At 40.5% G+C, this 71,036-nt stretch overlaps 10 protein-coding genes across 10 annotated transcripts; all 10 read left to right on the plus strand.

Moving 5' to 3' along the window:
* The first annotated feature begins 15,007 nt into the window (after positions 1-15,007).
* Positions 15,008-15,812, plus strand: LOC117554562 (histone H1-like). The gene has a single exon (XM_034228990.1). The coding sequence runs from the start codon at positions 15,036-15,038 to the stop codon at positions 15,696-15,698; it is 663 nt and encodes a 220-aa protein (XP_034084881.1). The 5' UTR covers positions 15,008-15,035; the 3' UTR covers positions 15,699-15,812.
* Positions 15,813-16,666: 854 nt separating this feature from the next.
* On the plus strand, positions 16,667-17,446 carry LOC117554569 (histone H2A-like). The gene has a single exon (XM_034228997.1). The coding sequence runs from the start codon at positions 16,667-16,669 to the stop codon at positions 17,048-17,050; it is 384 nt and encodes a 127-aa protein (XP_034084888.1). The 3' UTR covers positions 17,051-17,446.
* A 9,230-nt stretch (positions 17,447-26,676) lies between these two features.
* Positions 26,677-27,570, plus strand: LOC117554575 (histone H4). Its single transcript, XM_034229004.1, has one exon. It carries the CDS (start codon positions 26,697-26,699, stop codon positions 27,006-27,008), a length of 312 nt encoding a protein of 103 aa, XP_034084895.1. The 5' UTR covers positions 26,677-26,696; the 3' UTR covers positions 27,009-27,570.
* A 179-nt stretch (positions 27,571-27,749) lies between these two features.
* On the plus strand, positions 27,750-40,548 carry LOC117554570 (histone H2B 1.2-like). Its single transcript, XM_034228998.1, has 2 exons — positions 27,750-28,193; positions 40,330-40,548. The coding sequence occupies exon 1, from the start codon at positions 27,782-27,784 to the stop codon at positions 28,160-28,162; it is 381 nt and encodes a 126-aa protein (XP_034084889.1). The 5' UTR covers positions 27,750-27,781; the 3' UTR covers positions 28,163-28,193; positions 40,330-40,548.
* On the plus strand, positions 31,713-45,667 carry LOC117554590 (histone H2A, sperm-like). Its single transcript, XM_034229040.1, has 3 exons — positions 31,713-31,804; positions 32,179-32,589; positions 45,422-45,667. Exons 1-2 carry the CDS (start codon positions 31,713-31,715, stop codon positions 32,555-32,557), a joined length of 471 nt encoding a protein of 156 aa, XP_034084931.1. The 3' UTR covers positions 32,558-32,589; positions 45,422-45,667.
* On the plus strand, positions 35,296-38,220 carry LOC117554560 (piggyBac transposable element-derived protein 4-like). The gene is made up of 2 exons (XM_034228988.1): positions 35,296-36,561; positions 37,026-38,220. Exons 1-2 carry the CDS (start codon positions 36,404-36,406, stop codon positions 38,191-38,193), a joined length of 1,326 nt encoding a protein of 441 aa, XP_034084879.1. The 5' UTR covers positions 35,296-36,403; the 3' UTR covers positions 38,194-38,220.
* On the plus strand, positions 35,335-35,799 carry LOC117554591 (histone H1-like). The gene is made up of 2 exons (XM_034229041.1): positions 35,335-35,442; positions 35,491-35,799. The coding sequence occupies exons 1-2, from the start codon at positions 35,335-35,337 to the stop codon at positions 35,797-35,799; spliced, it is 417 nt and encodes a 138-aa protein (XP_034084932.1).
* Positions 38,745-52,438, plus strand: LOC117554592. Its single transcript, XM_034229042.1, has 6 exons — positions 38,745-39,120; positions 39,865-40,294; positions 41,160-41,164; positions 41,455-41,870; positions 44,997-45,385; positions 51,903-52,438. Exons 1-6 carry the CDS (start codon positions 38,814-38,816, stop codon positions 52,249-52,251), a joined length of 1,896 nt encoding a protein of 631 aa, XP_034084933.1. The 5' UTR covers positions 38,745-38,813; the 3' UTR covers positions 52,252-52,438.
* Positions 39,173-40,350, plus strand: LOC117554571 (histone H2B 1.2-like). Its single transcript, XM_034228999.1, has one exon. The coding sequence runs from the start codon at positions 39,918-39,920 to the stop codon at positions 40,296-40,298; it is 381 nt and encodes a 126-aa protein (XP_034084890.1). The 5' UTR covers positions 39,173-39,917; the 3' UTR covers positions 40,299-40,350.
* LOC117554566 (histone H2A) lies at positions 44,975-45,441 on the plus strand. The gene has a single exon (XM_034228993.1). The coding sequence runs from the start codon at positions 45,006-45,008 to the stop codon at positions 45,387-45,389; it is 384 nt and encodes a 127-aa protein (XP_034084884.1). The 5' UTR covers positions 44,975-45,005; the 3' UTR covers positions 45,390-45,441.
* Positions 52,439-71,036: the final 18,598 nt, after the last annotated feature.

Genomic DNA, 71,036 nt, shown 5'->3' on the forward strand with positions numbered 1-71,036 from the left:
GCTAGCAACGAAATAAACTAGCAACGAAGTAAACTGGATATACAATCCCCAAACAAGCGAAAACCTACCAGTTTCACCCACTGTCTCTGCCACCCTGGTTCCTCCGGTTTGTATCCCGGTAAGTAAATAGGGACTGGTCATAAAGAACCGGGTGATTTGCTACCGCAATAAGTAGGCTTGTTTGAGACACATTGCGGCTCGCCTCGAAAGTAGACGAGAGTAGCCGATCGCAGCCGGGGGAGGTGTCAAAAAGCTCGTCTTAAGTCGGACAGCTCGGAGTCGGAGTCGGCTTGACTGGCTGGGTTTGCAATGGCGGAAATTGCGTTGGCGTTTTTCGTTGCAGATGAAGTGGATGCAATAGAAATCCCACAACTATTATATCACTACAAATGAATGACTCAAGTGTCAGTTCATTTTGAAACAAATCAGTACAAGGGGGGTTGAATACATGTAAAAGACAGAACCACTTATTACTTTTCAAAACTACTTCCGTCAGTGGTCTTGACAAGTTTGCATTTATAAAGAATGCACAAATGTGTATATTAGTTAATGTCAGATATGTACTAAGTAAATGCATTTGTTCCTGCTCAAGATTAGATTCAACTTTATTGTTATTGCACATATTACAGGTACTGAGACAACGAAATGCAGTTTAGCTTCTAACCAGGTGCAACAAGCAGTAAAGTGAAAAGTAATGTACACAACCTACAGAATAAAAATGAATTGAATGATGAATAAACAGTGAGGGGTATGAATACACTAGATATCAGACTGTGAGCAGCATGAACAGTGTGTATGAATATGCTAAGATATATAAAGTATGAAAACGGTAAGCAGTATAGTATAAAATATATAGATATTAATTTCATGATGATAAACATTGTGGAACAATGATGAAAAATGGGAATGGATGTGGCGACGTAAAACTGACACAAAACAACAACAAACTTTTGCCAGCCAATTGGAGAGTTTCATCAGCAGCACGTGGTAAAAACCACCAATGAGCGCTCAGCTCGAGATACCAGCGAGACGTTTCCCATCAAGCATTTCGCTTCCGCAGCCCGTGGAGAGCAACTGCGCCAACTCACCTCGCCTCGCTCTCAAGGCTGCGGGCGTCTTTGTCCCGCAAAATTTCAAAGTCTCATGTGGGCGGGCCTCCAGAGCAAGTCGGACAAAATGACTAACCATCATGCAACGCACTAGCAAGACGTTGATCGCAACTGCGCAGGTTTGCGCAGGTCTTGCTTGTCTCAAACAAGCCTACTAAGTTCTCCTCCATTTTTGTGGAATATAGAAATGGACTGCGGGTTTGGTTCTCCCAGCTTGCACGCGGTTTGATTGGCTAGCGCTTGAACTGTCAGATTTGCATAAACGGATCTGATTGGCTGTCGCTTCCAGCTCAGCCTCAAAAGTTGAACATTGTTCAACTTTGGAATCCTGAACATCCTGGAAATCCTGGAAATCTTCGCCTCGCCCCCCCCACAATGCAGTTCGGCGACAAGCGAGGGAAAGTGACGTCATCCCCATTCAAAGTCAATGGGCGGAGACGCGGTGGACAAATCGCCAAAAGCTGCTGTGTGTACGGGCCGTAAAGATGAACAAAACGGCAGGTAAAAATACCTGCCGAATAATCGATTTTGATCATGGTCAGTTTCTGGCAACCCTAGTGCACACGGAGACCGACTCTGTCGTCCGGTGATCTAACCGCCTTCTGGAAAAGCTTCACAAGTACGTCGGTACGCAAATGCGCTTTGTGACACAAGTGACGGTACGCATTTCAGATTACGCACATAACCTGCGTACCAGTTATGTGCACCCCTGTACTACAGCAAAAGTATTCTCCGTCGGGACTTCCAGAAACAACACCACGCAGTTATCTTGATTCTGATTGGCCAGAAGACATTATCAAAGATGTTTTATTGAGAAGACGATCACTACGTAACAAAAGTTTTCAAAACCGTGGCTACTGAAATCAATCTTACTAACTGCTGTCTGTGCAGTTTACTCTGCGCGAGTTGGCAGACTTTATTTTGCTTACTTTAACATCATTTTTCATGGTGGGGCTAAGCCATTTCTTGGTATGGGTGTAGCCTACCCCAGCCATACCCTGGCGCTGTCACTGGTGGCACGTATGGGGCGGGCCATTCTGCACATGCGTTAAATGCGTTAAATATTTTAACGCAATTAATTAAAAAAATGTATTACCGCCGTTAACGCGATAATTTTGACAGCACTAAAAAATACATATATAAATATTTAATATATATAAAATAATGTATTACACATTACATTATTGCCTCTGTATTAGATTATCGGATAGGGTAATAACTTTATAATTAACTACATCTGAAAGCAGAAGTCTAGGGCCAATAATTGCAAGTCTCTTCAGGGAGAATGTCACAAAATGAAATGCATTGTGGGACATGTAGTTTATGGGCAACGTGCTTCTGTAAATCGGCATGTAACCGTATAATAAACCTATTATATTCTTTCAGAGCTCTTGCGGGGCCACATGAAATGAAGTCACAGGCCGGATTTGGCCCCCGGCCGGGCCTTGAGTTGGACACCCGTGGTCTAAAGTAAACTAGTAACTAGAATTATGAATTAAATGTTCGGTCTAAAGTAAACTAGAATTATGAATTAAAGGTTCGGTCTAAAGTAAACTAGAATTATGAATTAAAGGTTCGGTCTAAAGTAAACTAGAATTATGAATTAAATGTTCGGTCTAAAGTAAACTAGAATTATGAATTAAATGTTCGGTCTAAAGTAAACTAGTAACAAGAGTTGTCAAATTGATGTAAAACTCCGGAAGTAATTCATACTTTTTGACAGTTTTCCATACATTTTTAGATGAAAGGTCTGTGAACGGCTAAAGGAAATATATAAGACCTAACCACATTAAAGACATTTCAATACATTCTTTTTGAGGTAACTGAATAATACACTTGAATACGACTCTGTAAACTGATCTGACGCTGCCAGGTGATAATAATAATCATCATTACTGCTTATTTCTTCAGTTTATAAAAGCGTTTTAACAAATAATTGCATCTTTTGAATGGCTTTTATGGGACTATATGTTTTTATAACAATTGATATAAAACCTTCATAATGTGTCATGACATCCTCTCCTATGATGTGATTGGCTCACCTTGTCGTGGAAGCTGTGTCGGCACTCCAGCACACAGATGTCGTCCGGACTCATGTCCTCGTGACAGATGATCCACGGGTCCTCCACGTTCAGCTGCAAAACAAAAACAGAATGGAGTCAAGATGAGAAAGCTGAATTAATCCCATAGTAACTTGCAGGGATACCTTAAGAACTTTCAGTTTAGTTTTCATACCAACTATGTACAATATATACCTGTCCGCTAAATCCTCAGAACTGTTACAGGATGTGTATTTAGTAAATTGTGTAATTTCTATTATAATTTTCTAAAAGGGGAACTATCATGCAAAATGCACTTTTTGATGTCTTTTATACATCAACATGTGTCCCTGGTGTGTCAGGGAACTCACGCAGCGTCAGAAAATAAAACCCTCTCTTTTCCTCCGTACCCAAATCTCTAAAAATGGGGCTACAACGGAGCTGATCCAGATTTGCGTCCGATATGACGTAATATCTGAAATGTGGACCCATGGCCCTATCAGAAACGTTGCTATCAGAAACAATGCCCGACTGTTTTGGACGTAATATGGTCGGTGTTTACATTAGCATCGCTAACACTCAGAGCTAACCTGTACTGGAGAGAGCATGTGTGTGAAGAAGCAGGAAATAAAAAAGGAACTCACCTTGTGGTATAACCGGCAAGAGAGAAAGCCTTTGAGCCATCCATACTGTTTCAGAAACAATCCTTGATAATCCATGATATGACGTTTCATTACAGCAGTATTTAGTTTAGACAGTAGCTGCCGGGTCCCGCATGAGCTCAGACCCCTCCTTTTTATTTTTTAAAGCTTTATACCCAAAATCAGAAAACTTTTGAAACAGGAAGTGAAATAGAGGGATATGAGGCATGGCTAGAATGGGTGATCTGTTTGGTATTTTGAGCAAAATACTTCATAGATATATTTTTTTATATATCTGAGACCTATGATATTGCCTAAAAATAGCATGATAGGTGACCTTTAACTTTAGTATTTTTATATATATATAGAAATGTATTTATTAGGATAAACCCCTTGAAATGCACCATGTTGTTTTCAAGGGGGTCCCGACAAAAGCAACGTCTTATACATGAACAAAATAACAGAAAGCAAAGCATGACAAACCACGTACAGTCTGTTAAGTCAAATTCATGAAGTCATACAATCATTACAATTTGATAGACAGTAAAACTAATAAGACTCATAGATCAGTTTCATCAATAACAAGAACAGACTAAATTATGCTTCTTAGGTAACATTAAGCTGTCTTTGGCTCTTCTCTGCTGTAACAATGTAAATGTCCCCTCTGTGGGACTAATAAAGTTATTCTGATGTTCTAGTATTATCCTGCAGGTCTTACTAAGGACTGATTTCAGGACTTACTGCGTCAGAGTGTTTGACTCTCGGGTGTCCCATCGGTTACCAGACCGGCGCGGCACACTGAGCCGGACTGTCACGTCCTTTGGCGTTCAATTTGGCTGCATTTAGTTTCTCCTGAAAGAATGAAAAAATATTTGATTTATACAAAATAAAAGAAATTCAGATTTTCACTTTTTATGACATTTTTACAACAAACCATAGCATGACGTTTTATTTTTTATACATTTCTTTAACATTCAGAGCATGACAGGTTTACTACATTCTATGCTATGGCTTTCTTTCAATGCAATTTTTCACAACATACTTAAAGCATGAGATTTTTTCCGACATACTATATTGAATAAGAATCAATTGAAGTTTGACTACTCTGAGAGTATGATGAAACATAAAATGGGATTTATTAATCAACCAGTGGCGAGCCGTCTGGGCCCTCTAGGCCCTCTGTGAGGACCTAAGGTGTTCTAAAAAATAATATTTGAAAACATTAAAAAAAAATGTTTTTTTTTAAATATTATTTTTTATATTTTTTTGTTGTTACATTTTTCATTAGTTTTACCAAAATAACTTGATTGAATTGTATTTAAAATAATATTTCCAAAGAAATAAATCCTTCGAATCTGCCTGTTCAGTTTCTGTTGGAATGTGAAGGGTTAAATGCCGTCTCTGCGAGTTATGTGAAGACGGGAGGGCTTGTTGGTCCCTCTCTACATTCACAGAGGGCCAGCTATAGTAACTCAACGAGAGAGTAATGTCAAATGACAGTACAATTGACCAATCATATCTTCCCTCTAAATGGGCGGGCTTTATTTTCGCGGACTTTATGATAAGTTCCGCCCGCTGTGAGGTCTATGCAAGTGGTGCAGTGACGCATCCTAAAACCCGGAAGTAAGCTTCGCTCGGATTCCCTCGACAGAAAGCAATGGGATTTCTCCAGAGGATTTTGGAAAATAGCTCGAAATAAGGTCTGTGGAAAACGAACCTGTTAGATAAATGCACGTTTTGTTCAGCCGGATAATATCCACATGTCTACCCTACTTTTATTATTTTCGAATCATAAATCTAATCGATAGATTTATGATGGATAGATTTATGATTAGCATAAGTTCGTTCATGATGGCTCACTTCAGTGATAGTGGTGACATCGTTGCGAAATTATTAACCAAGTCATTTTCAAGATTGAGTTACAATGATAAACTGGAGTGGCAAAGGATCAGCTGCATGACCCCACCATGAAGTGCTTCATCCAAAAGGACAGGAGGATGGACTTTGTGTTTAAGTGATTTGATCATCAAAGGTAGGCCTAAGTCATTTTCAATGTGGGCCGCCGTGCCGACTTCATTCATTTTTAATTGTTACTTGGCTGTGGGTGCCCTGTCATGATAGGTGTTTATATAAATGATGTTGTTTTGTGTGGTAGAGGGTCGCTGTCATTGATGCGTTTTGCACCCCGGGCCGCTGTTTTGATATTCCGCTGAAGTATACGCTGTGACGTAATATCTCTTATTTTCTTTCGAGGGAAGGGGGGGGTCAGAGGGCCTAGGTATAAAAGTCACGGCTCGCCACTGTAATCAACCATTACTTAATGGCAGTGGCGAGCCGTGACTTTTATACCTAGGCCCTCTGACCCCCCCTTCCCTCGAGAAAAAAAAGAAGAGCTATTACGTCACAGCGTATACTTCAGCGGAATATCAAAACAGCGGCCCGATTCAGAAATCACAGTTTCAGTGTCAGCCTGCTTCCTGCCACTCGACCAGATCAGACATCAATCCTATATTTATTCGGAGCTCAGTAAAAACAAAGCTGTATGACGGTCTATTCGACGCGATGTTCATATTTTGAGTAATTATACAGTTTTTGAAGAACAGCAGCTCCCATGATACCTGTTTTAGACAAAACCCCAGAGAGGAATTTGCTCCAAAACTACTATTCTAATTTATTTGTATTTACTTGCACTATTTTATCTGCGACCTAAGATTTTCATTGACATAACTACACTGTCGCTATGTACAAATGACAATAAAAGCCTTGAATCTTGACACTGAGCTTCACACACATTAAATCGTGACATGATAAATGCTGACCTGCGTCGTTGAGGTGGCTCGCCCAGTTGTGGAGTTTAGGATTTATATCCCGGCAGCTACTGAGCAGCTGGATCAGGATTCGAGCCCAAACGCGGTTCTTCCTCTCCAGCAGGAGCTCGACGACCGGTCCGAGCGTCTCCATCGGCTTCCAGTTCAGGATCCTCTCAGCGATCTGGTTCCCCCTCGATGAGTCCAGCTCCAGCCAGGGCTTCAGACTCTGGGTCAGCGCTGACGCCTGGAGGCCCGTTTCCTCTCTCAGCAGCTCCAGGTTCTGACTGATCTGCAGCAGGACTTGATCCCTGTACAGCAACCAGGCTGAAAAACAGTGAAACAACACTAGTTTTGCTTAACCTGTTCAACCCGTGATCTGCACAAACAAGATTATCGATTAGCAAGCTGAGATTCCACAGATTCCAGACATATAAGTATCATCACTGAGCGATCAGAACTCGCAACAGGGGAAGCAAACACAGACATCACAAAACTAAGCTTTACGGAGCAAACACGGGAGAAATGTCTTACCTTTCGCCGTTTCTCATCAAAAGTTGCATCAATCTTGATACAGGGTACTTATATGTCATAGTTTGGATTCCTAAAGCTTTTAATCTACCATCCCATCATTCAAGGGTGGTTTTCACTATAAGTAATGTTGTTGTTTTTTGGATGGACACTATCATTTACATTTTGTTTACTATGTTCAATCTGAATTTACTTTAAAATAAAAACATCTATATTGATTCTAACTTGTCTACATCCAACTCACAGGTTTATCATTGCTTTGAGAAAAAAATATTATTAATTTAACCCTGTTAGAAGTGAAGATATGGTCATTTGTTCTGGGAATGTCATTATCGAGCCTGAGACCTGAAAAACAGGCTCCGGGCTAAACAGGTTAAAGATCTCCTAACATGCTATTTTTAGGCATATATATTATGCATCTTAGATATATACAAATATATAAAAAACATGTCTATGAGACTATATGACGTGATTAAACGCCATATCATGTTCCAAACCACTTCAAGGATTATTTCTGGAACAGTTTGGAGCTCAAATACTTTTTCTCTCTCAGGTTTACCACAAGGTTATTTTTATATTTGTACACATACTCTCTCCAGTACAGCTGCATGAGACTGATGGGCTGTCGGGAGAGGGAGAGAGCGCTCCGTTTATTATTCCCGTGTTATTATAAGTTACTGTTCACTTTCGAATAATGTAGTTAATCTACTATAATTAGTTTGTTTAATATCGAATCATATCAATTTGTTTGTTTTAACGCTCAATAAATAACAAAGAAGACCTTTGACAGGCACTTTTCTCATTTTGTCCGGAAGATTGAAACTTCAACGGACATGTTGACCGGCAACTCTGGGCACAACAATTATGAAAAGTCACCTGAATGCTGTAAGTAGTAGCGTAGCTTAGTTATTGTCCAGTTTAGGGATCGACCGATATGGCTTTTTCAAGGCCGATACCGATTATTAGTAATCAAGGAGACTGATAACCGATATTTGGAACCGATATTCATTTGCAGTAAATCAGAAAATCTTGGTGTCAAAATGTAGAATAACACAACTTCTATGAAATGCCTTTTTATTACATTACATTGCATTTTTTTTTTTTTTTTTTTTTTATGTCTAATGAACTTTTCAACATCTTAAAACTGGTTTCCTCTCTGTGACCCTGAGTAAAGTAAATTAAGTAAAAAATAAAATAAAAACTACTAAAACTTGTTCTGAACTTCTGATATTTGAGTCTCACTTATTTAGTAGTCCCAATTCAGCAGCACCAGATTGTGGTGCAGAAAGCAGAGTTGCTGCGAGGCTCCACTGGCAGCTGTCCCAGCACGTCCCAGTTTCTCCCCTGCGAGACGCTGCTGCTACCCCCCCCCCCGGTCCATTTGTAACTGGGAAACTGATAGAATTGGATAATAAGATCGTGGTGTTTTTGCAACTTCGGCATAGGGGATTGGGATGTTTATTGCATTTCGGCTTTCAACTGATTTACCTTCGAAACACCGCTCACTGCTGCTGCTTGCCTCTGTCTGCGTTCTTTGCACCTGCCTGTAATCTGAGAGCGCTCCGTTTATTATTCCCGTGTTATTGTAAATTACTGTATACTTTCGAATAATGTAAGGCAAGGCAAGTTTATTTATATAGCACATTTAAACACAAGGCAATTCAAAGTTCTTTACAAAAAATGAAAGACATTAAAGGTGGGGTAGGTAAGTTTCAGAAACCGGCTCGAGATACACTTTGTTATATTCCATGGAATGCTCTTAACATCCCGATAGCAATGAATATCTTAAGTGCTTTGACAAAAAATCCATAAAAAAGTCATCTGTGGAAGCCGTAATACTGTAAAAAGTACAACCAATCCGTTTAGCCAGGATTGCTGCCCTGTCTGTCAGCCTTCCATCTCGTGCACGCACAAATGTATCTCGTGCCCTCATTGGGCGTGCCGTCATTGGGCGTGCATTGCAGCAGTACTTCAATGACTCGCCAGCAACAGACGGCCAGAGCCCTCTCTAGGGCTCTGCAGGCGGCCACTTTCACCAGTCTGCTGACGTCATGTGCACGTTCATGTGTGTAAAAAAGTGTTGACGGCGTCTCCATACATCTCGATGATCAGCTGCTTTACAGTTCTGTTTGACACTATTCCAGCTGAACCTTCATTTAGCCTGTCTCTGATGGAAGTCAGACTGTGTGCTGACCTACTAAAGTCAATCCCAAGGGCTAAAAATCTAGCCTTGAAGGAGTTGTCTCCGGCTGTTACCGACTCCTCCATTTCGAGGTTTTTCAGTATTTCCTCAATTTTAGCATGATATTTATTGAAATAGACTTTACAACATTGGTCGTGATATCGGATATCACCCGCAAAAACATCATCTAGCTTACACATTGCCGCTGTTTCAGTGTACACATGGTCCTTGAACAACATGGCCGCATTTAGTAGTTTTTGGGCCATGGGCCTTTCACAGATTCTGAACAATGTGTGTATTTTCTTCTGTTTAAATGTCTTGCAATCCGAACCACAAAAGATACAGACATTTGTAGTTACACTGGACTTAAATCGCTTGCTGTGTCGCTCAGATGTATCATTAATAGGCCCCTGCTGAGATGGTTCTGATTGTTCTAGTGGTTGGGTTATGCTGTCAGTCTTAGCCATATCCCTTTGAAAACTTCTGTAGCAAGATGAGGTGTGGTATTTCATGATACCCTGCTCTTGCACGGTCAGTCGAAGAACCCTAGCAGCTCGAGTGTCATTACTCTCTGTTTGTTTGGCAAGCGAAACAATGTAACCCCTGCCGATTTCACCACTAGAGAGGTACTCAGATCGGTTCTTCTTCTGGCATAGGATGCACTCCTCGAGATCGATCGGCTTGATCGGCTTAGGTGTAGCAGAAGGAGCAGCGAGCGGTACCACATCCTGAAAATAAAAGAAACATGTTTAAAATTATCGATGGCATGGGTTATCAGTATCACCATACAATATACTACTTGGCATACCCACAGAAAGAAGAGGTAGGTAAATAAAAAAATTAAAGCTTGTCTTACCATTTCGCTGTACTTCAGTGAGATATTATCTCTGTTAAACTGGATGGATAAGTCTTTCTCTCATACTCTCTCCAGCTTTTAGCACTGGTGCTATGAATAAACCAAAAGCAGTTAGCTTTATATAATTCAATGGTTATATTAATTAGTAGAAGACCTAAGTTAAGATAGGCATGTATGCACATAATTCATGAGAGGATAACTCAATTTCCAGTACTTGGGTAGTTGTATGGTAATAAGTGGACCGAATGTTCTCGTAAAATATCAAATTAGAAATGTCTAATACCCCCCTCCCCCTAGATATGGCCATTCTGAACATTTTGAGCAACTCAGAAAATCTGTAGCTCAACCGGTTTAGAAGATACAGCTATATCGGAAGTAGCACTTCCGATGAAAAGGGGCGTGGTCATTTAAAAAAAGGGCGTGGTAATTTTGGGGCTTTTCGTCCCGGATAGAGATTTTGGCACACATCCCAAGTTCAGGGTTCTTACACCTTTTCCAAAGTCAAATTCAAGCACTTTTCAAGCATTTTCAATGTGCATTTTCCAGCTTTTCAAGCAGCTTACAGCTGTTGTAAATTACATATTAATATACACATACTCAAATGATTATTTCCCTACCTCCCATTAAATCAGATGTTCTTTATGCTATAAACAACCAAATGTGTGTTTCGTGATAGCATTCTACACGAGGATGAAAAATTAAAGAAAAGAAAACAAAGTTTAATATTTCAAAATGAGTGACCTGTACATAGACTGGGCATCCCATATAACCTGGCTGAGCCAATATAAAACAATCAGCCAAATAACTTTACAATACATTATTGATTACTATTTTTTAGGTACTTTTAGGTTGGAAGTGAACATAAGTCAGAGGTACATGGTGTACTTTTCCTCCACTACATGTATTTAATACCTTTAGTTACTTCAAAGATGTGGATGAATGGTGTGAAATATAACCAAGTGTTAAATCAGACTTTAGTTCAACCTGGAGTAAATCCACAAGCTACCCTGCAGTATACAAAGTCATTCAAACTAGCTGCACCTTTACCAGCTTTGAGAACACTTTCATGATCAATCATTATAAAACACATCATATATATTATTCTGAAATGGACCAATCTGCACAATGACTACTTTTACTGTCGCTACTTTAACTATATTTTGATGATAATACTTTTACTTGAGGAACATTTTGAATGCAGGACTTTTACTGTAACAGAGTATTCCTACACTCTGGTACTTCTACTTTTACTCAAGTACAAGATCTGAGTACTTGTACTTTTACTCAAGTACAAGATCTGAGTACTTATTCCACCTCTAGTAGCGTATTAGCCTGAATTGTAGCCACAAAATCACGTAGAGCTGCATAAAAATTGACTCACAATGGTAACAAGTGGAAAATAATATTTACAAATGTGTACAATGATTTGTAGGTAATGCTACCTAAGACACCTGACTTATACATCTTCAAAGGAAGACTGTGTTCATTCTACAATTACATGGGATTAAAGCAACATGTAGTTTTACTTGTATAATACTTCAATTTTATATAAAAGACAGTTTGTTTTCATCTGTTTTCAAATAAACAAAGTATTGGCTTTCAGAATATTAATGGCATAATAGGTGAATCTGTATACCCTGCTAAGTCAGTAGTATTTTAATTATATTTATTTTATAGATTTAAGGAAAAAGCAAACTCAATAATGGACCAAAAATTGGACTATATAATGTATTCTTAAACCTCCTGTTATCCTGAAATTAACTTGAAACCCTTTATTCTTTGGGGTCATTTGACCCCAGCATTTTGAGCCTCAAGAACATTTATCATATTAAAAATGTATGTTTCAGGTTGTTCATTCAAATACAACATTAAGCCCATGCCCATGCCCCCCCACCCAAACCATTATACATCCAGAATTCCTATTATGTGAAGTTCGAAACATATATGTGACCTGCTCCATCGTCATCAGTCGCATTGACCCGAAGACACATTTTGAGTTGTATACCCTGTTGGAAAGAGGAGATTCCTAGCTTTCTAATGATATCAGGATTGTTTTTGTACTCCAAGTGGTTGTCCCTGTACCAGGTCTATAGAATACCTTAATTATTGTACTCTGGAGGGGAGTTTGACAGGGTATTACTCAAAAGGTACACGATAAAAGTACTTGATTGTACTTGTGGTAGTAGTCCAAGTAGTACTGAGTCCAACAGTATCACTTTCACTGAGAACTTATGGCAAACAATCATTTTATCTCTCATCAAACATAGGAAATACATGAATTATTGTACTCTGGAGGGGAGTTTGACAGAGTATTACTCAAAAAGTACTTGATTGTACGTGTGCTACTACTCCAAGTAGTACTGAATTCAACAGTACCAATTGTATTAAGAACTTATTGCAAAAAATCATTTTATCTCTCATCAAAGATATAGCAGAATATATTAATTTGTGTACTCAGGACAGGAGTTTAAACGAGTATTACTCAAAAAGTACACAGTAAAAGTACTTGATTGTACTTTTGGTAGTAGTTCAAGTAGTACTGAATCCAACAGTACCAATTTTATTAAGAACTTATCGCAAACAATTATTTTATCTTTCATCAAAGAGGGCAGAAAACGTGCATTCTTTTTACTCTGGAGGGGAGTTTGACAGGGGATTACTCAAAAAGTACACAGTAAAAGTACTTGGTTATACTTGTGCTTCTAGTCCAAGTAGTACTGAGTTCAACAATATCAATTTCACTGAGAACTTATTGCAAACAATCCTTTTATCTCTCATCAAAGATAGCAGAATACATTAATTTGTGTACTCAGGACAGGAGTTTAAACGAGTATTACTCACAAAGTACTTGATTGTACTTTTAGAAGTAGTCCAAGTAGTACTGAATCCAACAGTATCAATTTTATTAAGAACTTATGGCAACACATTATTTTATCCCTCATCAAATATCATTGATTGATCAAATATAGCATAAACTTCTCGGCGATTACCGTAAAGGCGCTATTAATCGCGCACTCAAAAATGAAGCGCTGCTCATTTGACCAAGCAAATGCGAGAGACGGCTGAGTTGACCGCAGTCCAAGGCCTCAGAACCTATGCTCAGAACACATCACCCCCATCCTCATCCAACTCCACTGGCTCCCCGTTCAATCCGGTATCAACTTCAAAAACATACTGCTCACTTACAAACCCTACATAACCTGGCCCCCACCCCATCTGGCTGACCTTCTTCAGGAATCAGGAGTACACCCCGTCTCGCTCCCTCCGCTCCTCCTCTGCTGGTCTGCTAACCGTCCCCACCCCACGCTTCGTCACCATGGGTGCTCGGACTTTCAGCTGCAGTGCTCCCATACTCTGGAACTCCCTCCCCGCGCACATCCGACAGTCAGACATAATCACCATATTTAAATCCCAATTAAAAACCCATCTGTTCAAATCTGCCTACTCACTGTAGTGCTCCCCCTTTTTTTAAACAAATTGTACGGTGTCCTTGGGTGTCATGAAAGACGCCTAAAAATAAAATGTATTATTATTATTATGATGTATACACGCCTCTTTTTTTGATCTGTCTGAACCGCAGTTGTTTAGGTTGTTGCCCAACTCATAATGCTCATTTTCCATGAGATTGGTTCTTAAAAAAGGCGATATATCCGTTATATTTTTTTGCACATAAGTAAAAAAGAAACAAGAAATAAGGGATAGGGGAATTTAGCATAGGATAATCTGTATTCACCACAAAACAGGGACATTTGCATTTTCTCATCAAATACATTATACGAAAAATAGCACATCTCTTGACAAATTAAAACAATACCTCAGACTATATTGCATATTCAAAGCATTTTATGACAGTTATGGTCAGAAGTATCTTACATGTAAAAACACAATAGCAATAAGAGGGCAGCAATTTGGCGAATAAATAACTTGTACTAATCAAATTATATCAAACAAGGGTCATACATTTCTAAATATCCTTGAATGTAATTATTCTGATCACAGTAGCCTATAACACAAACAGGTTTTATGGGTATTATTCATTTGATTTCATGATCCCCTGTGTGAGTCAAGTATAAATTACTTTCCAATTTTCTCAGAATTCGAAAAAAAACAAGTTTGACAGTTATTAAAGGGTGTTCATATAGGACTACCAGAGGGAGCACGTGTCTGTATGAGAGCCTTTCTGTCATTACAGGGTTAGATATATAATCTGTCTAACACATTTCAGATTGTTATTATAAATCATACTACTATATAAATATAGTTGAATTGTGATATACATGAGAAAAGCTGTGCTAAATTAAGGTCTCTCACTGTTGAGTAACAAAGACTGTATTTAGAACACAGCCAGGGCCGTCCTGATGGGAGTGTGTTTGCAGACACCAGAATAACCTCTGTTTAACAAATAATTGTTTACAAATACTGCCTTTTTTCACCTTGAGTCTTTAAAACAACATCTCGCCTAAGTATATTACTAGTTTTAGTGGGAATATGAAGCATTTTAGGTTGTTCAGGAGATAATTTATAGGAAAAAGTCGCAGATTAGTCCTTCTCACGGCAGTAGTTTTAGGAGGTTAAAGGCTTCCCAATAAAAATACAACAATATTTAAAGCTTTATTTCGCTTCTATGTGAAGATAAAGTCATTCGCTATCAATTCGATTAACCTTTCAAATTCAACTCGTTCTCTAAATGTGTATTTTTTACAGTTTTAGCTGAAGAGAAAGCACAAAGTGGCACGGGTTTTCTGCAGCTCCTGTGTGAGACACTGAGTTGAGTCTCTACGGTTCTCATGGTGTGTTTAAGTTCCTCTCTTCGCTGGGATTTCTCTATCCGTCTCATCAGACTAGCACCGAGAACCCTCCTGACAGCATCATGGCAACAGAAGAAGCTCCCACTGAAGTCGCCGTCGCCGCCCCGGTAAAGGCACCAGCAAAGGCACCCGCCAAGGCACCCGCCAAGTCAACGAAGAAGGCAGCCAAGCCGGCAAAGAAGATTGGTCCCGGAGCTGCTGAGCTCATCTTGAATGAGGTCACCGCCTCTAATGACCGTAAAGGTATCTCTTACCAGGCTCTGAAGAAGGCGCTGGCCGCTCAGGGCTACGAACACACCGCTCACATTAAACGCGCCGTGAAGAGGTTACTCGAGAAGGGATCACTTGTGCAGGTCAAGGGATCCGGAGCCAGCGGCTCCTTCAAGGCAGCCGAGAAGCCCAAGAAGGTAGCGAAGAAGCCCGCAGCCAAAGCCAAGAAGCCGCCGGCAGCAGCAGCGAAGAAACCCGCCGCGAAGAAGCCAGCAGCCAAGAAGGCAGTAACACCCAAGAAGGTAGCGAAGAAGCCTGCTACTGCTGCCAAGAAAACCCCCGTGAAGAAGATCACAAAGAGCCCGAAGAAGAAGGTGGCGGCCAAGAAGGCAGCACCGAAGAAGGCAGCGACCCCCAAGAAGACAGTTACCCCCAAGAAAGCTGTGAAGAAGGTGGTTAAACCAGCTGCCAAAGCAGCGAAGAAGGCCCCAGCCAGGAAAGCATCGAGGAAGTAAACAGAACATCTACTTCATCTCCAAAAGGCTCTTTTAAGAGCCACCCACATACACCAAAAGAGCACTTCTCCTGTTTTAATATTATAATGTTGCATAAATACAAGTTTGTTTACACCTGCTACATATTTATTTGCAAAACCAGAAGACATTGTGGTTATTTATCATTATCGTATAAGTTAGTTAATTAGAAGATGACTTCAATCAAAACGATATTTATTAACATTATTGTAACATTGAATTCTATATCATTAATATTGTCATAATCGTTATACATTTTTTTTTACAATACATTTTATTATGTTGCTATATTAGTAGACATCTACTTCACAGAAGGCTCCTCCTAGAGTCACTCACAACATACATATTTTCCCATATACTTGATTGTGTATAAACCCTATGTACATATTTTGTAGGCCTATAACTTAATATAAATGTACATAGTATTTCATTTTATTTTAATATGTGTGGATCGAAACTTATTTAATGCTACATATAATTGTGACTCTTAATTCACTTGAGGAGATCGGATTAGCTCCTGATTTTGATAATAAATTAATTATTTTTACTTTATTTTGTGTGTTTAATAATTAAACCCCCAAGGATTATATTGGATATACTTTAATGGTCACATTGTTCATTTGTTTTGTCACTTCAGCATGCCAAACTATCTTATAGTGTGCTTCACTTTGATCCTTTAGTTTAAAGTATACTTCATTTTATAATATTTCTCTAAGAATACACTATATTGTTTGAGTATATGTGTATAGTCAGATCTATTTTATAGTATATGTTATTCGATGATTGAATTATGTGAGGTCTATTGTACTTGACACAGTGAATGGACTAACGCTTCTCTGATTGGTCGATGGTAGTACCACTCGAGCTGACCAATCAGCGGCCAGATGTTCACTATATAGGCCACCACCTATCATTGAGGAAATATTGTTTTCTGCTATTCTAAACAGAAAATGTCAGGAAGAGGCAAGACCGGAGGAAAGGTCAGAGCGAAGGCCAAGACTCGCTCATCCCGTGCCGGGCTCCAGTTCCCCGTCGGCCGTGTCCACAGGCATCTGAGGAAGGGTAACTACGCTCATCGTGTCGGTGCCGGAGCCCCGGTGTACCTGGCCGCTGTGCTGGAGTACCTGACCGCTGAGATCCTGGAGCTGGCTGGAAACGCCGCCCGGGACAACAAGAAGTCCCGGATCATCCCCCGCCACCTGCAGCTCGCCGTCCGCAACGACGAGGAGTTGAACAAGCTGCTGGGAGGAGTGACCATTGCTCAGGGCGGTGTACTGCCTAACATCCAGGCTGTGCTGCTGCCCAAGAAGACCGAGAAGCCCGCCAAGAAGTGAACACCCTGAACCCGCTTCAACAAACACCCCAAAGGCTCTTTTAAGAGCCACCCACATCTCTTGAAAAGCAAATTCTTTGTGTCAAACAAATATAGTTTTAGACATTACAACTGCATCAACATTGTCTGCTCTGCATAGTTACCACTTAAAACTACAATACACTGTTGCATGCCATTGATTGTGTGAAGTAGTACATATTTATTAGGTGATGCATAATGCATTTTACAAACTGAAATTGATCAATTAAATCAGGAATCATTATATAATATTCATACAACATCTGAAATAGATCAGAGAGGAAACTTGGCTCAAGCCATTAAAACCAACCAAATTCAAAGTAAATTCATTAAATGTATAACAAATCAAGAAGGTTGTATTGTCTATAATGAAAAACAGAAACGAGAAGTGATAAGAGATTTATGTTCTGAAGCAAATAAAAAAAAATAGACATAAACTGACTGTGTTAAAACTGTTGGGAACAATCCCTCCGTACAACATCCAAGAATTAGATTTCCTTCTCGGTGAGATTAGAAAAGATGAGGTGATCCAGGCGGGGAAAGAGCTGAATGTCGGTAAGAGCCCCGGTCCCGATGGCTGCCCACTGAGTTTTATCAACTGTTATCTGATGATGTTTTGAACTTACTGACCTCTATGTTTAATGAAGGTCTCAGCAGTGGTTGTACTCATTTTATGAAGGTGTCTTGACTCTACTATATAAAAAAAACGATGAAACTGATATAGATAATTACAGACACTTAACTATAATGAATACTGATTATAAGATACTAGCAAAAATAATAATGAATAGATTAACAGATATATTAGATAAAATAATAGATAAGGAGCAAACATGTGCTATAAAAGGTCGCCTTCTGGGACAACTTATCAATTTTAAGAGAAATCATAAATAAGCCAAAAGAAAAAAAAGTTTTTTTTATTATTGGACTTGATCAAAAAAAAGCCTTCGACTATTTATCCAGGGATTACTTATGGTCGGTGATGAAGACCTACGGATTTCCTGAAGCCTTCATAAACATGATTAAGTGTCTGTATTTTAAATCTTGTGTCTGTGTAAATGTAAACGTGTGTTGACAAATGCATTTCATGTTGAGAGAGGGGTTAAGCAGAGGTGCCTCTAAGCGCAGCTCTGTACGTGCTATAGCCATAAGTCCATTCATTAAAATAATAAACAAAGACAGGTTCATATCAGGAACACCAGTTGGCCATGCGCCCAAAATAACTGCCATCGCCCATCCAGACGATGTCACTGTTATTATAAAAACCAACAGGAAATGGATGTTCTAACGAACCACCTAAACCTGTATGAATTGGCATCAGGAGCTAAATTAAACCACAGCAACACTGAAGGTGTTTGGATCGGCACCGACGATGCCAAATGTGACATTAACATTCAAATGAAAAGAATACTTGGAATAACTATTTGTAGCGACAACTGTGCTGAACTCAATTGGGAGAACAAACTAAGTGAAGTCAAAGAACAAGTTAAACACTGGGAGAATACAAATACAAATTATAAATCAAGAATAAACTTAATAAAATCATTCATACTCAGCAAGATCCTTTTTCTAGCAAACATCTTCCCCCCACCAGCCCAAATAATTATGCAATTAAACAGTGTGTCAATTTGGTGTGGAGTACAACAAGGGAGGTTGCTAAACGTAATTTGTTATTTAAGAGTAGGGAATATGGAGGCCTGGGAGCCATAGACCTGGGCATTCAACTAAACATTACCTTTGTAAAAAACATCTCGGCTGCAATCGATAGGAAAGCACCTTGGGTTGAGGATGGAGGAATGGGATGGAAGAAAAGAAGAGGCAGAGCTAGAAATGGACCCTAAGTTAGTTTATGGTGACTTCACAACTGAAGTTCAGCATTTAGAGATTGATTGGATCGGACTACCGAATAGAGTGATTTTTAAAACGATTTCAAATATGGAGGTGTTATAGCATACAAACACCCAACACCTGATGAAGGTAACAAAGTCTTAAAATCAGTAAAAAGTAAACAGTTATCGGAGAGCATGAGAGACGTGAGATGGCTGATATCAGTCAACAGACTTGCGGTCAGAGCTGTGGTTTCATGGAGCTGCTATGTGAGAACTAGAACATGCCCCATGATTAACTGTGAGGAGGACAAGACTTTACAGCACCTCCTCATGGACTGCTACAGAGCCCAGGAGGTTTGATTGATTGATTGAAAAGTTTATTAACAGCTTGTATATTGGGTACAGTACAGTACAGCTCAAAACATACAATTGTTAAGGGGATGCAGACCAGAGAAAGACTTTTGTCTTGTTTACATCAGGGTCCCCCATTTCCAATTCATCATGTCATTTAAGACATATAAGACATACAGATGGCTTATTTACAATTTACATACAGGTGGTTTTTTTACATACAGATTGCTTATTTACAATTTTCATTTTAGATTTCGTTCTAATACATCCTAACCGGACATTTAAGACATACCAAGTCTACAGATATACAGTTAGTAACAGAGTCTAAAATGCGAGTATATACATAGATGGGGGGGGGGAAGCTGTCCATTGAACGACATGTTGAGATTTGTACCATTACCGGGGCCAGTTTTGCAATGCTCTCCCCCGAAGGTGCTCTTTAAGAGAGGTTTTGAAGGTAAGTATAGTTTTACTTTCCTTTACAGTTGTGGGAAGAGCGTTCCACCTTGATGTGGCATAATTGCGAAACGTGTATTCCCCCTTTTTTGTGCCAAATCTGGGTTTCACATGATTTGTGGAGCTCCCTCTGGTGTTATGATCATGGTATTCCTTGACCTTTGGGAAGAATTTTGACATGTACATGGGTACCATAGAGGTGTAGTGGATCTTGTAGACCAGGCCCATTGCAAGTAGCTGTACTCTGTCGTCTACTCTAAGCCATCCTAGGTTGTCAAAGTGGGCAGAGGTGAGGTGGGTTCTAGATGAAAGGTCAAGCAGTAGTCTGACCAGTTTATTTTGCGATGTTTGAAGTTTTATTTTTAGCCCCTTGGAGGTGCTATGGTACCATGACGTGCAAGCATAGTCATAGTACCCTTGAATGAGTGCTCCTGCCAGAGTTTTCAGGGTGTTTTTGTTTACCAGAGAGGAGATCCGGTATAGGAATCTAGTTCTTTGATTGACTTTTTTTATTACATTGGATGCCATTTTGTCACAGGAGAGGTTTGCCTCAAGAATAGATCCTAGGTATGTAATTTCCTTCTTACTTGTGACAATAATGTCGCCCACTGCAACTGAGAAGTCGTCGGATTTGCTGAGATTATGTTTCGAACCGAAGAGAATGGACTCTGTTTTACCCAGGTGTAATGATAATTTATTATCGGCGAGCCAGGTGCAGATTCTGCCGAGCTCGGAGCTGAGGGTTTTTTCAACCTGCAACCTGTTCCTGCCAGAGACCAGCAGGGCTGAGTCGTCCGCGAACAGGAACAAGTTGCAGTCACATGCTGATGACATGTCATTTACATAAATTAGGAACAGTAACGGACCTAATATGCTTCCTTGTGGAACACCACAGCTCACTGGGAGGGGGGGGGACAGAGTACCGTTTACCTCCACCATCTGTTCTCTCCCCTCCAGGTAGGATTGCATCCAGCTCACCGATAGTTTATCAAAACCAATTGCTTTTAGCTTGTCAATCAGAATGGGGTGATTGACAGTGTCGAAAGCCTTTTGTAGGTCCAGCATCACCATGCCGCAGTACTTGCCCTCGTCCACCTCTTGTTTGATGTGGTCGCTCAAATAAAGAAGGCATGTGTCAGTGGAGTGGGATGTTCTAAAGCCAGATTGAAATTCATAGATTAGTTTCTTTTCCGCGAGGTACTTTTCGACCTGTTCATATACTATTTTTTCCATGACTTTCGAGATGGAGGTAAGTATAGAGACAGGGCGGTAGTTGCCTGGGTCCAATTTGCTGCCCTTTTTGTGCAGGGGGGTTACTCTTGCAATTTTGAAGTCTTTGGGTACTTTTCCCTGTTTTATGGAGAGGTTAATTATGTGAGCTATGACTGGTGAGATGGCGGTTGCTGTGTCTCTGAGGAATTTGGAGGGGATATTGTCGTGGCCAGCGGCCTTGTTAGGTTGGAGGGCGCTCAGTTTAATGAGTACCTCTGCTGTTGTTACCCTTGCTAGACTGAAATCATCTTTGCGTACCCCTAGGTTTTTGTAGTAGGTCATGATGTGATCTACTCCAAAAAGCCCTGAGTGGGAGGGTAATTTATTTACAAGAGTTGTGGCTATGTTTGTGAAAAAAATGTTCAAGTACTTGGCCACATCCAGTTTGTCTGTGATGAGCCTGTTATCTGTCTTTATGTTTAAGTTAGAAAATCTCGTTTTGAGTTTTTTACTGCAGCCAAGCTGGTTATTGAGTAATTTCCAAAGTTCACGGGGTTTATTTTTGTTTTCCTCAGTTTTGATATTGATGAAATTCTTTTTGGCAGTTTTGATCATGGAGCTTACGTCATTTCTTAGTCTGTTTCTTTCAATTTTGAGTTCAGTCACGTGGGCCTGGAGTTCACTGCTCGTGCTTTTGGAAAGCATTGACTGACTTTTATGAAACTCAGAGCATTTTTTGTCTCTGGTTTTCATGGCGGTCAGTATGCCGGAGTGCATCCACGGCTCAGCGCGATTTTTTACCCTGGTTGTTCTTAGGGGGGCCAAATCATTGAGTATTACAGAGAATTTGTTTTTGAAACCAAGCCATGTTTCTTCAACTTGTGTACCACTGAGCTCATCTGACCAGTCCAGGCTCTCCAGTTCTAGGTTAAAGGCCTCGCTAGAGTAGTTTTTGAGGTCTCTAGATATGACTGTTTTGTGACAGCCGGCCCTTTGTTTTAGCTTTTTGCGGGTACAGAATATCATATAATGATCACTTAACCCGCATGCTATAACCCCTTTACTGGAGATCCTGGACTTGTCAGAGGTCAGAATGAGATCAATGGTAGTTTGTGTTGTTTCACATACCCAGGTGGGTTGGGTGATTAGCTGGCTGAAGCCGTGCAGATCACAAATCCTACTGAAGGACTTGAAGACGGACGTGTCTTTACGTTGCATATCCGTGTTCCAGTCTCCAATAATAATTGTCTCTACATCCCCCACATCAGCCAAACACCCATCTAATGTATCATAAAAGTCACTCTGTTCCGGTGGTCTATAGATTGTCCCAACTATTACAGATTTAGCATTGTCAAAAATAATTTCAACCCACACAGATTCAATATTTTCATGATGCAGGTCAGTACGGTTTTTGAAATTGGTGTCTTTATGTATGTACATGCAGACACCACCTCCATTCACGTTCCTGTCCCTTCTCACTACAAGATAATCTTCAATTTCAATCTCTGAATCTGTAATGGAATTGTCCAATTTGGTCTCAGAAAAGCATAATATGCTTGCCTTACCGTTCATGAATAGCTGCCTGAGTTCAGCCAGTTTGTGTCTCAGGCTGTTAGTGTTCAGAAGCAAAATATGTAGTCCATTTTTGTTGCTTAAATGCACAATGTCGTCAGTTTGCAGATATTTGTCTTTGTCCGTTACAGCAACTGGCTTGTCGTGGTGGTGGGGTGGTGGTGGTGGTGGTGGGGGGAGGAGGGATGCTCCTTTGTAGCTTTAGCCGTTGATATGCTAGCAGGGTGGCTAACAACATGGCGGAGTGAAGAAGCCTCACCGTTACAGGCCCCGTACCGTGGCTCTGAGAGAGATCCGCCGCTACCATAAATCCACCGAGCTGCTGATCCGCAAGCTGCCCACTTTTTTTTTTAATATTGAAGTTAAAAGCATCAATCTGGTGCACTTTGAGAGCAACATTAAGAGATCTATGGAGACATCTCTCAACACCCAGATGAAACAGAACTGGAAGCAGATTTTCTTTTTCTTTATGGATATTTTACAAATCACTCCCCTTTCAAACTGTTTTCTTGTTTATTAATAACTACTTTTTTTACTGTCATATCATATTTTATACCTGTTTTTCATCTATTCTCTTATTTTTTCACAACTATAATGATCATATAAAGGTGTGCCTTTACCTCACTGAGCTGAGGTTATCAGAGCCTCTCAGTCTTTCAGGAGAGAGCTCTCTAAAGCTCTCCCCCCCGCGGCCGCTTACACAGTAAATTCCAATGTTAATAAAAGCACACAGAAGCTGTGTACGTTTTTTGGGAGTTTGATTTATTTTAAATTAACACAAAAACAAAATTAAAACCTATAATTGCCCACTAAAACCATTATTTCAAAAAAAGAACAATTTCACATAAACCTCTGGTTTTTACTGGGGCTGGGGCGGTTCAACTTGATTTGGGGGGGAGGGGTGCGCCATAGTATATGGACGCTGTACGCAATATAGGCGTAGTGCTGTTAGTATAAGATAATAAGATGTACTTTGTTGATCCAAAATCGGGAAATTGTGTTATGAAATAAAAAAAATTATATTTTTTAAATTTCTAACTTTTTATTTTTTTCAATTTTTGGCGCCCCCTATGGGTTGATGTGCCCTTAGCATTCGCCTATACTGCCTATGCCGAGGGCCGGCCCTGCCAAGAGGGTCACCATCATGCCCAAAGACATCCAGCTGGCCCGCCGCACCCGCGGAGAGAGAGCTTAGACTGACCCGAAGCCAGCCCATTCAAACCCAAAGGCTCTTTTAAGAGCCACCTCACTCTTCACTGAAGTGCTCATTCCTCTATATTTTGACATTTGTTACCAACAAACACTGGCCAAGATTAGAATCATTAGTTTAGTAATAACTGTAATGGCAATTTCCTGTTCCTATGTCCTATATGTTTGCCATTACTTCACAGAAGGGCTGAAGAGTGATCCAGACGCAGACACATACAGATGACTTTCCGGTCCTTTGTTGCAGTTTATAATGAGGTTTATTCAGGGTTTAATTATACAGTTTAGTTGTTGTGTGGTGAGCATCTGCCGGGCTGGTGGAATCGGTATGCTCTCTTCCTTCTGTGTCCTGCCCTCTCCTGTCACCTATGACCTCTTTATATACAACCGGTGCAGCTAAACCCCGCCACCAAGTGTTCAAAAAATAATATTGCACTATACGTATAACTTAAATAAACTGACACACCAACAACACCAATAAAATGGCTCCTAAATAACAAAGTTACATTGTTTGGGATAATGACTCGTTCAGACATTGGTTAGATAGTCATTCTATGCACAATTTTTCATTTAGTGTGGGACTTGTTTCCTTCAGCATTAAATCAAGGTGTTACAGTGTAACTTGTCACAGGGATCCGGGCGTGTCCATTGAGGACCCATTGTGGATTTACCAGGAAATAAACATGTCGATCGCCTCGTTTTGTCGTTTACATTCATATTTTGCTATATCTGCCTTCCTAACATCACTTTGATGCACATTCTCTACTCCTATGTGAGGTGGTGGGTGAGAGCTCGATATCGTGATGCTTACAGGGAGGTATCGGAAATGACAAAGTAGGTGACTGAGTGGATGCCTGTTCAAAACATTGTAAACTTGAATAAATCATTTCAATCATATATGTGTGTCCGACTTTCATTTGTACATCGTTCTTAATGTGATGTATAGTAGCTTTGATAGCTGTCCACACCTTCAGACAGCCTCAAAGTAAAACACAAGTTGTTTATTCACAGCCCGAAAGCAGCATCGAGATGACTGGATCATCTGTGACAAGCTGTGATCAGCTCCGATTCAATTGTGATATCAATTCTGTAGCTATTCTCCAGCTAGCAAGTTTTTGTATGAAATACCTGTATCCCTCTCATCACAACAAGACTCTACACTGTGCAGGAAAACAAATTACATACATGAAAACAACCTTGATGCATAGCTTGGAATGAAACAAACAAACTATCTTCCATGGCTAATCTAAACCACAGAAAAGTACAAGTTGAATCCATATCATACGGTAGTTCTGTTATGCCTTTTAGCGATACGTTTAACCCATAAGGAAAGAGATTAAAGGGGGACGTCAATTAGAGTGACTAAATAGACCACCTATAATACATTTCTGACAAGAAACCCCCCCTAGTGTCACATATCTGAAATGTGACATTTATGTCACATTGAGCTTTAATGGTAAAGTAACTCTTATTTATAACTAAATTAATGAGGATGATTTTTTGGTTTACATTTGTTGGAACATAATTTGAATTGAATAATAAATAATATATTAACTAAATTAACTGAGCAGATCATAATAATATTTCTAATTGTGCATATGTCACTCCGGGTTTACTGTGACTGTTTAGGATTAATGTCCCGATGTGATATCAGCGATATTTATCTAATTTGTTTCATAACAATTTGATCAAGAAATGTTTCCACAACAGGTTAAATGTAATCAGAATCAGAATACCTTTATTCGCCCCACAGAGGGGAAATGTACATGTGTTACAGCAGAAAAGAGCCAAAGACAGCTTCATGTTTAACAAAGGACATGTCATGTAAGCATTTTTATGATTGTGTTTTACTTTGAGGCTGTCTGAAGGTATGGACAGCTATCAAAGATACTATACATCACATTAAGAACGATGTACAAATGAAAGTCGGACACAAATATATAATTTAAATGATTTATTCAAATTTGCAATGTTTTGAACAGGCATCCACACAGTCACCTACTTAGTCATTTCCGATACCTCCCTGTAAGCGTCACGATATCGAGCTCTCGCCCACAACCTCACATAGGAGTAGTGAATGTGCATCAAAGTGATGTTAGGAAGGCAGATATAGCAAAAGATGAATGTAAACGACAAACGAGGCGATCGGCATGTTTATTTCCTGGTAGATCCACAATGTCCTCAATGGACACGCCCGGATCCCTCTGACGAAAATAATAGAATGCAGCCAGTTGTCATGACTCCAGTTACACTGTAACACCGGTAGCTAGGAGAGATGTTAGCAGTTTGCAATCGTAAACACTAGTAGCCTCCAATGTTCCCCTTGTCCACTACTGGCCAGTCATTGCGGTAACTAGGAAATATGCACGACTCTAGTTGCGTATTTTTCATAGCCTTATATTTCAACAGTTTTACGATAAACTGTTACTTTTTTGACATGGAAATTATTTTTGTAAGATTGACAAACATCATATGTGTAATTCGTGGCACAATTCAAACGGGGTCGAAAGATAATCTTTCTCTCCCTTTTTTTTTTCTTTTCTCCGTTTCAATGTCTATTTTTTTTTATTTGCCTCAGAACATAAATCTCTTATCACTTCTCGTTTCCGTTTTTCATTATACACAATACAACCTTCTTGATTTTGTATAGATTTGATGAATTTACTTTGAATTTGCTTTTGGTTGGTTTTAATGGCTTGAGCCAAGTTGCCTCTCTGATCTATTTCAGATGTTGTATGAATATTATATAATGATTCCTGGTTTAATTGATCAATTTCAGTTTTTAATTTAGATATATTTTCTTCTACCGTTTTAGTTTTAAATCTCCCCATTGACTTCAATACATCATTTTTGCGAAATAAGGTCCCATGGGGCGGAAGTACATTGCTTCGCAGCTTTCCCGCTCTCCGTCTTCTCTTCGGTCCGCAGTGAATATTTAAATACTGCCGGTCAAACTGCTTCTACCCATTCGTTCTGAACGACCCGACCCAACAAGACTTGAAAATGAGTGGAAGAGGAAAAGGAGGCAAGGGACTCGGCAAAGGAGGAGCCAAGCGTCACCGTAAAGTTCTCCGTGATAACATCCAGGGAATCACCAAGCCCGCCATCCGCCGTCTGGCTCGCCGCGGCGGAGTGAAGCGTATCTCCGGTCTGATCTACGAGGAGACCCGCGGGGTGCTGAAGGTCTTCCTGGAGAATGTGATCCGTGATGCCGTCACCTATACCGAGCACGCCAAGAGGAAGACCGTGACCGCCATGGATGTGGTGTATGCCCTCAAGAGGCAGGGCCGCACTCTGTACGGCTTCGGAGGTTAAACATCTACACCCTACATACCTGGAACAACAACGGCTCTTTTAAGAGCAACCCACATTACTCAAAGAGTCTGTTTCCTTTCGATGAACATTATATCGAACTTAAACTCCATCTCCAAAACTCTTGCTAGGATATTAACAATGTAGATAATTTCACAACGTTGTTAATCCGACATCCAAGTAAAGTCTCCACAACTACAGCCACAACCACGACTGCGCCAAATAATTGTACTTCCTGCTGTTTGGGGTTTCTTAAACTTTTGAAATATGTTTTAAGGTGATATACACTGGGATATGTTAAGGACTAACTCACTTATAATGAATACATTTGTATTTCAGGATCTTGAAATCATACGTATTGGGATTCATGTGGATTAATACGTGTGGACTAGAGGGTGACCTCAATGGTTCACCTCACTTTTTTATTTAAATTCCAACGTTGGTCATGAAAAATATGTGTTTCTCTGTTGTCCACGTTATACATAGTTAAAAACATGAAAGAGTTAAAAGTACATTAATTCCAACCGATTTATTTATTCATGTACAACACATTATAAAACCCCAATAATACAAATACATAATCAATGGGGTGTTCATTTTACATGTCATCCAATCTGTTTTGATTCTAAAACTAGTTAAGCGCATGCTCCGTCCTGCTCAGAAGACAACCAATCCCGTGCGAGCAACAGCACAGTCATATTTGCATCTGGTGAATATAAAAAGACCGCGCTGTGACACAGAAGTCATTCTACGCTGTCGCACCTCACTCTCTCATCATGCCTGCTGACGCACCCCCTGTCAAGGCGGCCAAGAAGGGCTCCAAGAAAGCCGTCGCTAAGACCGCCACCAAGACTGGAAAGAAGAGGAGAAAGTCCAGGAAGGAGAGCTACGCCATTTACGTCTACAAGGTGATGAAGCAGGTCCACCCGGACACCGGCATCTCCTCCAAGGCCATGGGCATCATGAACTGCTTCGTGAGCGACATCTTTGAGCGCATCGCCGGTGAGGCCTCTCGTCTGGCTCACTACAACAAGCGCTCCACCATCACCTCCAGGGAGATCCAGACCGCTGTCCGCCTGCTGCTCCCCGGAGAGCTGGCTAAACACGCCGTGTCTGAGGGCACCAAGGCCGTGACCAAGTACACCAGCTCCAAGTAAACTCTGCTGCTGACATACCAACAACACAAAGGCTCTTTTAAGAGCCACCCACTACATCTATAGACGTGTTCCTCTGTTTTGAATAAGTGTCATGCACGATGCATGACTCAAATAGATGATATGTAAATCACTTTATATTATTTTGTGTGAGCTTATATCTCTACAGCGCTTTGTTCTGAAGGTGTTAAAGTGGTATATAAATAAAGTTGGATTGGACTTGACATGACCAGCTCCAAGTAAACTCTGCTGCTACAAACCAACGGTTCTTTTAAGAGCCACCCACTTCATCTACTGCTGCTTTCTTCTTACAAAGTGTCTAATATACCTCAACATGATTTCCATGTTAATACAACTAAAATAATACTTTGCGACATTAAACTGCCATGCTCACTTGGATCATCTTCCTGTGATCTGGCTTTTACTATTTACATTTTACTTTCTGAGCAGTTTTTTTTACTGTTTTGTTTGTATTATACATTATATGTGTTAAGTGCTGCAAATATAATGTATGTACAGTGTGTGTGTGTCTATATACACGAATGAGAATAGGTTTTATTACCAAGTAGCTTGACACATACAAGGAATTTGCTTTGGTATATTTGGTGCATACAAAGACAGAATGAATAATACCTAGCAAAACTATTAAAATCTAAATATGAAATAAGAGATGTCCTCAAAATATAAAGATAAGATAAAAAAAATTGACATTACACAAATAACAACCTACACAAATAAGTTACAATTGATGATCATATTCTCCCCGTTAAATGTTTAGCCCAAACAGCTGCATGTATTTAGGTGGGTGTGTAATTTGAGTTATAATACCAAATATATTATTTAATAAGTTAATTACACACTGTAAATAATCATTAAGTATGACACCTTTTTGAATGTCTTAATGTTCTCTACATATTGAGACTTTCGCTTCTTAAATTACAGGAGTTTATGTTCATCTTTGAACGGGTGAAAACAATTTCAGAAAATTCAGTCTCATTCTGAAAAGAATTCAGGCGGCAGACCGACCTGTTTTCTGATTGGACGATCACAGTTACGGATCAATCTGACCAATGAGCGTTTAGCTGCGCTCCTATATAAACTGGTGAGAACGGTGACCGACCTACTTTCTTCTAAACGGCAAAGAATAATCACATAGAAAATGTCTGGTCGCGGAAAAGGTGCAGGTTAACGTCGAAGCTAGTGAGAATGACTCGAAAATGATTGGAAGAGGAAAGGAAGGAGGTGAAAAAGGGTGAAAAAAATATATAAGAAATGTCTCTTCCTGGAAGCGTGCCATCTTTTGCTTCAAAATTTGGACAGTTTTGGGTTCGCCTGAACTTCACAGGCTCAGGAGAACCCCCAAGTCGTGAATATATTGGAGAATCATTATTATTTGATACCTGCTGGATCAATACAAATGATGTGTATTCCTTCATTGCACTGCCAAACAGAAAGGAGTTTGAACTTTGCTTTTTGCTAGAAGCTCCTCTGAGATGTTTCCTTGATGTCCTCGCAACTAAAACCTCAGATCCCAAGTGGAAAGACTGGACTTTCGAATCTTCCATTCAAATGGATATCTCAAACATCATTGTTAAATTCTGGACTGGCCGTATTCCAGACCATGATGTTGAGACCTATTTGAAGAGATATGGAGATATAATCAGCAAATACAAACCAATAGATACATTTGGGATATGGTATGGAGTGAGAAAATACAAAATGAGGATGAACAGAAACAGGGATGGTGAGATCCATAAACTCCCGAATTCGATATCTCTTGGCCCCTATAATGGGAGAATAATTTATCCAGGGCAATCCGTCACCTGTTTCATCTGCAACTCAGCTGACCATCAGGTCAGAAAATGCACCACAGTGAAATGTTGGAGATGCAATGAACTGGGCCACAAGGCTAAAGATTGCAATTCAGACAGTCTCTGCAACCTGTGTGGAGAGATCGGGCACACCTTCTTCAACTGCCCATCTTCTTATGTAAACAAGGCAAAAATCCAGCAGCAGCCTGGTCCTCCTCCAGTCACCCAGCAGCAGCAGCCCCGTCCTGCAGCCAAGCAGAAACCTGGTCCTGTACTCCCTCCAGTCACCCAGCAGCAGCAGCCCTGTCCTGCAGCCCAGCAGCAGCCTGGTCCTCGTCCTTCAGCCCAGCAGCAGCCTGGTCCTGATCCTTCAGCCCAGCAGCGGCCTGGTCCTGGTTCTTCAGCCCAGCAGCAGCCTGGTCCTGGTCCTCACCCAGCAGCCCAGCAGCAGCCTGATCGTCGTCCTGGTCCTCACCCAGCAGCGGCCTGGTCCTAGTTCTTCAGCCCAGCAGCAGCCTGGTCCTGGTCCTGGTCCTCACCTAGCAGCCCAGCAGCAGCCTGATCGTCGTCCTGGTCCTCACCCAGCAGCCCAGCAGCCCAGCAGCCCAGCAGCAGCCTGGTCGTCGTCCTGCCAGCAAGGATCTCCCTCTCCCTGGAGATCAACAGCCTTCAGCTCCTGAAGGCGATTCTCCATCCCAGTCAGGTGAGGGTAGATTAACTATTGATAGTGATGTAGAGAGCGAGTACAGCTCTGAGAGTGAGATTGAAGATAGTAAATATTATGAGTGTGAGCGAAAGCCCAGGATCTGACTCTAGCCCTGACAGCCTTACAGCTGGTCAGCGAGTCACCATGCCCCTCTACTCGCCCCCTGAGAGCAACTCGGGGTCTTTTTCACCAACTCCGGAATTTCCAGAACCCCCGAGTGAGGCTCAGGGGGAAGCCCCGTCTGAGGTCTCAAAAAAGAGACCTGCAAGTAGAAACTTGAACCAAAATGAAAAACGGGCAAATGTAGATGCACCATAGTGATTCATTTTATAAACCAATATGAGCTTCTTTAATGTCGCTACCTGGAATGTATGTGGTGTTCAGTCTAAGGACTTTCGAGAGAGGAAAATTAAATATTTATTAGACACTAATTATGACTTCCTCTTTACGCAGGAACTTAGACTGAATACCACCAGTGATGTTGATGATGTGTGTAAACGGTGGCATAAAGGCAAAAGTATTATATCCATCGGAGAGAGTAGAGCTGACGGAGTTGGCATTTTCTTTAAAGAAAAAGACATCACTATTATTAGAAGAAGGGACATAATCCCAGGAAGGCTGCTTATGGTGGATTGCTTTTATAAAAATGAAAAATATCGACTTATTAATATTTATACTGCCCCTGATGCAACAAATAAGTTACAATTATTTAGAAAACTTAGAGAGTTATTAACAGTGGGTTATAAAATTATATTAGGTGGTGATTTTAATACAATAACAGAAGACATAGATAAGTGTAGTACAGCTGTTTTTAAACTGAGGGCGGAAGGAAAGCTGTTGAGAGAAATCTGCAGCGATGCAGGCCTAACCGATGTCTGTCGCTCTTTGAATCCCGCTGGAATGGATTTCACGAGATATGACAAAACAACTAAAACCCATATAGACAGGATTTATGTATCGAAACACTTCTCTGTAACCAACTACAAAACAATCTTTAATAACTTTTCGGTGCTATGTGAAAACTAGAACATGCCCCATGATTAACTGTGAGGAGGACGAGACTATACAGCACCTCCTCATGGACTGCTACAGAGCTCAGGAGGTGTGGTCGCTCCTACGGGGCATCGGGTTAGACTTCAATGTAAATCATATCTCAATCATGTATTGTATTCTGGATGAAGGGATGGACAATAAACACAGGGACCTTTTTCAGCTGGTAATTTGTATCACATGTATGAAGATCTGGAAAACAAGGTGCAAGATGATACTAAATCAGACGATCATAAACAGTGGCACCATCGTGAAACAAATACTTAATGAACTAAGGAGAAAAAATCCCAGACTCAGCCATGGGGCGTTTTGAGTCTGTGACCGAGCTGAGTCTCATTGGAATATAAACGTGCTCTCTTTATGTTATTTATATATTTATTCATTATGTCTTATGTGTATTATTAATGTAACTTGTGTATATCATGTACTGCCAGAATAATTATAAAATAAAGTTTTAAAAGAAAAAAAAAAGGAAAGGTCAGGGCGAAGGCCAAGACTCGCTCATCCCGTGCGGGGCTCCAGTTCCCTGTCGGCCGTGTCCACAGGCATCTGAGGAAGGGTAACTACGCCCATCGTGTCGGTGCCGGAGCCCCGGTGTACCTGGCCGCTGTGCTGGAGTACCTGACCGCTGAGATCCTGGAGCTGGCTGGAAACGCCGCCCGGGACAACAAGAAGAGTCGTATCATCCCCCGCCACCTGCAGCTCGCCGTCCGCAACGACGAGGAGCTGAACAAGCTGCTGGGAGGAGTGACCATCGCTCAGGGAGGCGTGCTGCCCAACATTCAGGCTGTGCTGCTGCCCAAGAAGACCGAGAAGGCTGCCAAGAAGTGAACACCCTGATCCCGCTTCAACAAACAACAAAGGCTCTTTTAAGAGCCACTCACTTCCAACTAAAGACATGTCTTGCCCTATATGTATTGATGTGCACAACATGTCATGTTACACCAAGTCACCCAACTAAAACACCCACATTATAGAGCAATATACAATTGAAACATAACCCTAAATTACTATTAATGATATCATCTATTGCAGGTTGTAGCCTCTCTAAAATAAAGCCTTATTTCAACTAAAGCAAACTACTTTCACAATTTCCTTCGTACATCCAGCAGGTTAATCACCACATTCTCAAATGAATAGCGGTGTGGTTTCTACATCTGTCAGTCCACATAAATAAAGCCACAACGTTTGTTGGACCCATCATTAGTGTTTAACTCAGTTCACACTATATCAGTATTACTTATTGGCAGGTGTCTGCAGTTCACCGATCAATAGCGTACCGTAGCATTTAAGCACTCGATGGTATCTTTATCCCACACGCACATTGAAATGAATAACAGGTTATATTTAGTTCCAGCCTTTATCCACCAGATGTCAATGTTCACCAACTAATGTTTGGAGCAGAACGAGAATAGTGGCTCTATTGTAGTGGAATAAATATTAACACACGTGTCTTTCTAACAGTTCTTTATTTATGTTGTATTAGCATTTTAAGAAACGAGGTACATCTAGTACATATATTAATGAAGTTAATATCTTTTAGCCAATTAACAGTTATTTAATGTGACCATTGTTTATACCGTTGGGAGTTAGTTTAGTAGCTCTAAAACATATATGGCACAAGCTATTATACAGCACTATTTCAAGATTAGATAAGCATGTAAATATTAACATCTTGAAGAATATTGTTTAAACTAAACTGTATTTTATGGACAAAAATGTTTCTCAACTTTATTTAAAACTCAAACACTAAGTACAAGAGCCAAAATTAGAAACAGTGGCAGAATAGTATAGTTATATAACAGTAATTATAATAATTGTATTTACATTCAATAAAAACAAAAATATTTAGGATTAAAAACTCAACTTAATAAAATATACAATACATAATTCTTCATGTTTGAATTATATTCTTTAAATACTGTTTATAGCTCTACTATTTTCTGCTTGACTACATTATTGTTATAGAGATACATTTCCGTGATCCATTATTCGTTAACTTAATTTGAATATAAAATTAACCCAAAATACATTTATTATTTATAATCATATGCACAGTAGCTACAGTGTAGACGTGGCAATGCAAATCTTAAGTCCCAGGCTCCTCCAACAATGCAACATAGTTATATAGGACAAAAGACAATAAAACTGATTTAAAAAAAAAAAAATGCAATTAAAATAGTGCAAAAAGAAACAGTAGAATAAAATAGTGCATTTTATGTTAAATGAAAGAGTCTATATAGATGTAAATAGAATAAGATGGACAAAAACAGAATGTAAAAAGAAATATTGTTTATTGTAGTGATATTTATTTGGACTCAGGCTTTAAGCCTGGAAGAGGCTTTCTGTTTCAAGACTCGAATCACACAATTACGGGTGTGTTCAAGTTGGTGCGTCACAAGATTCATGTAAGAAGTATTTAAAGGCAAAAAACTAAAACATACATAGATTAAGTTATTTTAAAAGGTTTTCAGGTTATGCGTCGACTAAATACAGAAAAGTATACATCTTCTTTTACTGCAATTTATGTTATTTCTAATGTTATTTGGTTAACATTTCTGAATAAAAACAATGTATTGTGGTGAAACTGCTGGTCATTCATCGTGACCTTAAGAATACATGTGATAAACAGTCAGAAGATAATGCTTTATTTTAAGAGTATGCAGAACACAAATACATGAGAGAAAGAAACAAGCACCTTTAACCGGTGTTAAATAATAAATAAAGTTAAAATCCTAGTCAGACATGTGTGGAGCCAAAACACCTAAGAAGCCTATTTAAAGTTTCTAATCTTCTGAGTCTAAAGTTTATTAAAGGTGTTTTTTGGAGCACATTTAGTGATTTTTTTGTAATAGTCTTTAATGAGTGTAACAAATAACTCTAAAGTAATCAAGTTTCTCAAAAACAGCCCCCGATTTAAATGTTCCAACTGTTTGTGTGTTTTTTGTAAATGTAAACGGCAGGTTACTTAGTTTTCTGAAGAAGAAAAGATAGGCCTACATGTTATCAAAGTGTTGAATTAAGTTAAATTATCCTAAATTAGTGAAGTGTAAAAGAAAACATACATACGCTCTATCAGAACCGGAGTACAATCCCACGACTCTTTTGAGTGTGTTTGCAGAGACAAAACTAACCTCTGTTTAACATTAACATATTTATATTAGTAAACTATTTTTAGGTTAGGTCTTTAACTAAACATCTTATTTTTATTCCAGACTAGTTTAAGTCGAATTTCAAAGTATTTTAAAGCATTTAAGAGGGAAATTAGAGAGGAAAGTCACATATGTATGACTCACACGGCAGCATTTGAGGGAGGTCGAAAGGCTTCCCATTAAAATCATAACACAATATTGAGGTTAATTTCACTTTTACATGAAGAGAAACTCCTTTGCTATCGTTTAGGGTGAATTTTACAATATATTGTTTCTTCCAGGTGTGATTTTATTACATGTGTTCGTGAAGAGAAAACACAAAGTGGCACAGTGCTGCTCCTGTGAGACAGGCTGCGATTGAGTCTCTACGGTTCTCATGGTGTGTTTAAGTTCGGCTCTTTGCTGGGATTTCTCTCTCAGTCTCACCGAGTCCAGAGAATCCACTTTGAAAGCAACATGGCAGAATCCGCTCCCGCCGCCGCCGCACCGGTCAAGTCCCCGAGGAAGAGAGCCACCAAGCCGAAGAAGGCGGGCCCCAGCGCCGCTGACCTCGTGCTGAAAGCCGTCTCCGCCTCCAAGTAGCGTAAAGGGATTTCCTATGTCGCCCTGAAGAAAGAGCTGGCCGTTAAAGGCATCGACAACGCCAACCAGGTGAAACGCGCCGTGAAGAATTTGGTGGAGAATGGAGCCCTGGTGCAGGTCAAGGGATCCGGAGCCAGCGGCTCATTCAAGGCAGCCAAGGCCGCCGAGAAGCCCAAGAAGGTAGCGAAGAAGCCCGCAGTCAAAGCCAAGAAACCGGCAGCAGCGAAGAAACCCGCCGCCAAGAAGCCAGCAGCCAGCAGCCAAGAAGGCAGTAACACCCAAGACGGCGAAGAAGCCTGCTACTCCTGCAAAGAAAACCCCCGTGAAGAAGATCACTAAGAGGCCGAAGAAGGTGGCGGCCAAGAAGGCAGCGACCCCCAAGAAGACCTTAACCCTTAAAGACCGAGCGAGCCGCCCGCGGCTTCAAAGGGGTAGCGTTCTAAAATGCTTAATAACTTTGTAACCGCTAATCCTATCCATCTGATTTAAAAAGTGAGGTAAAGCGGCGATTCTAGGCTTTTCGCTGGTATCACTCATGGGTATCACTATGTCCTTTTCCGGGATTCAGAGGCTCCGACGTGATCGGGGCAACGTCATCACATTGTAGAGCCTTGATTCGTCAAGGAGACCCACGCGGCCCCTCCGTCTGAGCCAAACAGCAAAGGTTTTAGACTAAGTCCCACCCCCCTGTGTCCGGATAGGTTTACAATTTAAAGGTCCAGGCAAACCTCTGCCCATGCTACCATCTTCTCGACCAATCAACATAGGTTGCTGTGTATGTTTTTGGCGGCGGGAGATAAACAAAGAGAGACGAGAGAGTAATACTGAAGAAGAGTAATTTTGCCAGCGTAAGATAAATAAATACAACACGAGATATCTAGATACAGTCACACACATACACATACATACATATACACACACCGCAAGACAAATTCAAACCAACATGTCAAAACGGCGTTACACTACGGAAGAAGCCATAGCATTTATTTTGTCTGGCGGACCGCTTAGCGATGCAGCAGTGGATTCCTCAGATTCTGAAGCTGACAGCTGGCGTGATGAAGAGGAGTATGATCACGGGATTGATCCCTTCGAAGATAAAAAGTGAGTAACTTTGCTTATATCTTATTGTTTGTGTTGCATTTATCGGTTGTTATTTTTGTATAACGCAGAAAATAATTCGTCCTAAGAGTTTTTATAATGGATGGCCATTTGCAGTAATTGTGTCATAAAGTGAAGTCCTGAGCTCAAGATTCACTATCAATAGAGGCTACTATTTATTTCAGTAAAAAAAACGTCAAGCAATACCTTTCATTTATTGCCTCATTCCGCTTGCCCTCTTTGGTTGTTTGTTATGAGGTCTAATGTTATTATATTCATTGCATTACAATTCAGTTACTGATTCCATCAACTAGTAATGTTAGCAGAGGGATAAAGTGTGAATCAAATCAAAAGTTGAGACTGTGTTTAGAAAATAGATAGGATGACACTGGAGAAATAAAAGCAATAAAGGAAATAAAATAAATTCAGACATTTATATCTGTATATTTTCCTCCCTTTTATTTTAGTCCAGAGGATGAGAGAGAGGATGCACAAGCCACTGTCCCCATCAGTAGGCCTCCTTCAAACCGAGAGGGAAAAGAATGTGGCCAGGAGGGTGCAGCATCCAGAAAAAAGGCCAAACCAATGCCAGCCCCCCTGACAGTGAAAGGGAGAGGAAGAGGGAAAGGGAAAAAAACATCTCTGACCCCAGAAGAGCCAGGAGCTGTTTGGAACGGACCTGAGGTGCCAGATACTGCCCAACAACTACCACACTTTTGCCTGAAAAGAGCCCCTGGAGTCCAAGGTTTTGTTGGTGTGGAGTATACTCCTGCACAAATATTTAGACATTTTTTTAACAACCAAGCTGTAAATATCATCTGCAAGAACACAAACAAAAATGCTGAAAAGGAGCAGGCTAAGGGGAAAAAGTTTGTTTGGGAAGAGCTAAAGCCGGTAAAATTCCTCATGTATGTCGGCCTTATGATGTTCATGGCACTTCTAAAACTGCCAAAAGTAAGAGACTACTGGAGGAAGGGATCACACCTAAGTGTTCTCTTTCCTGCTTCTGTCATGACAAGAGACAGGTTCATGGCAATCAGCAGAGCTGTACACCTGAGCGACCCAGACCATGATTTGGCAAATGACCGGAAAAAGGACACCCCAGAGTACGATCCACTCCATCGCCTAAAACCACTTCAAGCCACCATAAAAGAGGCATGCAAGGCAATGTGGCAGCCTAGGAAAGAAATGTCAATTGATGAACGGATGGTGGCCACAAAAGCCAAAATTGGACTGAGGCAGTACATGAAAGCCAAGCCAACTAAGTGGGGTGTGAAGCTGTTTGTGTTAGCAGACTCCAGCAATGGGTATACCATCGATTTTTCCATCTATACTGGAAAGAGCCGCTTCATTTCAGGGCAGGGTCTCTCTTATGATGTTGTCAGCGGCCTAATGGATAATTCCTACTTGGGGAGAGGTTACCATCTTTTTGTAGACAATTTCTACACCAGCCCAAAACTTTTTACTGACCTATTTGCAAGGGGTTTTGTGGCATGTGGTACATTCCGCGACAATCGGAAAAACGTGCCTAAATCAAAATTGAATGCGCTAACCTCAAAGAGCCCCAGGGGCTCAATGCGATGGCTCAGAGAGAAGGAGCTTTTGTTTCTACTAAAGTATCTTTTAAATGTGTAAATTAAAAGCTTTAATTGACCAAACTTATAACATTTTGTGAGAGCTGAAATATGTTATAAGTTGAAGAAGTCCATGGTTATTTGTCTGTTACTTTATACTTTATATTTAACATGAACAATTTGGTACATTTCTTGATGGTCACACACCCAAACCTAAATACAGTGTTTACATTCAGGTGTTTCTATTGGACTAATTATTACTTTTATGTCAAATTGTTTTCGTGTTTTATACAAATGAATGTCTTGACTCATCAGAAACAGAATGAAAGTCTCCTATAAAGAGTATTTTTTTAAAACTTTGATCAACTTTAAATGTAATGTTAATCTCAGAAAGGCTCTTATTTAAATTATAAATGTTATTAAGCATGTGAGGGTTTTATTACATATTAACACACGTTTAATCATCAAATGCTTAGTATAAAGCCTGACTGAATTATATAAACAATATTAGAAGGAAGAGAAAATGTTTTGAAAGATAATGTGGAGGCTGCAGCGTTGGCCCCGCCCAGCCGCTTTCCCGCTCTCCGTCTTCTCTTAGGTCCGCAGCGAATATATAAATACTGCCGGTCACTCTGCTTCTACTCATTCATTCTAAACTAGCCGACATAACAATACCTGAAAATGAGTGGAAGAGGAAAAGGAGGTAAAGGACTTGGCAAAGGAGGCGCCAAGCGTCACCGCAAAGTTCTCCGTGATAACATCCAGGGCATCACCAAGCCCGCTATCCGCCGTCTGGCTCGCCGTGGCGGAGTGAAGCGTATCTCCGGTTTGATCTACGAGGAGACCCGTGGGGTGCTGAAGGTCTTCCTGGAGAATGTTATCCGTGATGCCGTCACCTACACCGAGCACGCCAAGAGGAAGACCGTGACCGCCATGGATGTGGTGTATGCCCTGAAGAGGCAGGGCCGCACTCTGTACGGCTTCGGAGGTTAAACATCTACACCCTGACATACCTGGAACAACAACGGCTCTTTTAAGAGCCACCCACATTACTCAAAAAGAGACATTCCTTTTGATGAACTTTATATCGAACCTAAATTCCATCCGAAATTCTTGCTAGGATACTGGATATTAAAAATGTAGACCATTTCACAATGTTGTTTATCCGACATCCAATGATATGTTCGTAGAGGATAAAGTCTACACAACCATGACTGCTCCAAAAACTTCTACTTCCAGCTGTGTGGGGTTTCTTAAACTTTTGAAATATGTTTTAATGGTGAAATACACCGGGATATTAAGGACTAACTCGCTTATAATGAATACATTTGTATTTATTGTAGGATCTTAAAATCATACATATTGGGATTCATGTGGATTAATACGTGTGGACTAGAGGGTGACAAGCATCACTTTCACCTCACGTTTTTATTTAAATTCTAACTGTCATGAAAAATATGTGTTTCTCTGTTGTCCACGTTATACATAGTTAAACACATATGAAAGAGTTAGAAGGACATTGATCCCAACCGATTTGTTGATTTATTCATGTACACCACATTATAAAACCCCAATAATACAAATACATAATCAATGGGGTGTTCATTTTACATGTCATCCAATCTGTTTTGATTCTAATATTCGTTAAGCGCATGCGCCGTCCTGCTCAGAAGACAACCAATCCCGTGCGAGCAACAGCACAGTAATATTTGCATCTGGTGAATATAAATAGACCGCTCTGTGTCAAAGAAGTATTTCGACTCTGTCGCACCTCTCTCTCTCATCATGCCTGCTGACGCACCCCCGGTCAAAGCAGCCAAGAAGGGCTCCAAGAAAGCCGTCGCTAAGACCGCCACCAAGACTGGAAAGAAGAGGAGAAAGTCCAGGAAGGAGAGCTACGCCATCTACGTCTACAAGGTGATGAAGCAGGTCCACCCGGACACCGGCATCTCCTCCAAGGCCATGGGCATCATGAACTGCTTCGTGAGCGACATCTTTGAGCGCATCGCCGGGGAGGCCTCTCGTCTGGCTCACTACAACAAGCGCCGCACCATCACCTCCAGGGAGATCCAGACCGCTGTCCGCCTGCTGCTCCCCGGAGAGCTGGCTAAACACGCCGTGTCTGAGGGCACCAAGGCCGTGACCAAGTACACCAGCTCCAAGTAAACTCTGCTGCTGACATACCAACAACACAAAGGCTCTTTTAAGAGCCACCCAACCCATCCAAAGAGCTCATCCTGTTATACTCTATAACTACTCTACAGAACTCTAAATATTTAAATGTTATTTATGCAAAATGCTTTGTAAAGCAAGATAAACCATGATTGAATATTGTCATTCTTCACTATACGTGTTTATACCACCTCACTAGTGTTTGTTTTTCCAAAATGAAAATAAATACATTTCACAATATGAAGGAAATATGGTGGTTATTTTACTGCAATCCTGAGAGAAAATGCTAAGTGGTAATCTGTATCTTAGCAAATCTTTAGAGGAGACAAATGAACACATTTATTATTAAATGTTGTCCCTCTGCCACCACAAACTCTAATGTGCTGTAACAACAATCCACATGGTGTTTCTTCTGACACTTAAAGCCTCCCTTGAATGATTGATACCGGTAATACAAAGTGATGGGGTTTAATAAGAGAAGAGAATCATTTCACCAATCAGTAATGTCAAAAACACAAACGAAAAATGCTTTGCAAATGCTTGTGAAATACATAATACATATACACAACATTCATATGGGCACATACATTTCATATGGATAAGTAGGCTATATACCTACATCTTTCACACTAATAAACTCAAATACTTTTATAAGGTGATCTCATTTTACTGCAGAAGATCATGATTCATTTGACGTCTTACACTCACACTAAAAGCTGGTGCCATTTAAAGACTGTTTCTGCTCACTACATTATTAATGAATTCATTCCTTTGGGTTGTAACTGATGTTAATTCTCATATTTAACTTTTGGGCAAATGTTTAGTGTTGTTGACTAAATTATTCCTTTATTTCAGGGCGAGTTTTTCACTACAAATTAAATCATAGTTATACATTAGAAAATGACAGGGTTAGGGTTATATTATATTTAAATCATATTTATTTCCCCCTAAACTAAACAAAAGTTCATTTTGAGGAACCCCAGGATCATCCCCTGTGGAGGAGTGGATTACATTGTCCAATAGTAAAGCAGCTGCTCAGCGCACGTGTCTCCCGGCATGCACCAATCAGCGCTGCCCTGCTCCGGCAGCTCCTTTATAAAGGCGCTGCTCACAGAAACACAGCACTTCTTCTCTCACTGTGAACACTGAGAAACCATAATGGCCAGAACCAAGCAGACAGCTCGTAAGTCCACCGGAGGAAAGGCTCCCAGGAAGCAGCTGGCCACCAAGGCTGCTCGTAAGAGCGCCCCGGCCACCGGCGGAGTGAAGAAACCTCACCGTTACAGGCCCGGTACCGTGGCTCTGAGGGAGATCCGCCGCTACCAGAAGTCCACCGAGCTGCTGATCCGCAAGCTGCCCTTCCAGCGCCTGGTGAGGGAGATCGCTCAGGACTTCAAGACCGACCTGCGCTTCCAGAGCTCCGCCGTCATGGCTCTGCAGGAGTCCAGCGAGGCCTACCTGGTCGGCCTGTTCGAGGACACCAACCTGTGCGCCATCCACGCCAAGAGGGTCACCATCATGCCCAAAGACATCCAGCTGGCCCGTCGTATCCGCGGGGAGAGAGCTTAAACTGACCTGAGACCAGAACACCCAAACACAACGGCTCTTTTAAGAGCCACTCACACTTTCAAAGAGTTACAATCCTACTCATTATTATGATACTGGTTCATATTATTTTTGGTTAGCTGTACCGTGATGAATGAAACAAGAAAGGTTGTTGTTTACTAAAGTTACAAAGACATTAAAATGTGAGCAATAGATCAGTGTAAACACAACGTATGTCAATTATGGATCATCCAAACTATTTATTTAAAATATTTATTAAAGTTCTAAAACCCAAGAGCCACAAGGGATACGTATATTCCTTAATAACTTTGGGGGAAGGTTGTTTTAAGTACTAAAAGCTATCATAACTTGTTCACTTTAAACACTATGAACAGGTGAGTAATAATAATGGATGTATTTTGTAAGCGCTCTTACAGGTGCTCAAAGTCGCTTTACAGAGATGGTGAAAAGAACAAATATATATGGTTGAAGTCAAATTTTAAAAGCAAGCAATAACAACAGCCACACATTAAAAACCAGATTGAAGAAGTGAAGTTCTTTGAAGGTGGTGAAGTCAGTATTGAGTTTTTTATTCTGTCAGTAAATTATCCAAATGAAATGTATTTCATCATTTTAGTCAACCTGAGGACCACAGATGGAAATGAGCTATTGGCTATAATCTGACATATTGCATCTCTTCTCTTTGCTGAGATTAATGTATTTGTATGCATGGTCCTTCTATAAATAAATACATACATAAATAACCCTAAACAAATTCATTGTACCTTTTAATAATGACCTTACATGGTCGCCAACGTTAGCTTCAATTCAGAAAATCAAATCTGTTATGAGAAAAAACAAATAATTGTTTATAGATAGGAACTTGCCATCCTACTGAAAAACAGTCGGATAGAGATTTAACGGCATAGTTTAGTCCTACGTGTCATTTGATTGGTTTATCCTTATTAACACATGTTATTATTTTAAAGGTAATCAAGCCAAGAACCATTCATTTAACAATGTTACAACAGAACATTGAATATAAACTTTAACTAATGTAAAAGTATAAACGGTACTAAAATAATAAAAGGCCATAATATAGTTTGTTACTCTGCCAATAGAAAAAAAGTTAATGTGATTAAGGCAAAGTGACAAAACAGATAATATGGATTACTTGACTGTATTTTATTTAGTGAAATTGTTCTCCCACCAAGATGTTTGATGCATCAGTAAAATAAGAAAGCAAGTTTTAGATTCATTTCACAACAGAGTCAACTATTTCCTAAAGAATATGACATCAATCTCATAACGGAACAATTGATGAAGACTTCCTGATCATTACAAATGTACAAAACACATGTAAGTATTATTGGTGATTTCTATCATATTGTATTAGCTTGAAACAGAACTTTTTCACAGTTATGATAAGTTTGTATTAAACTGTGTATTTTGTTATTATTAATATAAACTTTAGACTATTTAAAATCGATTTAGTTGTTTTGTTTGTAATTTAAAAGCTATCAAAAATAGTTCAGATATGTTTTAAACCTATTGACAATACACATTTATTTGATTAAATATGGTCAAAGAAATTGAAAATGACAAACAGCTTTGGGGTACATCAGAAGACCTTTATTTGTCCCAGACAGCAAAGTTACATAATACACAATACAGCACTTCCATTTTAAAATAAAACATGATCAAAAAACAGGAACACATTCAGGGGGATATAAATATGAGGAGTACGTCCTCCCTCAGACTCATCCCTCCTCGGACAGTCCTCTGTGGCTGGAGCCGTCAGGCTGAACAGCCAGGGGCCGAACCTGGAACCAAGTAACAGTAACTGTACTGTTTGTACAAACACCTGTACACTTACATGTCAATATATCTAACAATCCGAACCCAAATATCTATTTATCACAACAGTTACTATATTATTTTATTTGTGTATCATTTTTTATCCTTGTGAATCTGTACTGTCCTGTTTTTCACTCTCACTCTGTTTCTGCTTTAAATCCTGAATATCCACAAACAGGGATGAATAAAGGTCCATCGTATCCTCCCTTATTTATGAAATAAGTGTAACATGTAGAAGGAAGTGAGGTAGATAACAAGGAAACATAGAGTTAGATACAGATTCTTGGACCAGCAAAAGATGGAATAACTAAGAAGCAGGCAGTATCAGTAATAATCTCAATGAGGAATGTATCACACAACAATGTGGAAAGAGATTTTCAAGAGGTAACAAATAAATAAAACAAGAATTAATCAGAACTAAACAGTTTCATAACATCCTGCTCTTACATGTACAAGTAGTACTAATAAGTGATATTAGATATAATGATATAACACTCGGTCTGGGACATCCTTATCCGCCTTTTCATGATAATGTAAACACTTGAAGGAACATGTTTACTGCACTGCTTTTACTTCTAGTGTATTACTTCATACAGTGTGGTATTAATATGTTTCTTCCATCTTTTATTCTGATTATCTCCATCCTTCACTGACTCATTCTTAGATTTTCGTCAGAGAACACGCACTTTATTTAATCAGTGTTTCTAAATACACATTATCTTAACAAGTAAATGAAGCTTCCTGTTCTGTTTGAACATCAATGAGCCTTTTCTCAACAAAGAATAAAGCTGCCTTTAGGTCCATTAGATCTGCTCAGATGATAGTAGTGATTTACAACTAGAACTTCAATATGATGTATTAAATGTGTGTCATTTTAATACAATAAAGTGATAACATATTGACACATAGGACTTCACTGTCAGAATTACTTTGGGTTTCATCATGTGTTGATTATTATTTCATTGTATAACTTCATCTCTTTCTCTTTACTTGCTGCTGTGAGCTGCCTGCATCAGTAGCCTGTTAGCGTCACATTGTAAAATGATGAACAATAAATACATAGGCCGAAATTGTTAACACTGTGCTCATCTGACAGAGATTATAATACATTTACTAGAATAGCTCCAGGTTTAGTGTCTTTATTTTTAGTAGCAACTGGAAGAAGACGTGAGCTTCCTTCTGATTGGACGATCTTCAATACGCTCGCTGATGGCCAATCAGAGAGCAGCTGGTGGATATAAAGAGCCGCTGTGGCGAGTAGACTGTCACACTTCTTTGTAAACCCCCCAGAAAGCAATTATGTCTGGAAGAGGGAAGACCGGAGGAAAGGCTCGAGCCAAGGCTAAGACCCGCTCCTCCCGTGCCGGGCTCCAGTTCCCCGTCGGCCGTGTCCACAGGCATCTGAGGAAGGGTAACTACGCTCATCGTGTCGGTGCCGGAGCCCCGGTGTACCTGGCCGCTGTGCTGGAGTACCTGACCGCTGAGATCCTGGAGCTGGCTGGAAACGCCGCCCGGGACAACAAGAAGACCCGTATCATCCCCCGCCACCTGCAGCTCGCCGTCCGCAACGACGAGGAGCTGAACAAGCTGCTGGGAGGAGTGACCATTGCTCAGGGAGGCGTGCTGCCCAACATCCAGGCTGTGCTGCTGCCCAAGAAGACCGAGAAGGCTGCCAAGAAGTGAACACCCTGATCCCGCTTCAACAAACAACAAAGGCTCTTTTAAGAGCCACACACTTCTATCCAGAGAGCTTTCCTTCATCTAACACTTTTACATTTATTTAATCGACGACTATAATGTCTTATTTGTAGTTTCCACTACCCTGATGTGTAATGATGTATCATGTAGTGTAACTGCTTTTTCAACACTTATTTCTAACCTGAGAAAATCTGGACCATGCATTTCCACGATGCCAAAGCCCCCTGATGGTCAAAACTACAATAAATACATAGTACAGATAATCATTTTCAGCCTGTTTAATATTCAGGTTTACTCAATAACAGCTTTCTTCAGTGTGGCTTTATTAGAAATATTAAATAAAAGGGACAACTCATACATAAATGCCAATATTATTAAATAAGTACTGTGGTATCTGCTGCATGTGCATCAAGCATTAATAGCTCAGTGATCAGACACTCCATTAATGTGTGCATAGATAGTTTCATGCAGTTCATGGTGTACAGTGTTTTATTAGTAAGCAGTGGTATAACAAGTCTACATCCAGTTGTAAGAAAATAGCAGTAATGTTTCCTCAGAGTAACACTTTGAACATCTCTTTCCATGTAGTCCACTTCATCTTCTACACACAGTGGTATAGGGCAGTTTATGGTGGAAAACAGCAGGGACAAAGTGAAACTGAAAAATGAATTAACACGGGAGAATCGAGTCAGTTTTACAAACAGATATAATTATATTTGTCAGAAAGTATTTGCTGTACAGCTCTTCCTCGTAAACAGTGTATTTCTTACGGGTAAAAGCTGTGCTTCCTAAGGTAGGAGTGATATCTAATGTCTTATCTAATTATGTATCACTGGTTGGTCCAAGTTCCCATCGGCGAAAACACGTGGGTTTGCTGTCCTGGCTCCAAGATGGTGGAATGAGCTCCCCATTGACATCAGGACGGCAGATAGCTTGCACATCTTCCGGCGCAAACTGAAAACTCATCTCTTTCAACTCCACTTCGAGCGTTAGAACTATTAACGAAGCACTTTTATACTAATAAAGGACTGGCTTACCTAAAGCCAGTTGAGTAGCACTTGAAATGTTTAGCTCTATGAAACCTGATGTACTTATATGATTCTGTTTTCTTCAAGGTTGTGTCTTCCTGGTCGAATGTACTTATTGTAAGTTGCTTTGGATAAAAGCGTCAGCTAAATGCAATGTAATGTAATGTAATGTCTTGGTTGGTTTCCCTAGCTACATTTACCATTTTCTGTAATATATTTATTTATAACGTGATCTTCAAGACGAAAGATTGAATACTTTCCGCCTGATTCTTATACATCATTTTTCAGAGTGTGTTAACAAAGTTTGCAATGATTGAGATTCCTAAGGTGTTCTTAAAGAATACGGATACTTTAATACAACTTCCTTACAAATATCAGTGAAACTTGCACTTTACAAATGCCACAGAGTCATCAGTTCGTATCAATCAACCAATGAAATGCCTTTCTGATGAGGGTCTTCTGCTTGTTGCTGGGCAGGTTTTGTACAGTGGCTTCTTTTAAACATCCTGTTAACGACTCTCTCCATAATAAAGATTATCTTCATGGACTTAATGACTCAACATTGTTGCAGGAGACGGAACTGAAGCAGGCATTTTCTGTACCAGATAGTTCAGGATGATTCAGAAGTTGAGCTCTCAGATGATGAGATCGATGAGGATTTCACACCTGGGATAGAAGAGGGTCAAGAAGAAGGGGAAAATATGCAGGAGGCTCCATGAGCGCACAGATTCTCTCCAACAGCGTTACGGTGCTCACAACAACAACAACAACAATGGCGGACTGCATCGGGTCGATGATCGTGTTGCTTTTAATCATACGAAGCCAGATCAAATTAAATAACGACTTCTCCAACCTTATACTTTTCTCCAGAGTGCCGTGGTTCATTGTTTATTAATGTGTTTTAGCGGCATTTACATACCACTGCAGTGCTGCTCTTCCACCGGATTGTATTCTCCCGTTAGCTCCGGGCGAGCTCACACGGCAGCGGACGCTGTAAAGTATTCACTGTATGACTGTCACACAAGCAGGGGATACATATCCCCAATTCCCCATAAGTGAATGTGTTGCAGTCTGAATTGACGCTGTTTGGCATCACAACGCTGTTATTAAAGTTTCTCTGGTATAAAATGGGTGATGTTAGCATAGCAACCGAAGCTAAACTGACTACTTGTTGTTGCTATCCTATTGTGGCATAAGCCGTTTTCTACAGGCACATTTTACCGGCATATTTTTCATTATGATTCTACTTGTGATAGTCGGACTTGACAACCTGTGCAGCCCATGTATTGATTCCTACGGTGGACCTGAAGTGCGAGACACCACAGCATTTCAGAAAACGCCACAGCATTTCACATTGGACGGAAAGGGTATTCCTTTAGGGAGAACACTTGTTTGTGATTGGTCAGAGCCAGCCAGAGAAGCATTGCTGTGATTGGTTGTTTTTGCTGCCAGTCAACAAATGACGCTTCGTGATTGGACAGCGCAACATGTCCCAACACATCAGTCGTTAGCTGTTGGCACTCAGAGCTCACAGCTCCTCATATCTGTTCAGAAATGCGGCTTTCACACCAGCGCTCTTCCCTTTCTAGCTCCGAGCTAGAGCTTTTCTGTGCAGCCCATGTATTGATTCCATCCGATAGCTGCTACAATACAAAACAAAACGTCTGCCTCTCTCCACAATGATCAATAGTGAACGGATGGTCAAAGTAAGGTACAAATAAACAGAATCACACGAAGCCTGGTTAGTGTTGCCTGACTTTATAACGTGTTTTTATAAGCACTACTGCTTGTAGGCAGGCATGACAGTCGACCCATGTTCAGTTTCCTGCACGCCTCGACGTAAGAGAGACGTAAGCGACGCCACCTCTTAGCTCCGAAGCTCTTGCCTCTAGACCGACAATTTTTTGGAGCTGGAAGTGAACCGGATTCCCCCAGTGAGATGATAGTGAACTGTTCATGAACTTGTCATGAGAAGTTCATGGAAATTCCGTGAACCATATTCATGAACAGCTCATAAACAGCTCATAACAAAGTTGATGAACTGTTCATGAAAGTTCCATGAACATTAAATGGCACTAGGGCAGTTCATGAACTACTCATGAAACTCCTGTGCTGGAATGGTTCATGAACAATTCATGGAATATGGTTTTAGGCAGGTTCATGAACAATTCATGAAATGGAGTTTTCAGTGAGTGTAGGGATATTCAGTATTCAACCAAGAACATTTCAAGAATTGTTCATGAATTAACCATGGTTCATGAACATATCAAGAACTGTTCATAACAACTTCATGAACAGTTCATACCCAGTCACTGAATATAATTCAATGGCTGGCTATGAACTGTTCATGTACATGAACTGTTCATGAACCATTGACTGTGGGTCAATTGGCAACCATAGAAAACAACAATTATGTCAATCACAATGGAACTTTATTCAAATTAACAAACATACAAACATACATGTATACAGGTGGAGCACTACAATTAATCCTATCATTATTTGAAGCACAGTTCTTGACACTGAGCTGCACACATTTGTTTGTTACGGGTCCCAAAAGCTTGGGTACCACAGCAACAATAAATGATTTCTGTAGAAAACAGAAAAGTGCAGCAGCAATAATTATAGACAGGATCCGGTTGATCGTCTGGATTGCTTCTTATTCAAAATTCAAAGTACACAGTTACATTCAAATAGGTGTACTTTACAAACATCACATTTCTCCATTTAAGTTATCCGTCTGTCACAGTCCATTACTGTATCTCAAGGAGAAATTCAACATAGTCAATATAAACACATAACGCTATCAAATAATACTTTCTATCAATATATCTATCTTTACCAAATATAACATATTATGGAGATCACAAAAATACACTGTCAATGTTAATAAACAAAAAACAAGGCAATGTGCCTGCAAGACTTCACTCAGGTAAACAAAACATATTACCCGTGCGCAGCAGCTAACCTGCCTGCGAGCCTTTGCTCAGGTCACATTTACCCAGGCGCGGCTGAAGCCCGCGAAAATGGCATCTATTGTTGCCGACAGTTTAGTATTTTTAAAATACCGTTACTATGTCAAACATGCTCAAAACTTTCTGACACACTCTCCTAAACATCTCCAACATCATATATAATTCACACAGGTTAACATCGATCATTTTCATCATTTACTGACCTGTAGAAAACAGAAAAGTGCAGCAGCAATAATTATACACAGGATCCGGTTGATTGTCTGGATTGCTTCTGACTGGAGGGGCGGAAGTGTCCCCCCTAAGATAACCCATATGTCACCGCTCACCTGCCAAAGGTTCCACCTTGGCGCTACTTACTCGTACTGCTTCTCAAACAGTACAGATAAACCATAAAATGATATGAATGTCACCAAAATAAATACAGATAATGTTCAGTTTCAAATGCACTATTGTTTTGTTTTAAGATTAAAAGTTTTAAAAAATAAAGAAATGTTCAAATAGTAGATGAATATTCAAGAGGTCTTTAAAATCATCACACTGATCATCAAAAGTTCATAAAATGCTCATGAATATTCAAAAATATTCTGAACTTGCCACAATCATCCACAATTCATGAAATGCTCATAGTCATGAAAAGTTCATGAAATGCTCATGCAAACTTTTTGGGGTTTTAATTATAATTTTGTGATTGGCTGGATCATGAAAAGTTCATAAATTGCTCATAAAAGTCTGTCATGAGCAAAACAGGAACTTTATATGAATGAACAATGTTCATAAAAATTTCATGAACTGCTCTTTAAAATGGTTCATGAGCATTTTAAGAATTTTGGTTCATGAACATGACAAGTGAACATATAATGAGTTGTTCATGAATGTTTCATGAGTGCTCATGAACAGCTCATAAAGTCATGAACTCCATCTCGCAGGGGTCCGGAGCTAAGAGCTGGCACCACCTCGGTGTGAACAGGAAAAACCGGAGCTTTTCAGGCTCCAGCTCCGAGCCGGAGCTGAAAAAGCGCTGGTGTGAAAGGGGCAAGACTGGACAAACCACAGACTGTCTGTGTCATGGCGAATACAGTCGCTGCTTTATTTATGTCTGTATGACGTGAGTGTGGACGGAGCGGCTACAGGTGATCATGAAAATGTAGCAGAATAATGAAACTCTGAGGTCTTATTATAAAAGGCCAAACATTTACACATCAGTACAATGATAAGTCTCTTCAAATCAAATCAAGTTTTATTTATATAGCATATTTATAAACAATTTTTGGTCGAGCCAAAGTGCTGTACATCTTGAAATGTGTTTCCTTCATTTTATACCTTATTTTTTCATTGGATGTACGTGATTTTGGCATGTCCCACACACTGCTCTGCTAACTACAGTGTGTGTAATAAGTGATTAAATGATACTACATTTAAAAAAAAAAAAAAGTATATGATTTTATTGTCCACGAGTTATTTGATAAAACGAGTCATTTGTATCATGTATATTCTATTTTCATAATAATGAACATTTTGCTTGTGGCCCTGACATTGCTGTCCACCCTGCCCCATAAAACATATGGATACATGTTGCTGTTTGCATGTACTTGCAGTTAATTTATAAAAAGTGCGGGAGCTTGACCAACATCCATTTCTAACTTCATAACATATACTTAATAAAATGAATATGAAGTTCAATGGAACATCTCAGCTTTTTTAATGGCAGACGGATGCAGTGGGAACACATACATCAAGTGCCTAAAGTGTCAGATGTATCTCTGCATTTCAAAAAAGGATGGAGTACTACAAATGAGGGCTCAGTATTTGTTGCATTGAGTTGTTGTGCTCTAATGTTGTCTAAATGTACTTGTATGTTAATGTTGTTTGTATACTATGCTTCGCATAACTAACACCCAATGTCCTCTACAAAGGACACACAATAAAACAAAAATACAAATATTTTTTTTAGTTTGTGTTAGTCATTATGTTAATAACACCCTAAAGACTTGTGTGATCTAAACAAAAAAGGACATTTGAAACATTTTTCTTTCTGGGTCTCAGGAGGGTATACAAAGTCATTCAAACTAGCTGCACCTTTACCAGCTTTGAGAACACTTTCATGATCAATCATTATAAAACATATATCTATTATTCTGAAATGGACCAATCTGCACAATGACTACTTTCACTGTCGCTACTTTAAGTATATGATCTCAAAAGTATTTTTGTAATACCTTAAATCTTAATGATAATTACAGTGAGGGGTGCTGAATGATCTAATTTGAATTATAAATGTAATTAAGCATATGAGGGTTTATTAAATATTAACGGACGTTTAATAATCAAATCCATATATATAAGAATTATATAAATATTATTTAAAGAAATACCTTTTTCCCCCTGAATGTTGTGGAGGCTGCAGCGTTGGCCCCGCCTAGCAGCTTTCCCGCTCTCCGTCTTCTCTTAGGTCCGCAGTGAATATTTAAATACTGCCGGTCAAACTGCTTCTATCCATTCGTTCTGAACGACACGACCCAACAAGACTTGAAAATGAGTGGAAGAGGAAAAGGAGGAAAGGGACTCGGCAAAGGAGGTGCCAAACGTCACCGTAAAGTTCTCCGTGATAACATCCAGGGAATCACCAAGCCCGCTATCCGCCGTCTGGCTCGCCGCGGCGGAGTGAAGCGTATCTCCGGTCTGATCTACGAGGAGACCCGCGGGGTGCTGAAGGTCTTCCTGGAGAATGTGATCCGTGATGCCGTCACCTACACCGAGCACGCCAAGAGGAAGACCGTGACCGCCATGGATGTGGTGTATGCCCTCAAGAGGCAGGGCCGCACTCTGTACGGTTTCGGAGGTTAAATACTCACCATCTGACAACAAAAACAAAAAGGTCCTTTTAAGGGCCACCCATATCCTCAAATTAGAGAGCTCCATTCCCGCATGATACCGCATTAGTGAGCACTAGAAGTTGGTGCAGGCGAGAGTTTTTGTCTTCTCTGAAAAACATTTTCAGGATCAAAATGTAAATAAAACGACTTAAATAACATCCCTTGCAAATTAACATTTGGACATGAACTGTATGGAAATACTGCTACGACTGCGTTTTGTGGTCAAAACAATAACTGATATTTTTGCAAAAGGGATATAACAATCCATACTATGTTTTAAAAAGAGTAGGAATAATATCAAAGCATAACTGGAATCTGCTGACATGTAGAGCTGATTTGACTAAATTGTACTCACAGTAAATACAGGTATATCTATATATAATACAAGTTTGCAACTCACATATCATATACATATTCCTATTACCGTATAGACCAGCAGTTCCCAACCTGTGGGCCGCGGCTCCCTAGTGGTCCGCGGAGGCATTGCACATTTTTTATTTTATGTTGTTCAGGCTAAAGACACAAACATGGACATAACAATAACATATAGGACATGACATTCCCACCTCAGACAAAAACAGAAGACATGAAGATACAGTCAGTAGGATCACTTCGACATTTCACAAACAAAAATAGGTTGACAACCAAATGCCACCAAAAACACAACATGGCGAGCATATTTATTGTTCCTTTAATCCCACTCTTCGTTAGCGCTCATTATTTCCCATTTCATGGCGTGTTGAGCCACCCTTTGATTTGTTTGTGGCAATACGTTTTTCTAAAATAAATTGTATTTTTAATCTACTCTTCAAACACCTTAAATTAAGATTACTCCTTGATTGACTTAAAACATGTATTTTAGCCAGAAGAATAGTTGTATTTATTAACTGTGTGCGTCTTGTGTCTTCATCTAAAAGCCCAAATAAAATATTTAAGGGCTGCCAAAATAATTTACAAAGCATTATGATTTGTGTGGAAACATTTTCATTATTAAGATTTTTTTTATTTTAGCCTCTTTTCCTTTCTCTTTCTTGATCCTCCTTAGCAACGGTCATTACAGTCCTTGACAGCGGTCTCTTATCGTGGATTTACAATGTGTCACATGTTCAGAACTTTGTTTAGCCTCCGTATTGTTTATGGTTGAATGTGTGCCGCAACATTTTTTTTATTCTTAAGTGGGCCCTGAGTTGAAAAAGGTTGGGAACCGCTGGTATAGACTATTCTGCACAGTTTCTATCATATTCTCTTTCGATTATTTTCAATTTTATTGTATTCACTTGTACTATTTTATCTGTTTTATTAAGTCAAAAGTCAACGCAGCCGTCAACCAGGACATTTTAGAGCACTTCATGCTTCCTTTTTTTGAAAAGCTGAATTTATTTTCCAGCAGGACTTGGCACTGCCAACATTACTAAGCCCTGGTTGAATGACCATGGACATACTGTGCTTCATTGGTCAGAAAACTCGCCTGACCTAAACGCCATAGAGAATGTATGGGGTATTGTCAAGAGGAAGATCAGAGACACAAGACCCAACGACGCTGACAAGCTGAAGGGCGCTATTGAAACAACCGTGGCTTCCATCACACCTCAGCAGAGTCGAAGGCTGATCGCCTCCATGCCACGCAGTCATTTGTGCAAAAGGAGGCCCAACCAAGTACTGAGAGCAGAAACATGAACATACTTTGTATCATGTAGGCTACCTACCAGTAGATACATGTTCCAGTTGATGGTAAACAAAACACATAAGAACAATATGAGCTGAGATAGTTATTGTTCCACTTAAGAGTTCTTAAAGAAGTTGGTTATTTGATGCTGTTGCATTTCCTCATATAGAACTATATTTTTAATGTTATAATCTAAGAGCTAAACAAAATTAAGTACATTGTTCTAAATTAACATTATGTAAAAATTAGGGCCGGGACTTTAACGCGTTAATTAAGATGAATTAATTACACAAAAATTAACGCATTTTAATCGCACTTATTTTTGCACCGCGGAACGTTTCTCACTGGATGAGTTTCAGGCGTACCGATTATACTGGAGCACCAACTAACGTTCATGACTTCAGACAACAACAAACCACAGTGAACAACAGTGGGAAATGTTGTTTTAAAAAACGGACGGATGGAAGCGTCGATAAGAGCACGGTTGTGTGCAAATTATGCAAAAAGGAATTCGCATATCACCGCAGCACTTCAAGCCTCAAGTATCACCTCAATGCAAAACATATATCAGCTAGCGTGGAAGCTAGCGTGGAAGCTAGCGTGGACGTTAGCCTCTTTTATCGCGTTCACACCAAAAAGAGCCGGTACTAAAATGAGTTCATGAGAACCTTTTTACCCCCACGAAAGTCCCTGCTAGAGAGCAGAGAGCTGCTAGAGAGCAGGGACTTTCGTACGGCTCTCTTGTGAGAAAAGAGCTATATTTCTGATTGGCTGGGCGGATTGCAAACCACGCCCCGTAAAACTCCCAAAAAGTTTTGTGAAGCCGCCATTTTATTATCCTCGCATTAGCATTATTAGCATTAGCCCAGCGCAGAAACGCAGAGAGACTAACTTATGGCAACACAAAATAAAACATGGGAGCGGTGGAGATGAGGAGGTGTCGGCGTTCTGGCGATTTACTCGGAAGGCTGCTGGGACTCCCAGCAGCTTCTACTGAAGCCAGTCCCCAACTCAGGGGACTTCCGGCCGGGGACTTTGGGCGGCAGTATACGCCGTGAAGTGGTTTGCGGCCTGCCAGTAAACCCAAAGCAGAAGAAGAAGAAGTGACGTCAGCGGCTTCATTTGCCTAATCCACCCCCAGGTTCAAAGAGTTCTCATGAACTAAGTTCTCATGAACCTTTGTGAGAAAAGTACTGCGGTGTGAATGCGCCTAATTGTATACTAAAATCCATGTGAAAAAAATTGCTTCTCACTGTTCTCAGGTCAAATATTTATATGTGATTAAAAATGCGATTAATTTCGATTAATTAATTACAAAGCCTCTAATTAATTAGATTAATTTTTTTAATTTAGTCCCGGCCCTAGTAAAAATGTAATTAAAATAGAGAAATGAAAAAATTGATATTATGTATGCACACATTTCATACATAGTGTGTGTAACATAAGGGAAACAATGTCAAGTTTACATTTACAGATCAGTGCCTCTTGAAAGCCACTCTTGTCCTTTTTATATTTTAATTAGACCATTAAATCAGCATCAAGTTTTCTGATGAGTGTCAGTGAAACATTACATCACATGTCACTTGTTAGACGCTTTTATCCAAAGCAACTTACATACTCAATACTGTGGGCAATCCCCACAGGAGAAATTTGGGGTGAAGTGTCTCAGGGACACAACGACATGCTGACTGCAGTGGGACTCGAACTTGTTACCCCCTGAATAGAAGTCCAGCACACTACCCACTGAGCCACAGCCTCCCAAACAGTTTAACTAAGCTGTATTTGCCACGCTGTTTGATATAATTAATAGCCTAACTTTGTATAATGAAATGAGTCCTCCTCACCTGGAGACATGTTCACAGCGAGCAACTTTAATGGGAAGCCTGGTTAAACCGCACCCTATGCCCCGGATCATCAGTGTGTTTGCTCCTACCAGAAAACTTCACTTTATTATAATATCATAAACAAAATACAGCTGTTTCTTAAAGGGAGTCCCTGGACACACATGTGAGTCACTTGAAAACAGCTTTTATCAAAGATTTGGTGCATTTGAAATGTTTTCAGTAGAATAATTAGAGGATAAGCAGCTGAACAGTGCTGGCCACAGCGGGGGAAATGTGACGATTGGAAGCTCCACAAACAAAATTCAGTGAGCATCAGAGCTATACATACTTTCAAAATGAAGCGAATCAAGTGCGCTATCAGTTCCATTAACAGTCATTCTTCAGCACTTTTTCCACAATGACTTTGGAGGCTTTTATCAGTGAAGAGAAAACACAAGTGGCAAAGTGAACATGTTTGATCTCAGACATCGAGACAGTATGTGCAATTTTATAATAATGAATAACCTTAATATTCAAATAATGTCATGGTTATTATACTTAAGGGGCAATCCGATTAACAGAAACAGTACTGTTGAATATGTACAAAGTCCAGAAGTGTAGTAAGCGCTATAACCAGCCCACAGCACACACAGCCCATCACACACTACATCCACAGATTCATGCCATTATCTTCCAAACTGTTTCTTTTGCTTTATTTCTGTTTCCATACTTGAATATTATTATACCAGTGTCCAATCTTCAATTATTTAATTTAAATGTTGTGGATTGCTTTGTCTGCAAAAGCACCCTGCATATATCTCTGATCCTTCTTTATTATTTTTTTTAGAAAACTTTATTTTATATTATTTGGGCAGTACATGATATAAACAAGTTACATTAATAATACATATAACACACAATGAATACATATATAAATAACATAAAGAGAGCACGTTTATATTCCAATGAGACTCAGCTTGGTCACAGACTCAAAACGCCCCATGGCTGAGTCTGGGATTTGTCCAGGGTTTTTCTTCTCCTTAGTTCAGTAAGTATTTGTTTCACGATGGTGCCACTGTTTATGATCGTCTGATTTAGTATCATCTTGCACCTTGTCTTCCAGATTTTCATACATGTGATACAAATTACCAGCTGAAAAAGGTCCCTGTGTTTTTTGTCCATCCCCTCATCCAGAATACAATACATGATTGAGATATAATTTACATTGAAGTCTAACCCGATGCCCCGTCGGAGCGACCACACCTCCTGGGCTCTGTAGCAGTCCATGAATAATTGTAACTTATTGTTTGCCTCAGGGGCAGTATAAATATTAATAAGTCGATATTTTTCATTTTTATAAAAGCAATCCACCATAAGCAGCCTTCCTGGGATTATGTCCCTTCTTCTAATAATAGTGATGTATTTTTCTTTAAAGAAAATGCCAACTCCGTCAGCTCTACTCTCTCCGATGGATATAATACTTTTGCCTTTATGCCACCGTTTACACACATCATCAACATCACTGGTGGTATTCAGTCTAAGTTCCTGCGTAAAGAGGAAGTCATAATTAGTGTCTAATAAATATTTAATTTTCCTCTCTCGAAAGTCTTTAGACTGAACACCACATACATTCCAGGTAGCGACATTTAAGAAGCTGATATTGGTTTATAAAATGAATCACTATGATGTATCTACATTTGCCCGTTTTTCATTTTGGTTCAAGTTTCTACTTGCAGGTCTCTTTTTTGAGACCTCAGACGGGGCTTTCCCCTGAGTCTCACTCGGGGGTTCTTGAAATTCCGGAGTTGGTGAAAAAGACCCAGAGTTGCTCTCAGGGGGCGAGTAGAGGGGCATGCTGACTCGCTGACCAGCTGTAAGGCTGTCAGGGCTAGAGTCAGATCCTGGGCTTTCGCTCACACTCTCATAATATTTATCATCTTCAATCTCACTCTCAGAGCTGTACTCGCTCTCTACATCACTATCAATAGTTAATCTACCCTCACCTGACTGGGATGGAGAATCATCTTCAGGAGTAGAAGGCTGTTGATCTCCAGGGAGAGGGAGATCCTTGCTGGCAGGACGACGGCCAGGCTGCTGCTGGGCTGCTGGGTGAGGACCAGGACGACGATCAGGCTGCTGCTGGGCTGCTGGGTGAGGACCAGGACCAGGCTGCTGCTGGGCTGAAGAACGAGGACCAGGCCGCTGCTGGGCTGAAGGATCAGGACCAGGCTGCTGCTGGGCTGAAGAACGAGGACCAGGACCAGGCTGCTGCTGGGCTGAAGAACGAGGACCAGGCCGCTGCTGGGCTGAAGGATCAGGACCAGACCGCTGCTGGGCTGAAGGATCAGGACCAGGCTGCTGCTGGGCTGAAGGACGGGGCTGCTGCTGGGTGACTGAAGGAGGACCAGGCTGCTGCTGGGTGGCTGGAGGGAGTACAGGACCAGATTTCTGCTGGGCTGAAAGACGGGGCTGCTGCTGGGTGACTGAAGGAGGAGTGAGCCGAAGGACGAGGACCAGGCTGCTGCTGGGCTGCAGGACGGGGCTGCTGCTGCTGGGTGACTGAAGGAGGACCAGGCTGCTGCTTGGTTTTTGCCTTGTTTACATAAGACGATGGGCAGTTGAAGAAGGTGTGCCCAATCTTTCCACACAGGTTGCAGAGACTGTCTGAATTGCAATCTTTAGCCTTGTGGCCCAGTTCATTGCATCTCCAACATTTCACTGTGGTGCATTTTCTGACCTGATGGTCAGCTGAGTTGCAGATGAAACAGGTGACGGATTGCCCTGGATAAATTATTCTCCCATTATTGGGAGAATAATAATAATAATAATAATTGTAGAGATATCGAATTTGGGAGATTTTGGATCTCACTATCACTGTTTCTGTTCATCTTCATTTTTTATTTTCTCACTCCATACCATATCCCAAATGTATCTATTGGTTTGTATTTGCTGATTATATCTCCATATCTCTTCAAATAGGTCTCAACATCATGGTCTGGAATACGGCCAGTCCAGAATTTAACAATGATGTTTGAGATATCCATTTGAATGGAAGATTCGAAAGTCCAGTCTTTCCACTTGGGATCTGAGGTTTTAGTTGCGAGGACATCAAGGAAACGTCTCAGAGGAGCTTCTAGCAAAAAGCAAAGTTCAAACTCCTTTCTGTTTGGCAGTGCAATGAAGGAATACACATCATTTGTATTGATCCAGCAGGTATCAAATAATAGTGATTCTCCAACATATTCACGACTTGGGGGTTCTCCTGAGCCTGTGAAGTTCAGGCGAACCCAAAACTGTTCAAATGTTGAAGCAAAAGATGGCACGCTTCCAGGAAGAGACATTTTTTTTTTCACCCTTTTTCACCTCCTTCCTTTCCTCTTCCAATCATTTTCGAGTCTGTTGGAACAGGTCGTTCAGATCGAATCATCCGGTCTTGCCTCTTCCTGACATTTTCTGTTTAGAATAGCAGAAAACTTTTCCTCTTCCAGACATAATTGCAGAGTTTTGCCTCGACCTGACATTCTGGATAGGTTTTTTTATTAAGTTGAAGAAGAAATGTGTCACTGACTGCATGCCAAGACAAATCATATATACACCAAGCTGCTTGTTGATTGGCCGTCTTGAGCGTATCTCTCATCGTCCAATCGGTGGAATGCTTAGGGTACGTTTCCTTATGTCACAGAGCCTCCTCTTTATACTTATACTTCAAAATAAAAGTATGTAATGTCTTGTTGCTTTGTTTCTTTAACTCTCACACTTTGTTGTGTGTAGAATATAAGATATTCAATAAAGAAAAAAGAACAACATCAAAAGAAAAAGCAGCAATATGGAGATAAGACTTTATTCATCCCCAAGGAAATCGGGTGCCAGAGTTGCAAAATATTAAATATAATAATCATAGTAATAATAACAATATTAAAAAAAGTGCTGCTCTGCCTCCTGTCATCATTAATGGACGTCTCTTTAAAATGACTGCTCAGAGGAGAGGAGTTCTCATTTCTCTAACCGCCTGCTGCTTCCACTCCTCTCTCCTCGGTTCCCTTCCTCGACTCCTCCGCTCGCATCTCCTGCGGGCAGTACGAAGACACGAGGAGAGGAGTCGAGAAGGGGAATTAGAGAAATGTTGTTCGCTGCTTGTGATGATTGAACATGGATTGCATTTCCATTTACACTTGTTGTCTCCTGGGTTCTCTAGTGCTCGGAGTCTGTATTTTTATTTTCTTTCTCCCAACCCCCATCCCCTCGGGAAGCCTTTTGCCCCCTGTCGGTCATCATTGAAAATAATTATTTGTTCTTACAGTTTTTCTCGATTGCTAACACACTAAAATTCTACATAAAGCACAATTATTTTAACTGACACTCAAAGAGCAAAACACTGCACACGTTTCTCCACGTAAGACACAGGAATCTAACACCAAGTCACGTGTTAGCAGGTTTAAAACACTGATATTCAAAAGGCCTCACACATCGACCAATGATCAAGAAACACGTTCCACCTGACCAAACACCTGATAGCATAATTATTGGCTCATCAATCAGGATGTTAACACTATAAAAAGACCACAGGTGAGTACTTTCGTTACAGCATCAATGGAAGCCAACATGGAAGCAAGAGCAAGAGCGAGAGCGAGAGCGAGAGCGAGAGCGAGAGCGAGAGCGAGAGCGAGAGCGAGAGCGAGAGCAAGAGCAGAGCGAGAGCGAGAGCAAGAGCGAGAGCAAGAGCAAGAGCAAGAGCAAGAGCAAGAGCAAGAGCAAGAGCAAGAGCAAGAGCAAGAGCAAGAGCAAGAGCAAGAGCAAGAGCAAGAGCAAGAGCAAGAGCAAGAGCAAGAGCAAGAGCAAGAGCAAGAGCAAGAGCAAGAGCAAGAGCAAGAGCAAGAGCAAGAGCAAGAGCAGAGCAAGAGCAAGAGCAAGAGCAAGAGCAAGAGCAAGAGCAAGAGCAAGAGCAAGAGCAAGAGCAAGAGCAAGAGCAAGAGCAAGAGCAAGAGCTGGGCTGAGAGTGAGAGGAGGAGGAAGAGGTGGGCTGAGAGTGAGAGGAGGAGGAAGAGGTGGGTGAGAGTGAGAGGAGGAGGAAGAGGTGGGTGAGAGTGAGAGGAGGAGGAAGAGGTGGGTGAGAGTGAGAGGAGGAGGAAGAGGTGGGTGAGAGTGAGAGGAGTAAGAATGAGAGGTAGAGCTGGAGGGAGAGGACGTGGACAAAGAAGAATACTCTCTAATGAAATGAAATGTTATCAACCATGGTTTGACGATGAGAGAGGCTGGACAGAGGGTTCAGCCTAATCAAAGCCGATGTACTGTCGCCTCTGTAATCCGGACACTTAGACTTGAAAACATGTTAGTTACCAGTTTGTAGCTCTGCATAGTTCATGATATATCAGAGCTTATATCTGTTGTGTGAAACGTATTTACTTCATTACTGTAATTGAATTGTTAGCATGTTGCATAACTGGACACCAATCCTGCACAATGTACTGTGGTAAACTCACTTTTATGCAACACAGACACCGACCACTATGTCTTTGTTGTTTATCTGAAGGACTGAGAAACAAAGAGGTGGAAGGCTAAGGATGTTCAATGAGGCACAGGAAGCAGCAGTTACTAACTGGGTTTTGGCAAACAATGCATCACACTTAGAGAGATCCGAAGCATAGTATGTGCTGAGATGCATGTTGCACAATGTTATCTTTGAATAAAATGTGATTTCTTTCAACAACTCATTTGCATTTCTTCATTTACTGTATTTCTGTAAACTCAAGCAATCTTTCTCTGCAGAACCCTCTCTGTACAGAGCATAGCCCATAACAGATGAAAGTGCTTTAGAGTATGCTCAGCAGTGTGTAGCTGGGTGGTCAAACCATCTAGTATTATGAATGAAGTTATATTTGGTGCAAAAGTTTGCATTTGGTAAGTGTTTATGTAGTTTTGAGTGCAGTTCTTCACTTAGCAGGAGAAATGAGGAGTTTTGCACTTTGGGTGTGTGGTTTTGTGAATTGTGTTTAGTGTTCTGAGAAAAAAATGTGTTAGCAATCGAGAAAAACTGTAATTGATTTTCCTGGCTAAATAAAGGTTATACTCAGGGGTGCACATAACTTTTTTGCCCTGGTTCTCAAAGGAGCACCTGGAGATGTTGCTTGGTGCTCATCCTTAAAATGAAATAAACCGTAACTTTTGAGGGGCTCTTGACTTTATTTGCCAGACACACGGCACTGAACACACAGAGGTGAACACAGAACACACATGCAGAGGTGAACACAAGACAACATTAGCACGACCAGTAATCCTACAAGCTGTCATCACTGTTCTCCTGACTGTTCTCCTCACTGTCTTCCTCTCTGTCAGACATGGTAGCTGATGATGTAGGCCTACTTCTTTCTCTCTGGTTGAGTCTGCAATTAGCTGCTTGCATCCACAAGTCAACAGCTGGTTTTGGGTCGAAAGTCTCTGTTGTCATCTTCGACAAGTGGATGTACTCAAATAAGTATGTGAACATAACCAATAACCTACCATAGCCAATAACAAATTAATGTAACTTATTTTTTTTTTGTTGTTCATATCTTATTTTACCTTAACATTTATTTATTTATGCATTTTTTTTATCTTTCCAGTTTTAAAGGATATTTTCGTTTAATGTCCTATAGTATACATTGGAATGATTTTAAACCTGTTTATCCCAATAATTATAAAGGAGTGCCTTATAATATGTATAAGGAAATATGTGTTTACATAAATTGTGATCAAAACGTTTGAGACCCACTGAGATAACGTAGACTAAGTGAACTATCTAAACACTCAGAGTCCTTACCTCACTGAGCTGTAGTATCAGCCTCTCAGTCTGACTGGAGAGGACTCTCCCTCCACATTATTGTAGAAACATCTTCTTCCGTTAGAGCAGCTAGCACCAGATGCTAATAACAACAGCGCCGGAACCGGTGCACCCTCCCTCGCTCCCACGCTCACTCGCACTTTGGCTGTGAGCTGCGGGCGCCAGATAAGCCAACATCCCCCATTTTCATCACTTACAGCGCCCATCGTATAGGGCAAATTACAAGTGTAACCGGGATGAAAAGGGTGTTACATTTACTTAATTATGAATATTGTTACATCAAGGCAGAACATTAGGAAAAGCCCCAACGGTCAAAAATGTATTTTTCCCTCCCAGAGCTTCCAGCGTTGCGCCTCCACAGATCTAGCGCCCTAGGCGAACATCTATAACGCCAGCGCTACGGGCCGGCCCTGAGTTCATATGCAACTCGCAAATATATTTATCTCTCTCCTTTCTTCTCTCTTCTCTCTTCTCTATTTTCTCTTCTCCCTTCTCTCTCTTCTCTCTATCCTCTCTTTCTCTCAATGTTGGTACGCAAATGCGCCTTTTTTCAAATGACCCGGTGCTCTTTTTTTGGCGGAGGTGCGCATGCGCACCTGCGCACCAGTTATGTGCAGCCCTGGTATACTACTACTACTACTACTACTTTAAAATAAGATCACTTACAAAAAAGTAGTCATTCATGTGCAAGCTGAACAATATTATAGACCTATCTATAACATAAATTACAATGAGACGTGCAGCGGATGTTAATGTCAGACGCCCAAAACAAAGCGAAAGATGCAACACAGCTCTACATGCAAAGGCTTTGAGAGCTTATACAGTAACAGGAATATTTATATGATATGTGAGTTGCGAACCTGTATTATATATAGATATACCTGTATTTACTGTGTGAGTACTTCCTATTGCAACTTTTTTTTAAATGGTAAATGATTTCAAATATGGAGGTGTTATAACATACAAAAACCTAACACCTGATGAAGGTAACGAAGTCTTGAAATGAGTGAAAAGTAAACAGTTATCAGAGAGCATGAGAGACGTGAGGTGGCTGATATCAGTCAACAGACTTGCGGTCAGAGCTGTGATTTCATGGAGCTGCTATGTGAGAACTAGAACATGTCCCAGGGTTAACTGTGAGGAGGACGAGACTATACAGCACATCCTCATGGACTGCTACAGAGCTCAGGAGGTGTGGTCGCTCCTACGGGGCATCGGGTTAGACTTCAATGTAAATTATATCTCAATCATGTATTGTATTCTGGATGAGGGGATGGACAATAAACACAGGGACCTTTTTCAGCTGGTAATTTGTATCACATGTATGAAGATCTGGAAAACAAGGTGCAAAATGGTAAATCAGACGATCATAAACAGTGGCACCATCGTGAAACAAATACTTAATGAACTAAGGAGAAAAAAAACCCTGGACAAATCCCAGACTCAGCCATTGTAGTGGACATTTTATTATATCCTGATATGTTAAAACCAAATGCTTCTCATTTGGTTTAGATGTGCTGTTTGCTCTATCTATCCTACTTCAAGGCCACAGAGCTGTTTTGGCTACTGGGTTGAGACTCACACAAAGTCACACGAGAACTTCTACAGCTCAAGGCCAGGTGTCTAATAACAATGTGACCGTGTGAAGACAGATTTCTTACCTTCTCATCATTTCTACTATATAAGCTTTGCTACTATATTGAACTGCACACACTCGCGCAGACTATCCTATACTCTGTGAGACCTGTGTCTATATTTTATTGTATCTGATGTTTGTTCGAATAAACATCACCAGAAAGACAACTCTGTCTGGTTCACCATTTATTTGTTTTCTGACTTGTACTCTACAGTATTGGGGTCTTTGGATTTCCATAACAATTGGCGCTGCGAGCAGGGTCTCTGTAAGTTCGATTGGGAACACCTCCGGATGCTGGTTGGTAGCTCCAGGATCCTCGGATTCCCTCTACCCCGCGACAAAAACAGTACGGGACGAGAGGACCAGCGGCGGGGGTGGAACTGATTGACTTCACGAGACCAAACGGACTTAGAAAGGCTTTCCAATACTGGGTGAGATGTACAATGTCTAAATTGTTTAAAGTTAAACGTAATTAAAACTCCATGACGTTTATGAAAGGGGCTGCTCGAAGAGGGTTTATCCCGTCGTAGATAGTGGGTTTACGATTAGTTTTTTACGTGAGTTGTACTGTGAAACAAATGGTGATTTTGTCATGGGAGCAAGGCAAAGTAGGGGGCTTGTACACCCTCCCGAGGGCCCGATTGTAGACGTCATGAGAGTAAAATATGGTGAAAACAGTCTGTCTAAATTAAATATATGGACGGAAATGTTCGGATTTCCAAAGGGAGGTTTTTGAGTAAATAAAAAATCAAGAAACTAAAGAATACATTTATTCTTCAAGAAGAAGTAGAAATACAAATAAAGTTAAAGTAAAAGACTTATATAGAAAACTGGACACTCACAGAAAGTGTTTATAATAAATACTGGGAGGATTAAGCAGAATGCCGTGAAAAAAAAAAAAAGGCAGTTGGCCTTGGGCATTAAAGAAAATATTAAGGTTGGAATGAATGTGAAGAAAAGAAGGAAAATAAATTATTTCCCTAACCATGTAAACCCCAGACATCTCTGTGTTTTTCCATTGCAGGCGTGGGGGATCCTCTCCTCGACTGTGGATTTCCTTTCCCACCTTCCCTCGCTGTTCACCTGCCTGCTGAGGAGGCGGCTGGACCAGAGGCCGCAATAACTACAAAGTTCCCCGCCAAAGTCGACATGTCAAGAATCTGGGCATGCAGACAGAACCGGGAGGAAACAGTAAATGACTATTATCACCGCTTAGAAAAAGTGTTCATTGAGAACAGCGGCATTATCAAACAAGAGGCCGGTGTGGGAGTTTGGGAAACACACCTCTCAAACGCTTTCCTCACAGGCCTATCCCCGGCTATTTGTTCATCAGTGCGAAACTCCTGCATTGGCGTAATGGACGGTGCCGGACTGGAAGAAATTCGCCGACATGCCGTGCAGGCTGAGAAATGCCTCTCAGAAGAAAAAGCCAGTGAGGAAAAGAGACGCCGCGCTCGCAAAGAAAAGCTGACCATGGTCCAGGTTGTTACAACCACCTGGGCTCAAGGTGATGGCCAGGGCAGAGGGAACCGAAGAGGAGGAAGAGACCGCAATAGCGACCGCAATAGCAGATGTTTTAACTGCGGAGAGATAGGTCATCGGTTCGCTGAATGCCCACACGAGAAGCAGAAAAATAACTTTGGATCGGATAAATCGGACTGTAACAAAGACAATACTTCAAACTGACAGTAGTCGAAGGAGGGAGTGGGGAAATGAAGGAAATTCGGTCGGGAGAGAGAGAACCACTGCCATCATCATCGAACCAGGGAAGTGAATACACACAAACACATCTTACTATTGAAAATTGGAAAATGTAGAAGACATGCCTGTGGTTAAAGAGGGTACATATTTTAAATATGACAGTGAAACAGCATTTGAGAAATGTCCCACACTAACTTTAGCTATCATGGGTGTTGATGTTCTATAGTAAAAAGGGCAGATTTGCCTGATTGCAAATGTAGTGGTAGATTTATGCACTCAATAGGAGCGGCTGGGGTGACTGTAAAGGAGAAGTTTTTGTATCACTTCACAGTGGAGATAACGGTGATGATAGTCATCCATTTCCCACATCAGTAAAAAAACAGTTTCTTTTATCCTCCGTCTGCCTAATACATTTACTGGGCAGAGATCTGAAACTCCGGTTCGGCTTAGGCCTCATTTATTCCACAAATGAGGGGTTTAAAGTCCGGCAGCCATCTCCTACGATGGTTCAAAAACTTTTGATGATAAAGAACTGTGTGAATGTGTATTAAATGGCTGCTGACATATCCTGATTCTCAGGCGTTGTTGCGTTTGACTGATCAACGTGTTTTTCCACCTGCTGTGTTCATGGAGGCTTCTCATTTGCATTATACGTGCTAACGTTGTTAATGTTGTTAATCTGTGTAAATGCTATGATGAGTTTTTCTGTTAGAATGTGTGAATGAGGAGCTCATGCTTAAAACTAAGCTTGGAGTTTGCTGCGCAGCGCTGGTTCCTGTTGCACTCACACCCACACAATACAAACTGTGTCAAATCCCAGGGGCGGTCCACACATTTCACTAGCCAGGGGGCCCACTGAGAGATAGAGGGATTTGGGTCTAATCGTTAAAGATTTGGAGTCAGTCACTGATTGGACATCTACACACACAGAATATGTCATGTACTCTATGTCAGGTGACATGTATAAGATGAAAATGTGCACAAACGTAGCCGTTCTGCGCACATTGCTGTTGGTTGAGGATGATGAGGTAATTCTCATATCTCTGAGCTTCCTGCCGCGCTCTCAGATGTGCCATACTCACTCTGGGCAGCTCACAGATATGAAGTATGTTTGATGTCCACGTTCCGTTCAAATCAACCCCCGTACCCATTGAAACGTGAAGCTGTTGATGGCATTCGGCCAGTGTTTACCTCTCTGTTTAAACAAGGGGTCATTATTCCGTGTAACGATTCCGGTACGCACTCCAGTGTTTCCTGTCAAAAAGATCAGAGACAAAACCTCCTGACGAGTGGAGATTTGTCCAGGATTTACAGCTGTAAATGCTATGCAGCTATGCACGCTCGTCCCAAGTCCTTATCTGATTATTTCCTAAGTTCCAGCCTCTGCAGCATTTTTTTACTGTAATAAGATCTCTCAAATGCATTTTTCAGTGTTCCTGTACACAAAGACAGTCAATTTTGTTCACATTTGAATATAAGGGTAAACCTTACAGATTCACACGTTTGTGTCAAGGCTACTGTGTATAACCAGGCATTGTGTACAAGGTTGGTCTCTCTCCAAGTTTCTAAAGGCATCGCTCTCATACAAGGCCAGTTTGATGACCTCATGATTTGCGCACCCACAGCAGTGTTCATAACACACGGCTGTTGTTATGCTTGTTGTGATGTTACATTACTCCGTTCTCTGCTTGTAATTATGCCGTTACAAGTTTCAAAGTTGTATTTATCATCTGAATTTGCCGAAACAAGTTTGGTATTCTGAAGCCAATACTATGTTTATTCTAAAACAGATGAAAACAAACGGTCTTTTATACAAAATGGAAATATTATACAAGTAAAACTACATGTTACTTTAATCCCATGTAATTGTAGAATGAACACAGTCTTCCTTTGTATAAGTCAGGTGTTTTGAGTAGTCAAAATTACCTACAAATCATTGTACACATTTGTAAATATTATTTTCCACTTGTTACCATTGTGAGGTTATTTTTATGCAGCGCTGCGTGATTTTGTAGCTAGAAATTCAGACTAAAGTACTCAGATATTGTACTTGAATAAAAGTAGAAGTACCAGAGTGGTACAGTAAAAGTCCTGCATTCAAAATGTTCCTCAAGTAAAAGTAGAAAAGTATTCTTATCAAAATATAGTGAAAGTAGCGACAGTAAAAGTATTCATTGTGCAGATTGGTCCATTTCAGAATAATATATATGATATGTTTGATAATGATTGATCATGAAAGTGTTCTCAAAGCTGGTAAAGGTGCAGCTAGTTTGAATGACTTTGTATACTGCAGGGTAGCTTGTGGATTTACTCCAGGTGGAACTAAAATCTGATTATATCACTTGATTATATTTCACATTGTTCATCCAGATCTGTGAAGTAACTAAAGGTATTAAATACATGTAGTGAAGGAAAAGTACACCAGGTACCTCTGACTTATGTTTACTGCCAACCTAAAAGTACTTCAAAAATAGTAATCAATGATGTTTTGAGAAGTTATTTGGCTGATTGTTTTTATATCAGCTCAGCCAGGTTATATGGGGAGCCCAGTCTACGTACACTCTAAAAACAAATGCTTGGCTTAACAAAGAGAATCAAGGCAATAGGTTGCATCGATGGTTATTGAGTTAAGACAACTTCTAATGACATTTTGTTAGAGCAACAAAGTTATTTGAGTTAGGGGAAAGGCGTTTCCTCTACAATCAGAGGTGTTTTCAATTACCACTTACTTAATAATTGGTAGCATAAACACAAGTTTTTAAGTTGATTACTCCAAACGTTCCAACTTGTTTTACCGTATGATTTAAATGTAATCTTAAGTTGGGTATACTTAATTACCACATGTTGAACATGGACAGATGTTTTTAAGTTGACAGCCATTTGTAAATTAAGTTGCTCCAAATAATATTGTATTCAATAGGGTTTTTCTCTTAGCTTATTCATGTTTTTGCCTTTAAAGAAAGAAATTAATTGATTCCACAACAAAAATATTAGGCAATTCACTTTTTTATTTTTGAACTGCAGTTGTTTATTTCAACACATGATGTTTCAATCAGGAGAGTTTGCATTTCAAGTTGTATTTGAATGACAAAAGATGACACTCACCTTAAAATGTCCTTTGTATATTTCTATTTGTCTTAACTGTGGGAACTTGTCCAGGCATCTTAAGTGGGAGTGGACTTGAAATCCTTAACTCAAGGGGTAGAACAATTAAGTTATCAAGCCAATTGCATTACAATACCTCAACTTGAATTTAGGTTGAAGTCAATTAACGCAGAAATCAGAGTTCAAATGAGACAATATTAAGTTGATGTAATTACCAACATTATTACATCAAAACAACTTATAAATTAATGTTGCAACTTGAACTTTATCTAAATCAATTAACTCACATTTTTATCTTGCAACCAGTGCATTTAATTAAGTGGAGGTGAAAGGTCGCTTGAATTGGGTTTTTAGATGTACAGATCACTCATTTTGATATTAATATTAAACTTAGTTTTCTTTTCTTTAATTTTTCATCCTCGTGTAGAATGCTATCACGAAACACACATTTGGTTGTTTATAGCATAAAGAACATCTTAGTTAATGTGAGGTAGGGAAATACTCACTTGAGTATGTGCATATAAATATGTAATTTACAACAGCTGTAAGATGCTTGAAAAGTGCTTGAATTTGACTTTGGAAAAGGTGTAAGAACCCTCTTATTGACCTTTGCCTGAAGGTGACGAACACGACTGTGTGCACACCTAGACCGGACTTAAAAGACGTTCCTCTGACCAACGCTGACCTCATTTTGTATGTTGATGGGTCTGCCTCTCGCGACCAAGGGGGCACTAATCGGGTGGGGTTTTTTCTGTTGTTTCAGATACTGCTGTGCTCCGTTCCGGACCAATCCCATGTCTCAGCACAAGCAGCAGAGCTCATCGCACTAACTGAAGCCTGCACGTTTGCAGAAGGCAAAACCGTGACTATTTACACTGACTCACGCTATGCTTTTGGGGTAGTGCACGATTTTGTGGCTATTTGGAAGTGTAGACAATTTCTGCAAGCAGTACAGACCCAGTTTTCCCTAAGAAATTGGGTCTGCTAATTTAGCTGCTGACTCAGCCGCAAAGAAAGAGTCTGATTCCTCTCGCACCTCACGCACCTTACACTCATTTGTTAGAATGCCTGTCTCCTCCTTCACTGACAACATGTCGTCACTTCAGCAGCTAGCTACACCAGTTGAGAAGGCTCGGTGGAAGACTGCTGGGGCTGTTTTTGACACATGGGTTGGACAATGTGTAAAAAGGGGGGATGTTAGAGGCTATAAATCAGGAGTGGTTCACAAGGGGGGTGAAGCATGCCTAAGTTGCATTATGCAAAATTCATTTGAGCACCTAATGCTGGATTTCATTGAGTTTAGCCCATCAGAGAACATCTTAAATTAGAAGAACGGTTCACATTTTGCTAAAGAGGGAACGGCACAATCAAAAACAAACTAGCAAAATGCTGTGCAGAGACAGGTCTGTCATGGACACAAGCTCTGCCCATTGTGCTGATGTACATGCGGATGTGGGAACAAACACGGAGCCAACTCAGCCATTTGAAATCCTTTTTGGGGCTCCTCCACAGATTGGACTCAAGGCTCCAGGATGTCCTCTTCCCTCCACAACTTTGTGTGAGGATGCTATGTTGCTATGTTGTATGTTAACCTGTCATCCACTTTAGCGACTGCCACTGGTCCACTTCACCATCTCCAACCCGGCGACTTCGTGCTGGTCAAGGATTTCCGGAGAAAGAGCTGGAAATCCAATCGTTGGCCCCTACCTGCGTCTGGTCAACCAGACAGCGGTCAAGGTCGCCGAGAGAGAGCTACGTGGGTCCACGCCAGCCACTGCAAGGTCGTAGTCACAGGAAAGGAGAAACGACAGAACAGATGACAACAAGTGATGTGTCCTAGTCACCAACAGATGACAACAAGTGATGTGTCCTAATCACCAACAGAAGTGGATGACAACAAGTGATGTGTCCTAATCACCAACAGAAGTGGATGACAACAAGTGATGTGTCCTAATCACCAACAGAAGTAGATGACAACAAGTGATGTGTCCTAATCACCAACTTGCAC

Source organism: Gymnodraco acuticeps, unplaced genomic scaffold (assembly GCF_902827175.1).
Source record: "Gymnodraco acuticeps unplaced genomic scaffold, fGymAcu1.1, whole genome shotgun sequence".
NCBI lineage: Eukaryota > Metazoa > Chordata > Actinopteri > Perciformes > Bathydraconidae > Gymnodraco > Gymnodraco acuticeps.

What these genes read in the sequence shown, in the direction of transcription:
- LOC117554560 (XM_034228988.1), top strand. Translation starts at nt 36,404, where the DNA reads ATGTCAAAACGGCGTTACACTACGGAAGAAGCCATAGCATTTATTTTG. An exon ending in GATCCCTTCGAAGATAAAAA is followed by an intron (nt 36,562 to 37,025) that starts GTGAGTAACTTT and finishes CTTTTATTTTAG; the next exon opens with TCCAGAGGATGAGAGAGAGG.
- LOC117554570 (XM_034228998.1), top strand. Translation starts at nt 27,782, where the DNA reads ATGCCTGCTGACGCACCCCCTGTCAAGGCGGCCAAGAAGGGCTCCAAG.
- LOC117554562 (XM_034228990.1), top strand. Translation starts at nt 15,036, where the DNA reads ATGGCAACAGAAGAAGCTCCCACTGAAGTCGCCGTCGCCGCCCCGGTA.
- LOC117554566 (XM_034228993.1), top strand. Translation starts at nt 45,006, where the DNA reads ATGTCTGGAAGAGGGAAGACCGGAGGAAAGGCTCGAGCCAAGGCTAAG.
- LOC117554575 (XM_034229004.1), top strand. Translation starts at nt 26,697, where the DNA reads ATGAGTGGAAGAGGAAAAGGAGGCAAGGGACTCGGCAAAGGAGGAGCC.
- LOC117554591 (XM_034229041.1), top strand. Translation starts at nt 35,335, where the DNA reads ATGGCAGAATCCGCTCCCGCCGCCGCCGCACCGGTCAAGTCCCCGAGG. An exon ending in CTGACCTCGTGCTGAAAGCC is followed by an intron (nt 35,443 to 35,490) that starts GTCTCCGCCTCC and finishes GTCGCCCTGAAG; the next exon opens with AAAGAGCTGGCCGTTAAAGG.
- LOC117554571 (XM_034228999.1), top strand. Translation starts at nt 39,918, where the DNA reads ATGCCTGCTGACGCACCCCCGGTCAAAGCAGCCAAGAAGGGCTCCAAG.
- LOC117554590 (XM_034229040.1), top strand. Translation starts at nt 31,713, where the DNA reads ATGATTAACTGTGAGGAGGACGAGACTATACAGCACCTCCTCATGGAC. An exon ending in TCGCTCCTACGGGGCATCGG is followed by an intron (nt 31,805 to 32,178) that starts GTTAGACTTCAA and finishes TATAAAATAAAG; the next exon opens with TTTTAAAAGAAAAAAAAAAG.
- LOC117554569 (XM_034228997.1), top strand. Translation starts at nt 16,667, where the DNA reads ATGTCAGGAAGAGGCAAGACCGGAGGAAAGGTCAGAGCGAAGGCCAAG.
- LOC117554592 (XM_034229042.1), top strand. Translation starts at nt 38,814, where the DNA reads ATGAGTGGAAGAGGAAAAGGAGGTAAAGGACTTGGCAAAGGAGGCGCC. An exon ending in GTATCCGCGGGGAGAGAGCT is followed by an intron (nt 41,871 to 44,996) that starts TAAACTGACCTG and finishes TAAACCCCCCAG; the next exon opens with AAAGCAATTATGTCTGGAAG. An exon ending in ACCGAGAAGGCTGCCAAGAA is followed by an intron (nt 45,386 to 51,902) that starts GTGAACACCCTG and finishes CTGCTTCTATCC; the next exon opens with ATTCGTTCTGAACGACACGA.